The following is a 72089-nucleotide window of genomic DNA, read 5'->3' as shown; positions in this document are numbered from 1 at the left end:
TTCAGGAAGTCTTGTCAGATGAAACCATAGAGGAGATTCTGGCCATGGCCCTGATGACGAAATTGGGACCGTCAGGGTCATTGTGTCCATCCAAAAAGATACCCAGGGGTGTTATGCAGAAGAAGACTAAAAATGTGCCAACAAAAAACCTGAGAAGATTAGGAGTAAGAAGCTTTATAAATACCTTCTACGCACAATCTGTGGTCAAGACTGCCCTAACACATCTGAAGTCGAATAGTGGCCCTCGAGGGGCTACCTGCCAATTGGTTAGAAACCTGGACGTGACCGCAGGGACACCACCCCAGGATAAGCATCAAGCTGGGGCAGCTGCCAGAACTCCAGCTCAGGGTGGATCGCCGGCACCTATTTGTTTGTTTGTTTCTTTATTTGATAATGCGCACCCAAACCTTAGGTATATCACAGGCATATGCAAACAGATACATGCATACATACATGCAATACAGAGAATATCATTTGTGTGTCAAGGAACACGTACATATGTGTTCCTACATACAATACAGTGTAAGTCAATGCAGAATGTTATGTCTGGTTATGAATCATTAGTGCACAGCCATTTGAGTACCTTGTGTCTAAATTTGGGGTATGGTTGTTCAAGTCTGAGGTCAGGTGGAAGCATATTCCATGTATCCGACAGTCCCTTCCACCAGTTTTCCACCGACATCTCTTGACAATTGTCTCCGAAAAGGCCTCCCAATCTCCTTTAGGCCTCCTCAAAGTCCTTCTCAAGGGGCAGCACCAGTGACTGTAACTGCCCCACAGTCTACTCAAAGGGGCCCTGATATCTTCTCTTAATACAATCAATATCCTCTTGATCCAGGTGGTTCCCGTACAGTGCAGCTGGGTAAACATCAGAAATGACAGGAAGACCAGCTAACGATTGTGGAAAGAGTGATTCCAGAAACCCGCTCTGTAATCCTGAAATGATCTAATTTCCTGTCACTGCTAAAAGAAATTCCTTAATTGGGTGGAATTAAGTCGAATGATGTGGCCAGAATTCATCTTGATCGAGCCAGATTGGATCAAGTGGTGATCTACTTCAAATCTAAACTGGTCATGGATAGGGTCTCGAAGGAACGGGACAACGTGAGACGCCAGGGCTATGACTTGGTGCCTCTGGAGACTAACCAGAGGAAGGAGGCTGGCCCATTTGGGAGGCAGCAATCTTTATTCACAAGCTACTCACAGTACCATCCAGGGTCTCAAGCCACAGTGGAGGACCCAGTTTATTCTCTCAGAAGGAAAGCCATGGCATCAGCAGAAAGCAGGGACACATTTTGAACAATCCCTCACTGTCCACTGTACTCAGGAAATTTATGGCGACCAATCTGCAGGAAACATGGTGGAAGGCACTCCCAGTCTTTGACAGATATATGGCCATACATCGAGCAGCACAAAAGGGCGATAATGGCAGTCCTTTTCGGGGGTCTTTTGACCCTGGTCAAGCTTTCTGCCTCTCTTGAAGTAAATATATCACATGAGCTTCTGTTTGGAATACTAGTGACTCAGATTAGAATCCTCAGTGACCCATCATCAGACATTCTGCTCATTAACATTTACTGGCATTGGGGAATGGGTACATTGGAACAGGTCGTTGAAACTTTAATACAATGTGTGGCTGACTGGTTATACGTAACACCACTGGGTCATGTCATGGTGGTGGGAGATTTAATTCAGAATGTCTTAGCGCACTTACATTGTACATTGTATGTTGAATTAATGAAGACCTAAAGATCAAGAATGGGAGAGTATGGGCTGACTGGTTCACGGGTTTGGGTCTGTAACCCGTTAATGGGTACATTTATTGGGCTATCCCCCCGTGGCAACCTGGTCTAATGGGAGGAGTTCCACAATAATCAATTACATCTTTGTGGATCCCTGGCTGATAGGACACTGTTCCCACATTGAGGTTATGAGCCTGGCCTTTAGCAATCATTCTCTCTTGGTACCCTACCATGACTGTTTGAAGACAACTTGTGTGCCCTCAGCTCAGATCCAGGGATAAGGGCAGTGCTACCTAACACTCACGGTACCCGGCTACACTGGACACCACACTTGCTGGCTAAAGCCAGCCGAAGTCTGTTGGAGAGGACCACAACAATGTCAATGCTTGCTAAGCAGTCATTCAGTAGAACATTTTGAGTGTTTTGAGTGTTTTGTATTAAGCGTAATTGATCCACATGTTACTAGGCCCAGAACCAAAACGTCTTGCACCTCCGCATATCCACACATGTATGACAGCAATGTGGTGGACAAAAGAAGAGAAGTGAGACAGTTAATAAGACACACAAGAACTGATTCTAGAATCTTTGTCCAGATCAGGCACGTAAAGACGTAACAAATACAGCATGCCTATTAGAATTGTCTCTGCTCGACTAAAGCCTCTCGTCTCCAATGGGGGGCAGAAACTACGTTGTTGGTTTTGGACCAGAGGGACTCCAGATGCCTTTGTTCTTTATATAATTTAAAGAGCAACTCGCCCGTGGGTAGGCTGGTCAATGCGGTCGCCAAAGATGTCTGGGTTCAGCATTTCGAAACTCTTTATGCAAAACCATCTGAACCGGATAATTTCAACTGGGTTTGTCATTCCTCTGAGGGGCCCCGGTTCAACATGGCATTTTCCCAGTCGAAACCCATCGAAATCATTGGCCGTTGCAGTAATTCTAATGCTCCTGTCCCAAATGGGCTCTCTAATCGTCTTTTTGAATCTAATCCACCTCTCTGGGCGTTAATCTTATTCTATCTATTTACGGACATTTTAAATACATGCAATTTCCTCCACCTGGGACAGAGCCCACATTATACCGATTTATAAAAGGGGAGAAAGAGAGAACCCTGGCAACAACCGCCCACTCGCAATTCTAGATGCTGACTCTAAAATCTTCTCCTGTCTCCTTCTAGAACATCTGGAAGCTTGGGCGTGTAGCCAAAATGTAATATGTAATTGCAAGCAGGGTTCAGGAAGGGGATGGGTACACAATTGAATGGCATGCTAGTTAAATGTATTCAATGCAAGGTCTGGTCAAAGGGGAGTTGTCTGGCCTTTTTGGCATCAATTGATTTGTCTGCAGCATTTGGCGAAGTGGACAGGGTGCTGCTCTGGCGTAAGCTACTCAAATGGGGCATTCCAACAAGTCTTTACACAAAGAGTCCTCTATACAAGTATTTCTGAACCAGCAAGGCATGTTGTCACGCCCGATAAGAACTTATAGAAGCGTAAGGCAGGGGTGTGTCTTGGCCTCCTGCCTTTATAACCTGTACATGGCAGACATAGATCAACATCTGCAGTCAGCAGCCTTGGCATCCCCAAAAATGTCCAGCCTTAAGCCCTTATGGACTGGATATGCGGACGACTATCTGGTTTTTGGCAGCACACCTATCGGCCTCCAACGCATTTTGAAACTCCTTTTCTGCCTTTGTGAGTGAGAACTCATTACACGTGAACCCCGCTAAGACAAAGGTTCTGCAATTTTCATTCAATCATAAGCGTGTCCCTTTCAAGTGGCAGATTCAATCAGACCCGGTGGAGAGGATCGACTCATTTGTATATTTGGGCTTCATGATTAATTCTAAACCATCCCTCAAGCCTTTGCAAGTATGGTTCCACAGCAAAGCAGTTAAACTTGCAACCCAACTTCAAAGGGTGGACTCAAAATTTGGTAAATGTTCTCTAGTGCCCTGTTTACGTTAGTACGTGGCAAGATCGTCCCAAAGTTTCTTAATAGGATGAAGATGTATAATCCAGCACTTATAGATTATCTATCAAGCTTTGAAGCCCCTCAGCAACCTTCCTGAGAATTCACCTTAATTTGATAAAAACAAAAGATACACTGTTAAGAAATGGCCTACTCACGGAGGCTGCAGCTGTTTGCCAATTTTGTAAGAACGAGTATGTGAGAGAAACTGTAAAGCATGTACTGTTAGACTGTGCTGACTTGAAACAGCTATATGACAAAGTGCTGCACAAATTTAGAATCAGGGCTGCCATGGACACTGAAGCAATGTGGAATCACTGCTTATCAGTAACCACCATTTCTACTGTAAATGCAGTAGTAGCTGTTCTGGATACTGTAATGATTGATCATGTATGCTGGTCCATTTTTTTAGTGGACACTTAGACCCTGATTTGGGAGTTTTTTTTTCCTTTTTCATTTGTCTTCTTTTTCTATGCTTTTTCTTTTGAAAAGACTATTTCTTGGAAATTAAATCTTATTGTGTATTGTTTACTTGTGCTATTTCTTTATTACTGTACTATGTAAAGTACTCAAGTATACAATTGACTTGATGAACTGTAAATTGTTAAAGGTTGAGTTAATGTTTAACAAATGAAACAAAATAAATAAATAAATAAAAAATAAAAATGAGGTGAATAATGAATGCACAGTATTAGGGCAAGTTGTGTATATTGGGGCTGACACGCTGGCCAGGTGTGTTGTCACATTTTAATGAGACGTGATACATGAAGAAGTAACACATTAAGTAATAATAGATGGAATGCGTCCAGGATTAAAATGAGGCATATTTGATTGAGAATATATTCATTATGGGATAGTGACATATTAATAATCCAGCATTACCGTATAAAGGTGGAATGTGTTCTTGGAGATAAACCTGGGGATATAGGGAGAGTATGTTCACTTTCTGCTGTGCCCTTGACATATTAACACGTAAGATGAGGTATGACAAAATCATAAGATTCACGTGATGAAATAAATATTAGCATCCGGCATGCAAGCAAATTGGTGATGATCCATTTGAAGATGCCCATTCGAGGAGTAGCCAACCCTGATTGTGCGCTAGTTTAAAACTGCATTACACCTGATTAATTCAATGGTGGTATGAGAGTGTGTGGAAATAGAATGGAACTTCTGACACTTATGTGCAGAGGTCAGTTTGTGAGGTAAGGTTATGGCACCTAAGGTGTGGAATAGTGGTTGGTATTAAGGAACTTTATATATTGTGGTTTTGCACATTTTACATACAGTTGAGAATTACCAATACATGAAGGCGTTAATTTGTACTTTCAGTACAAAAAAGGTTATATTGTGCACAACACACATTCGTTTTATTTCACCTGACACACTAGCGTGGAGTTCCTACGGTCTTCCATTGTTGGTGTGTCACTCTGTGCTGCTTCTTTGCATGCACACGTGTTGAATGAGTTTCTTTGTCTGGTGAGTGATCTTTCCTATCTTTTCTTTCCTTTTTTGTGTGCTATAAGGAGCATGGTGTGTGAGTGTCTTCTTGGTTGTTGTTCATGCTAATTGAGTTGTAACATGTTCACGTGTGCAGTGACTATTTTTTGAGAATGTTAGTAATGTCAAGTACAACGGGCCCAGGAGTAAAGTTTGTGCTTGGGAGATGCAGTCCTATTACTTGGAGGTGGCAGCTCCAGGTAAAGGAGATTCAGCATATGTTATGGTTTAGAATGTTGTAAAGACTGCTTGCTAGCGGGTCTGTGTGTGAGTGTGGCAGACTCATGGTCCACAGTGTGGCAGAATGGGCGGGAAGGTGCTTTGTTATGTTGATGATTAATTAGTTGGTAGGAAAGAGCTCTGAGTCATTTGAGGTGAGTTTTAGAGTAAGCCGTGAATGGATGAATTTGTGTTGATGCATGTTTCTGTTGTGACTGATTATGAGTGTTTGTCAGCAGTGTCGTTTTTGGCAATTTCAAAGGAAGGGAGATGTGTAGTGTGCACATCATTTATTTCATTGACTGGCCCCAACAATGGAATGTGTACATCTAATGGAACCTGGGATACAGGGCGGTTCTATGGGGAGGCAGATGAAGGGGACTTAACGTTAACATGAGAGAGCCAACCTGGATAGATGCAGGCATGCTGCTCTCTTATTTCGTACCTATTCCTAACCTGTAACTAAATAAAATAAGTTTCCTTTTATACTTCACGCCTCCTGCCTCATCCTTATCTACAGCGTTGGCTTACCAGATATATGAGGACACTTCACATGTGTGGTTGGTTGCAAGATGAAGACTGACATCACCAAAAAGAATAAGGGGGACATCAGGAAGAAAAATAGATGACAGTAGACAGTCAAGACAATCAAACACAGAGTTCAGAGAAGCAGACGAATGATAGATAATGACAAAAGACAAAGGGCCTCATTACGACCCGGGCGGTAAGGTATTACCGGTACCGGTAAGGGCACCGTTACCAGTAATACCTTACCGCCCAATTCCGAGGACCCTTTGCGGGTCCTCCCTTAATGGCTGGTTTTACCAGCCGTTAAGGACGGGACCCGCAGAGGGACTTTGGAGGTAATAACGGTACCGCAATTTGCAGTACCGTAATTACCGCCTTCCCCGTTCCCATTGAGCCCTAGGGGGGCTCAAATGGGAATGGGGAAGGGCCATGGTGAATGGGGAATTACCACCCCCGCAAACCTTTGGAAGGGGACGGTAATTCCACCATTCACCATGGCGGAATCGGTAGTTTACCGGTGGCCACCATGGCGCAAATAGCGCAATGGGTACCTCCAGGGTCGTAATAAGGCCCAAAGAAATGCTTGCAAAAAAAATGAGTAAAAAAATGAGTAGTGATGTTCAAAAGAAGAGAATACAGGTAAGTTGACTGCAGAGGGCATAAGTAGCCAAGAAAAGTGATAAAGGATGACATCTCTTCCGTCCCTACCTGATGCTGCTTTTCCTAGAGTGCCCACTCTATACATGTCTCTGGCCACCGTTCACCATTGAATGACCAGACACTTACCGGAAAACAGAGTCTGAACCGCCAATGAAGATTGTGCAGGCTTACAGCACAGGCCAGTCTTGATTCTATTAAAGACAAGGAGGCGAGCATTATGCCTTTCCTCTTTATTACTGCTCCAGCAGCAATTCAAAATGTAAACATTTTTTAAAAATGTCTTTTTGTATCTTAAAAACTTGGTAACACATTTTTGTTTCCTCCAAGTCCCTCTGGAGGTGAAATACAAACAGGGGTAGCATAGTTTTAAAATGGAAAGAAAATGACTCCATAAACTACTAGCCACTATAATCCTCTTTGTTTGGGTAGTCCTGACCTGTCCACTTACCCAATCAGGTTCTGTCCCTCCTTATAAGAGAGACCCCTTACAAGTCTAACTCCTCTTTCTTTGGCAGCTGAAACCAATGTAAGTGAAAATCCCAACAGCCAACTTGAACCAACTGAAGAACTTGTATAATCATCGCGCCGGCACCATGGCTTTGCGACGACGAGAAGATCTTCTCAAAATGAACCCTTCCTTAATCCTCATGTCTACTTAGGTCACTTTCTATTCCTCTCCTGAAATAAAAGGAGGCATTGGGCCTCATTACAAGTATGGAGGTAGCCATGCCACTTTTAGCGGCATGGCGACCCCCATACGGGCCATTCCGACCTTGGAGGGCCTTGTATTTCCCCATTCAAGGAACCCGGACCCGGTACATCCCCATTCCCATTTGAGCCCCCATAGGGGCCGTTAATGACGGGCCCGTTGTTAGAATCCTGGTCTGCTCGCGGGACCCCCTAAGGACGCCTGGTTTCACCAGGCGTCCTTAACGGGACCCACGAGCAGACCTCGTAATGAGGCGGTCAGGAGTTAACGGCGCTAGCAGCTCTACCGGCACCGTTAACACCCTACCGCCTGGGTCGTAATGAGGCCCACTGTCATAAGGGTGGGTCTTCTATTAACATACTTATCAAACAGTAAATCGTATGTTCATATTCCATCTGGGTGGGATATATTGCTCGCCTCCTTGTCTTTAATAGAATCTAGACTGGCCTGCGCTGTAAACCTGGACAATCTTCATTCTATGTCGAGACAGGAGGCGAGCATTAGGCTTGTTCAAAGCTATCAATTACTCTATTAGCTATCTGCGAAACAGGCTTAAAATAGAAAGTCTTAAATGTGGACTCAGACAGTGAGCTGATTTCATAATATCCTGCAAAGGTACGAATGCTGCAAATGCCCTAGAGGCCATCGCGCCCCTCGCTGAGTGCGTGCCAAACTGCAACAAATCGATACCTGCCCAGTGCATTACTTCTCTAACCCATCTCACAATGGTGGCTGTCTCGACTGCATGGAAAGGCCTCCTGCGCACAATTAATAGTTGGGTGACCCCTCTCGGTCTCACTTCTGCTGTGAAACTTGCATAGTCTTTAATACATTGCGCTACACACAGTTTAGGATTATTCGGGAAATATGGATAAGAAATAATCGCTGATGTGGATTTAGTTCTGTTCGCTACTTTGAAGGCTACTCCTTCTGGATAGAAGACCTGCCTATCTATTTCTAGTGCTTTCACATCTGACACTCTCCTACATGCTATCAGGCATAAAAGCATGGCTAGTTTTCCTGACAATTGAGACAGTGACAGGTCTTTGCTGTCGGCCCATGCTAAAATAGTTGAAATACAACTCGCACGTCCCAGTGTACCGAAAATTTTGGCTCAGGGGCTTTACGCACCTTCACCCCTTTCAGTAGAAGTAACACTGCTGGGTGTTCCCCTACCGGCTTTCCTGCTGACTTGTCAAGGCCGGTAGATATTGCAGATCTGTATAGGCCTATTGCCCTGTCGGTGCAGCCCACGCTAAACATCTAGGCTAAAGAAAATGGTATGTATACTAAAGGGGCCGAAACGGGATTAACACCGAAGTCTGCGCTCCAAGCGGCGCCATAGCTCCTGATGGTGGAAGGCACCCAGGAGTCCCAAATACAGTCGGCAACAAGCTGCAAAATGCCTGGCAGTTGCCATTGTTGCCTGAAGCCCTGCAGGCCATCAGGCATAGGGTACCCTCCGTTACTAGAAAGTGGAACTGACCATTCAAATTATGAAGAATGTTCACCCTGTGAGGGAGCACTCTTGGGAAATCCATAGAAAGTTTCATCACTACTGGAAACCACGTCCGAGACTTCCACATCGGAACTATGAGCACTAGTTCTGCTTGTTCTCTCCTCACCTTTGCTAACACTCTCATCAACATGACAAATGGCAGGAACGCGTAGTGGAGTGCCCCTGTCCACTCTTGCAGGAATGCATCCGTCCCTCCTGATTCCGGGTCTATCCTCCAACAGAAGAACCTGGAGGTCTGGCTGTTGAGCTGGGAAGCAATAGGTCGGTATCCATGACTCCCCAAACTTGTTGAATCTGAGCAAAGATGCTCGGGAGTAGCTTCCAGTCACTGGAGTCTACCAATTATCGCAAATTCCAGTCCGCCACTAAGTTTGGAGCACCTGGTAAATACTCCTCTGACACTGATATCTACTGCTGCAGACAATGAGGCTAAAAATATATTGCTAATTCGCCAGCATACTGGAATATGTGCCTCCTAGTTTGTTTATACACGGGACGGCTGAGATGTTGTCCATCTTGAGAAGGATGCAACAGTTGGCGCGGTCTCTGGTGAATGCTCAGACTGCGAAAGAGTGAGCCAGGAGTTCTAAACAGTTTATGTACAGCTGTACCTCCTCTTCGGACCACTTTCTTGTTTCTATGCTTCCACACCAAGCTCCCCTGCCTGCTCTGCTGGCGTTGGACTCTATCACTAAATCAGGGGTGTCCCCAAATATCGCCCTGCCGTTCCAGGCTTCCATATTGTGCAGCCACCACTGCAACTCTGTAACAGCCTCCTGATCCAGCGTAATGAACTGGTGATAGTCTAGTCCTCCCCTGAGATGTCTGATCTTCAGTCTGTGAAGAGCTCTGTAGTGTAATGTCCCCGGAGAAATTGCTTGTATCGAAGGCCCACTATCCGGGTTAGATTGCGAAGCGAAATAACCTTCTTCACTATCACAGCTCCGAGCTCCTTCTTTATTGATCTCACTGGTCGGGTTCGAGGTCTGACTTTTCTGCGTTTACGACGAAGCCAAGAGAGGATACTAGGTTGCCTACCCATAGGGCTGGACTATTTAGCTGATCTGCGTTCTGACCTAAGATGAGAATATCGTCTAGATAAATTATCATCCTTATCCCTCTCTCGCAAATGGCTGCTGCAGCTGGGCGCATCATTTTGGTGAAGGCCCACGGCGTGGACGCTAGGCCAAAAGGAAGACATGTGAACTTCCAGACTTCCTTGCCCCACATGAAACATAGATACTTTTGATGCTCTGTTGCTCTTGGGATAATCAATTATGCGTCTTTGAGATCCAGTCGAAGAGCCAATCCTCTGTCCTGAGTAGGTCTCGAAGAAGGTGGATGCCCCCCATTTTGAAGTGCATGTATACTATCCGTTCCTTCAGGCGCTTCAGATTTATCACTGGATGAACTTTCTTCCCTCTGTGGACCAAGAACATGTTGCTGATGAAACCTGGACTGTTTTGATATTCTCGCTCTATTGCCCCATTGGCTGCTAGACTGTGCAATTCGCTGAAGAGTATCGCCTGTTCGCTTTGTCGCATGAATATCAGGGCTGGTACCTGCGCTTGAGAGGGGGTAGCTATAAATTCTAGCTGCATGCCTGCTACTGCCTGTAACACCCATGCATCGCTGGATAATTCACTCCAAGCTTGCAAACACTTGCAAGTTCTGCCCCCTACCCTTGAGGGTAACTGTACTGTATTAACTCCCTGGCCCGTTCTGCTGCCTGTAGGCACCGCTCCCTCTCCTGTTTCTGGGGAAACGGGCTCTCGCTGGGAAGAAGTTATTTTGCTGGCGGTTCTCCCAGTACTGCGCTCTCTGCCCTTGGGGTCTTCTGAGTGTATTAAAACCACTGGATGCCTGACGCCTCTGTCGTCCGGCCCCGGCGAAAACCTGGCTGGGGAATATTCTCCTTATTGAACTTTGAGACAAATAGGATGAGGATTCAACATTGGAACCCTCCCAACCCCTGCACACTTTCAGGTGTTTGGACAAAGTCCACTACTGTATTTTGGTGCTAATAAAAATAAAATGTAAACCAGGAAACCCAGTTGTGTGATTTTCGAGTAAAATTTATATCTTGAATATCAAATGCATATTATTTCAAAAGAAGAAACATTACAGATTCAAGAAGCAAACAGTGCAAAAATAGGTCACAACAAATTTGAGGAGATAGTGGAATCCAATTCATGTGGCGACGCTTTTCGAGGATACTTTCCTCTTCTTCATATGCCAAAATTGAATTCTTAATGCAAAAAAGAGAAAAAGAGGAGAACATTTGTACAGGTTTTTTACGTTAGAATAGTTCATATTATTCATACTACACATTTCGATGTCATCAGTTAACAAAATCAGTGTCATTGTTTGAATATAAACATACTGAAGTAAAGGCAATCAACCCTGTATCCCCAGGGCACATTCATTCATGTTTCAATTCTGGGTGATGGGGGAAGGTTTCAAACCGACGATTCGATAACAGTGTGGGAAGGCTAGTAACTCAAAGTGTTTAAAACGAAGAAAGTTTGGTATAAGAAGCCATACGAGGAACAATATAGAAGAATAAATCTGAGTAAAGTAAATTACCAGAGAGCAGTGTGTTCAAGAACACCGGGTACAAATAGGATCGTGGATAATGAATCAGGCAATGTGTAGACCCACCGCACGTCCGAGAATCTGCGTTGTCAGCCCGTTGTGCATGACAGTCTGCGCATTGTAACTTCAATGCAAAAACTTTAAGGTATTTCACTGGCCAGCTATTATCCTATATCCGGATAGTATTGATTAAGTACATGCCGTTCATTTATATCTTCGATGTCTGTTATTATATTTTCTAGAGTTTTGTGCCTATCTATGTAGATCGCTGATCAGAATTGCATAGTTTCACGCGTGAATGATCCCGAGACCATCTGACTCTCACGTTCTTTGAATATTGGGTTCTTCCCATTTGCTACCTTTTTCCTGCGCACTTCACAGGTATAATATTCTAAAAAGTGCTAATTGTTGAATGCTCATTTAATTCCGTTTTCTTTATACTTACATGTTTTTTTTACATTTCTGCCTGTGTCTCCTTTGACTGTAGTGATTTAACTTACCCGCGGAGGGTCTACACATTGCCTGATTCATTATCCACGATCCTATTTGTACCCGGTGTTCTTGAACACACTGCTCTCTGGTAATTTACTTTACTCAGATTTATTCTTCTATATTGTTCCTTGTATGGCTTCTTATACCAAACTTTCTTCTTTTTAAACACTTTGAGTTACTAGCCTTCCCACACTGTTATCGAATCGTCGGTTTGAAACCTTCCCCCATCACCCAGAATTGAAACATGAATGAATGTGCCCTGGGGATACAGGGTTGATTGCATTTACTTCAGTATGTTTATATTCAAACAATGACACTGATTTTGTTAACAGATGACATCGAAATGTGTAGTATGAATAATATGAACTATTCTAAGGTAAAAAACCTGTACAAATGTTCTCCTCTTTTTCTCTTTTTTGTATTAAGAATTCAATTTTGGCCATATGAAGAAGAGGAAAGTATCCTCCAAACGCGTTGCCACATGAATTGGATTCCACTATCTCCTCAAATTTGTTGTGACCTATTTTTGCACTGTTTGCTTCTTGAATCTGTAATGTTTCTTCTTTTGAAATAATATGCATTTGATATTCAAGATATAAATTTTACTCGAAAATCACACAACTGGGTTTCCTGGTTTACATTTTCTTTGTATTAGCACCAAAATACAGTAGTGGACTTTGTCCAAACACCTGAAAGTGTGCAGGGGACGGTAGGGTTCCAATGTTGAATCCTCATCCTATTTGTCTCTTATCTGTTGGGGTCTTGTGCCATGGCCCCAGTTCCTCCCCCGCACCTAAAATCAACTTCTAACATTTTTTGAATGAGTTTATAATTACCATTGATTTTGAGGTGTGCATCAATAATCAACCTTTTTGCCTTATTGAACTTTGCGCTTTCTCGAGGGCGGTATATGTGCCGACAAATTGGTTCATTTCTTTGGCAAAAGCATCGCCAAACAACAAGCCGCTTCGTAAGATGAGAGGTCACTCAGCTTGCTGTCAATCTTTAACAGCACACCTCTCCTCCTCTCCGAATAGAGAGCGCAATTTGCGTTCCCTAACAAACAGACTCCCTCGACATGCCCGGATCACCCCTTTTCCACACATCCTTGGATGATTTTGTGACAAAAGTCACAATTTTCGTGTCGAGGTCCCCTGTGTCGTACATTTTGCCTGGGAGCTCCGGTATGGGACACTCTGCTCTCATTTTTGACCTTATCTCTCTGCCGAGAGGCTTCGTTATGTGTTGTGTCATGTATTCTGCCACTCTGGCCGAAAGCATCCAGTCTGTGGATATAGGATGCCATATTGCTTCCGGATCAAACATATTTCCTAGACCCTCCTCATCTGGAGGGTGTTCTTGTACCTCGGGTTGCTGATGGGTTTCCTCCTCCTCCCCGCTTTCGTCGTCCAGAGTATATCCGGTATTCTCTTCATCCCCTCTATTGAACACCCTGGGGCAAGGGGTTGAGCGCCTGGCACTGTCACCCTATTCAAAAAGGCTTCTTTCAGCCTGCTCACTGGGTCTACTGGCTCTTGGGGTCTCAGGCCTACCCCTTCTGGATGGCTCATGGGCCTCACAGAGTTCTTAATCTTCCGAGCCTTCTTTCTACCCTGCTGTTCAACCCCTGCATCGGGGTGTCGATCTGAGGTTCCCTCGCCGTGGCAGAGCTCCCTCCTCTTCCTGGACCTTTCTTGTCAGCCTTCTGCTTGTTCAGCATGGCTTCTAATTGGTCTAGTGTCTGTGCCAGGGGTATAACTCCCTCAGTGACTACCTGTGATAGTGAGTCTCCTAGTACTCTCTTACAACTGAGTGAGAGGTCCTGATCCTCTCCTGTGGGCTCCTCTGCCCACTCCTCTGAGCTCCAATCAGGGGATGTGTTCCTTGACTCTCTGGGCTGTGTATAATGTGCCATAATAGTAGATGCTGGAACCTCAGATGTTATATGCCCCTCAGAGTCTGGGTAGTGGATTTGTTGATCTTTACACTATCTCTATTTTATATATATATAATTTCGTTCCGGTTTTCTCTTCTTTTTTAAATAAAATTAACACAATAAGGGCTTCTTCTGCACAACGCTGCTGCGCGTTAGATCTCTGAGAGAAATGGATTGAAAGGCCGCAGTGGCTGCTGGGGCAAGCCTCTTTGCTGTGCTGCGTCCGCAGAGTCCTAACGAAGGGGCTTCTCGCTGAAGGAGGCGGGGCCGGCCGCCTAACGCGCGCGCGTTAGTCTGTGGCTCCAGCCCCGCTCCTGTGAACTATATTGACACAGACCGCGGGGAAAATTAAAGAATCACGTGAGCTGTGAGTGCTGCACTAGCAGCGGGATGCTGCTGTTGCGAGCGTGATCGCCGTCCGCCTAACGTCTGAGGTAAAGTACTTTACTTTGCTAACGGGCTGTCACCCGCGACGACTGTAAATATATATGCGCTTCAAACTCCTCACAATCTATGAGTAAATACGCTTGCTTACATGCGTTTATATCATTGTATCTCGCCACATAGGTATTACAGTAATCAACATGCGTAACGTTATAAAAAGGTTTTAGACTCGTAAGGGGTCTCTCTTATAAGGAGGGACAGAACCTGATTGGGTAAAGTGGACAGGTTAGGACTACCCAAACACAGTGGATTATGGAGACTCGTAGTTTATGGAGACATTTTCTTTCAGTTTTCAAACGATGCTACCCCTGTTTGTTTTTTACCTCCAGAGGTCCTGGGAGGAAACAAAAATATGTTACCAAGTTTTAAAGATTAAAAAGAAAATGTTTACATTTTGAATTGCTGTTGGAGCAGTAATAAAGAAGTAAAGCATAATGCTTGCCTCCTGTCTCGACATAGGATCATACCTTAGCTAGTATGTAGGATTCAGAGATTGGGACTACCTAGATATATGTAATGCAAGTGTATGTGGAGAGCTCTTCCATGTACTGTAGCTTTGTCCGACTCCTGCTTGGCTAATGTGTCTGTTTCTAGCAGTGACGATCATCCACTCAGGCCGCTGCACTGGACATTCCCCGGAAACCATGGAGCTTGCACCGCCATCTAATCACAAGAGATGGTCTACAGGTACAGTGCTCTAGTTTCTCTGCGAGACGGATAAATATAAGCAGAAGAGCCTGGAAGTCTGATGCAAGTGTGCAATGGAGGCAGTACAGTAAGTGCATTGTTGCTATGAAACTTCCTGGGAGTTTGTAATGATGTGTCTGACTGTTGCATTTGCTTTTTATAGCGATGACTATTACTATTCATGGGTAGGCCCTTCAGTCTTACAGTTTTTCATTGCATTCTGGGACTTTTATTATTTTGTATTTAAGGAAGGGTGGGTGCAGGTACTGTAGGTGCTTTGTGGTCCCTTGACATACTCTGTTGCAAGTGTTTTTGAGGGTAAACTCCATCTCCCTACAAGAACATCATGTTTACTTTAGCTCTGCCTGACTTTACCTAACTGTCAAAATGCCTACGCTGGACTGACTCCCTGCCTGTTGTCCATTGTGGCTGTGCACCCAGATGTTTACACCAAACGCTTAGCCCCCCCCACCACCCCACCGACTGACAACATGCATATTCTGAAGGTACACTAGTGTCGTTTTTCTTAGTGGGAGGTAGGTGCTTGGCCACAAAACCTGTAGCACTAGAATGCTTCTAATGCGGGCGTGGGGGCTGGGGGCGTGGGGGCCTCCGTATTCTGTAGCTGTCCAGAGAGTGGGGAAGTGAAGAGGTGGATGCAGGAACTGTAGTTTTATGGGCTTATGTGGCAAATCTGCTTATTTAGGAAGGGCGTCTTAGTAAAGTATTTTGCTTTTTGAGCTTTTTTACTTTCTGGCAGCTCATTAAATAATTCCTTGTTTTAATACAACTCAAATACTTTTCCTCAAATGTCCTCTTCCTAAATTCCTTCATGCAGTAGGTATTCCAAAATGTTGACATGTTTGTGGAGTACTTTAGGGTAGTGAGGACAACTCTCTGTGGGAGCCCCCGACATGCAGTTTGGCCAGAAAATATTATTAATTTGTTTGCTTCTATAATGGGCCTGTTTATTGCCTTGCACTCACTCTGTAGCATTGATGACAGAAACATTGCCTGGATACAAGGGAAATAGCCACTTCAAACTAAGAAAATAGAGAAAGGGTCAGGCTTTAATTGGGCATGCTTCCTTATTGAGAGTTTGTTGTGAGGTTGCTTCAAAGAGGCTGGTATCCGGACAGGGAGAGGAACCTAATCAATTGCTTCCATAACCCTTTCAGGTTAAGAGCCCCTTTACAATAAGGCATCGCGAGCAAGCCCTGACTCTATGTTTTTCATGGCATTCCAGAGAGGGGGCCCTGAACTCTATTTTTCCCCCATGTTTTTTTTTTCTAAATGTGTTTGATATGATACATTTAAAGTTACCAGCAGATTTGAGATTTCTCATTGAAAGGAGTGTCAAATTAAATTATGGTGATATTTCAGGCCCTTTTAGTCATAGGTCTTGACCACAGTATATAAGGTTTAAAATTGAACCGTTTGCTCTACCGGCAGCTATTGAAGTTATTTTATGCTTTCTTATGTGGTTGAAGACTTTGATTATCCAAATCGCATGTATAACAAAGAAAAGAACTTTCATTTGTTATATACATATGAATCACGTAGTACCCAGACAGTAGAAAAGGTGGGTTTTGTCTTCAAACATCAACTGTTTCTGGGTATAGACCAATTTGTAATAACCTTTGATTATCTAAACCCATTGCAAAGTCTAACAGATATCAATTGTTGGCTAGTGTATTTTAATATATCTGATATTGCTATTTTGATTCTTCCCCTTCCTTTTGCTGTGCCATGGTCCACCTAACAGGACTGACATGCACCCATGCTGTAACAAAGCATTCTTCCCCCACTGCTTTACTGCCTCCCTTTGTTTGTGGCATCAATTTGCCACTTTTCCATCCTCTTATCTTCTCCTTGCTTTTTTTCTTGAATCCAGTAGAGTAAGCTCTCAATACCCTGGCACAATACAGTACGCTAATCCACGGACACGCCTAGGCATGCTGAAACTATTATGGTGCTAATTTGGCACAGTATATAAGATGTCTAACATGGCATGTTATATTACATTTCATCACGTCCATTCCATTCTATTCCTCGAAAGTGTCCCCAGAGCCACCTTTTTTAGCCAGTCCATGAATAAGATATTTAAGAGAACTAGACCTTCCCATGGTCTCTCTCAGGGTCCTAGGAGTTTAGCGCAGTTCATGCATTGCACTTATGTCTCTTTTGTTTGAACCAGCTTTCAGAATCATGTCCTTTTTAGTTTATTCATTTTTTTAAAGACATTCTTTCCTAGGCTTTGCAACACGTTACAGCATCTCAATGCTATAGGAAGCAAATATAAAGCAGCATGTTAGCACGATATAAAACACACAGCAATCCAATAAATACATATTATGGAAGCCGCATTTCTTTCAACTGATTAGACATCCAACAAGGGCCCACATATTCTCCCCTGTATTTAGGAGATAGCCCTTCTTAGCAAAGGAAAATAGCAATTCACCTGAGGGTGAAATCAACGCAAGGTGTAAAAAGGGAAGTCCTCCTGATATTTGACTTTCATTTCAATGCCTTGCCCTGCTCTTCAGATCTTCATCTCATTCTGCCCACTAACCCCATGGGAGCAGACCTCAAATATAGAAGCAGTGGGTCTGGAATAATGTGTGTGTGTATGTGTGTGTGTGTGTGTGTGTGTGTGTGTGAGCGCACCGACCCTAATATCATACTCGGGGTATGCTACCTTTCAAGTGATGTTAGGATGGGTAGAGCAAAACAACTAAACAGTCCAGCCCAAACTGCTCGGTCACATCCCTTCTGCATGAGAACACAAACAACACCCAAAATGTTTCGGCCCATTTGGGCATCATCATTGAGGCATAGCTTGGGTCTCTAGGTCCAGCAGGCATGGGTCCCACATCTAGGCCTACCGGTTCTACTCAGGATGACTAAAGCAAAACAACAGCGGTGATGGCTTTAAAGTTTATTATTAATCTTAAGCTCTGGCATCGTTCTTTGCACTGCATTGCTTGTGGTGAGAGGAGGTGATTTGCATGTGGCCTTTCCCCTTCTGTAATGGTTTGACAGGCTGAAGAACGATCGTCTGGATGGCTGCCCAGAGCTGTGGCAGTGGTTATGATTGATTCAAAACCTTCCATTCATCACCTTTTGGTTTTGCTTAAGTCACCCCCGAATAGGATGGATATGCCCAGGTGTGGGACCTGAACCTCCTGGGCCTATAGACCCAAGCTACTCCTCACTGATGACACTCAATGAGGCCTAATCATAATAACAATATTGCATTTATATAGCGCTACAAACACTCAGGCATCTGAGCACTGCTTTTTATTACCCACGGTGTGTGGTGCTCATTTATCGATCTCAGAAGGATGAAAGGCTGAGTTTGGCCCTGCCGGCATTCAGACCTGTATCAGCAGGCTATGCACGGATGTCAAAGGTAGCGCTCTACTCGCTGTGCTATCGCTGTGCTATCGCTGTGCTATCTGACCTAAACACATAAACATGTTTGGGGATGCTTGTGATCTTGTGAAGAACGGATGGGACCTAGAGTTTCCAGCTGGACTTCCCCTTTTCGGGTTGGACCAAGCCTGATTTGCGCATGGTCTTTCTCTAATGGGTTGGCAGGCTGAAAAACGCTGGTCTAGAGGGCTGCCCAGAGATGTGCCAGTGGTTATGATCGATTCAAAACTTTCCCGGCATCACATTTTGGTTTTGCTGATGTTAGTCTGGGTTACATTATTATGGGCCTCATCAAGAGTTTGGCGATAACCCTTAAATCCGGCGGTAGCGCTGTTACCGCTGGATTTAAGGGTCCGCCAAATCAGGGCTTTGGCGGTTTCATCCCTTCTCACTTGGCTGGTCACGTGATTCTGACACCGTGAAATTGTCTTATTCTTCATGCAATTTGAGTATTTGATTTAATTTTGCCAGTCATCTGCCTTGTGTGGCTTATCTTGACCTTTCTGAACAGGATACTCTGTTCTTCTTTTCATAAATTGTTTCCACTGTTGGTCTATTTCAGCCGATATGACCTTGGCTTCTGGGCATGATTTGCCCTCATCTGAGTTTCTCTCTGTCTTTAATTCTCGAGTTGTTCACTGCGGAGCTCTCCTGTTGGGACCTTTAGTAACCTTTGTGCATAGTGGAAGTATACTTATATAAAGTGCTCCTTTTGAGGTAGATATGTATAGGTGGCGCTTGCCGCAATCTATCTTACTACTAAGCATAAGCAAGCCTCACAAATTCTTGCTTCTTGCGGTTCCTTGCATATGTACACGTTTAAACTAACTGAATATCTTCATTGCGCATGTCGCATGACTTCTGACATCGATTATTTCACTTCAGGTTCAAGATGTCACTTGTCCATGGGGTTTCGTCTCTTTTCATCCTTGACAGGTCATCATATCTTCTATATGTGCGTTAGTCCAGGTTTGTGTGACGTCACCATGCGTCTTCCTTCAGTATCTTTTGAGCTTCTTCAGGGATTGCGTTCTGACAATCGTCATTCTGTCTAATTTGTCTATATGGTTTTCTCAATGGGTACCTTACTGTCCAAGTTTTTTTAGGTGTCGGTACCTCAACAGGTTCAGTTCTTCTGATAGGTACTAGACAGAGCCCCACTGAGGCTCTCTGCTGGATTATTTGCTCATCATACGTTATGCATTTCGGCGTGAACGTTCCTGGTACTTCAAAATGGACGGTTGGAGTGCGAGTCGTGCTTGGGACCTCCTCTACACACCAGCACCATTCACGAATGGTACCAGTGCATCCGACCTCCCCATTTCCATTGAGCCCTATGGGATTCAAATGGGAATGGAGAGCATTTTATCCCGGTGACCGCGAATCGGCAATTACCGGGTCCGGTGGGCCGTAATGACCCGGTAATTGCGCATTCGCGTGCGCCGGCCAAAAAATGATACCGGCAAGGCTACCACCAGTCTCATAATGAGGCCCGATGTATTTTTTGTTGCAGTACATGATGTTTTCTTGTTTGGTCAGTTTATGTTATGTCCTATTTCTTTACGATATTTCCCATTAATGTCCAATGTCAAGCACTTTAGAGCAGCCATCATGTGAGGATAGAAACCTACATAACACCCAAATAAATAAATAATACATGAGGGGAGTAAATTTCAAGAAAAGTGTTACAAAGCCGACAGGACACCTTTTAATGTAAAGTGGTAAGATGCTTCTATGCCCCTTTTGGGAGAAAGAGACACTTGTTGCCCTTTATTAACAGAACACAGTAACTGAAGCCTAGGTTAAGAGAGAAGGCTGGATAATGCCTATTTCATCCCACCCAACTATAACCATCCTCATGAAGTTCCTATCAGGCCTCAGGAACTCCAAGGAAGCTTGGTCATGGGCTTTTCTCCCAGAGAATCAAAGGTTCCAAACCCACCATCTTTTAAAGTGCCTGTAGTTCCTCCAAGCTACATGTATTTTCTATAGAACATGGCTTTTTCCCATCAAGAGAATAAGTAGAAGGGTGTGTGCTATGCTTTATCTTTGTGAATAGCTTCAACACATCCATGCTCATACTTACACCCTGACAGTTGTGGAAGGCTCATAAGCCTGACCACCCTTGAGACAAAGACATACAACACCAAATAACACATAATGGCAAAAAAGCCCTCTTTACCTGCACAGGCATTGCCGATGCCGGTAATGACGGCAAATCCTCTTTAGAGTCCTACGGGACTCCATGAATGGGGATTTACACCGTCACTTTGGCACCCATAGTCCGGCGGCAATGCTGCCGGAATGGTTGCTGGAAACGTTATCTACATCTACGGGTATCCTGGCGTCTCTACCGCCATGATACCGGCAAACTCAAAATGAGGCCCAATGTTCAAATAGGTTTAAAGACCTCAGTGGAATGGATAGAATTGACTGAATTCAGCAACAAAGTGGAACATTGGAAGCAGATGGTCCCAACAGGGATAGCCTAATACCTCCCAGGATTGGAAGCTGGAATATAGCGTGTCTTTTCTCAAAAATGGATGATGAAGACGTCCTAATGTTCATAACCACTTTGGATGTTGTCCTCCTCCAAGAAACATGGCTGAAATGCACCAAAGTTAGATGGCTTTACGTGTGTATGTTCAAGCCTAAAATGAGGGGAAGAAACGGGGGTCTTATTATCTGGATCTCAGTGAATCTGGACATTGGGGGTCATTATAAGTTTGCTGGTCAGGAAAAAAAGTGCTAGTATTTCAGTATACCAACACTTTTCTGGACCGGCAAACTACAAGATTGCCGGTGGGAGTTACTTGATTTACCTCTAGCCTAGAGCTGGAGGTAAACCAGGGCCCCACTGTCAAAAATAGCCAGTAATACCGGCACCGGTATTACTGGTGCTGTTAATACTGGCTATCCCCTCCATGGGGTCCTATGGCACTCCCTGGAATGGGGATTTACCAGTATTCCCGCCACATGTAATATCCTGGTAATTCCAGGATATCAGGTGGCGGGAAGGGAAACACTGTTTGCTGGTATCACGATGGAATTACTAACGGGATACCGGTAAACTTAGAATGACCCCCATTCCCCACATTGAGATACTGCTAGACTCAGGGCCCGATTCTCATGTAGCCATAGTAAGCATGGTAAAGAGCACGCTTCACTATGCCTTTTCCTGATGCCTTGGTACCATGCTTATTCTGAAGTTGTCCTGCACGTCAGTTCAAAGTACGACATAGAAGGGGCGTAAAATGTGTGCACTCAATCAGTTTTCACAGTTTACAGGTGGTTTTGAAGTTCTCTGTAGCAGTTCCATTAAATAGCATGAAACTTGCAATTTAATGAAAGTGCTGCTGAGAACACCCTCATGGCACCGGTACTCTCCCCGGAAGAGCATATGCAGAGAGCTGAGGTTGGATGGATGCAGTCGAATGGTGTAAAGGCCCTTTGATGGTCGCAGAACAGTTTAAAAACAGATAGAATCATTAAGGAGTGCAAAAGGTAGAACCTTTGCAGAATGATTTAAAAAAGGAAAGGGGGAAAGTGGACAGAGATTGCAGTCAGAGTAATAATTGCAGGTTGTGAAGATTGGAAAGGTTGAAGGTGAAAAGTAGTGATACAACAGTAAAAGGACAGAGATAGATTGGAGGAGAAAGAAAAATAAAGGAGTCAAATTGAAAGCAATAAAGTTGGCAGAAGGATTGAAAGGAAAATACAGGTCCAGTGTGATGGAGGCCCATGACTAGGAGGTCGAAGGTGGAGGCAGAAATGAAAAGCCAAGTTCAGCGACTTGCCTTGGGCATCCTTGTGTATGAGGTTATAGCTCAGGAGGAAGTCTTATTTGGTGTAAAGGATCATCAGACCACTCTCTCCACTAAAAAAGACATATGGGACTACATTTCCAAGACAGTGAATGCTCTATCAAACACCCTGCGTACAGTGAAACACAGGAAGAAACATTAGTATGATGTGAGACACAAGAGTTAGAGAGAAATTCCTCCAGAGTAAGGAACACAGCAAGGGCACAAGTGGTGGATCACCATATGATCCCAATTACTGATCAAAAGAGTTGAAAGTCCTGGCTATAATGGACTCTGCGTGCCTTGAGGGTCTTGGAGGTGTGGTTAAGCAGCATGACGTTGTTTTGCTATCTTTTAAACCCTCTCTGTCCCCAAAGTGGTCCTTTCACAGTGTCCTAGGTGATGACAAGTGTTTTCCATGTGCAGGGTTGTAAGTGGTGCGCAGAGACTGACTTGGCCATCTCTTTCTTTCCAGGTGCATCAATGTCAGGAGATGCGTGTGTGGGAGCTGGCTCTGGACAGTGAGAAAACCATCCCCCAACATAAAGGTAGTGTGAACTCCACAGACGTAAATCATGAGGATACAGAGATAGTGTTGTACGCGTATGTGGAAGATGTGAACACCTCCTTTATCATGAAGATGTACAGGGAGCAACCACCCACAGGCAAGTCAAGAAAAGAACAGTTTCTCTGCATCCAACAACCGCTGGTGCTGAAGGTACTACCAGACCTGTGCAGGCAAGTGATGATGGCGGTCCTCTTATTGCTAGTAGCGAAAAACAAAGAAGTTTCAATGTTCCTTTAATGTCCCTGGTCTGCCACGCCTTCACACAACACAGCAGGATGGTAGGGGAAACGAAGACACAACACCAAATGAAGGACACTGGGCTTCCCCACACCCATCAACCAGCCACTCTCGCTGCTAACCACAACGGTCACTCACAGAACCCCAGGGCCACATCATTCCACACGAGCTATGACATCACCACACTCCACACCAGGCTCATTACAAAACTTCTGCCTCTCTCGAAATGACACAACAACAACAAGGACGTAGTGGGAACAGTGACCAGCACAATTAACACTTGTGTCAAGCACACAGACATGCACAATTAACACTCCGTCACGCACACAGACACGCACCAAACCTTCTATACAAAGCAGCCAACAATGTACAAGAAAACCTGGCACAGTAAGAACAAAAAGGGAAAACCCAGACCAACCGGACCAATAAAATGCCAGGAACCCTTGGAATCCCTCACACTCTACACACAAACTACACACTCACCAACAGAGGCACTGCCCACCGACGTGGAAAAAGGACAGCCCCTCTAATGAACTCACCTTTTGACAGAAAACCACTGAGAACTAAAAACCAAAAAACTGCACCATCACCTGTTCCGAGCTGCCCCTCAGGACCTCCGGCCTGACACACCAAAACGTACCAGTGTTCAGAGAACAACCACTAATCTAACAGGCCAAACCAACAATGCACCAACACTGTCCACCATGGGCTGCCCCCTGAGCCATATACCTGCCACATCCGAGCACAAACAGCTCAACTGCGAGCAAATTACACTGTACAAATCACACCATTGAAGGATCAATAAACAACATCCTAACATCACATCATTAACTGTCACAATCCCTTATATTCACTGGCATCTTGCACCCACTGATCAAAATAATAATCCCAAACACATCACCCACCTTACGTTCCTTTGAAAGTAGGTAACTGGGAAAACAAAATACTAGGGCACAAAACCCTGAAACACTTGAGTACAACACCTCGACAGGGCACCACGATGTGGATTGTCCTAACACAATCAGACACCCATTCCCAAAAGACAACATCTTAAAATGTACGCCACCAGAACGCTGGGGCACCCTGCCTTGGAACAAATTGATGAACGAAAACCATACTCAACACCTCAACACCTACTCCTACAACCGTGGGGTATAATTCTCCTAACACTGGAACAAAGTGATACACTATACCTTGCTCAGCACATCTCAGAACAAGCTGACATGATACCCTGCTCAGCACACCTAAACACCAACCCCTTCACCCACAGGGTACAATTTACCTAACATTGGAACAAGATGAACACAATGCCTTGCTCACACAACTCAGAACAAGGTGACAACGATACCTTGCTGCAAACACCACAACACCTACCCCTCCAAACACTCCACTGGTTTGATACTTTTAAGGTGTACCTGAGGGCGGCAGGGGGTGTTAAGTACTCTGATGATGAAAAGGAGGCAGCACTGTTAAATTGCTTGGTGACAGAAGGTCTATGCGTATTTAGGCACGTGCCATGAAAGGAAGTGCATGTTTGTGGTGCCGGCGACGGAGAAAGTGTGGCAAGCGATATGAGACAGCACTCAGGAATATCGGAAGGCGTTTTGGAAAAAGGCCAATTGTGGTATTAGAAAGGTACCATTTCTTCTCAAGGGCTCAACGAGTGGGTGAAGGGATAGACGATTACATCACCACCTTGCGTACAGGTAAACTAGCACTCCCACCAAGGCCTATAAACATTACAGTCCCAAAGTACATACAACCCATATGATACTAGCCTGTGAAACCTAAAAGGATAACAGAGGGCACAACAAAACACACCACAAGATACGAACAATGGCCTTGGCACAATCTACCTCTACACCACCCCGGGAAAGTCAACCTACACCCCTGAACATGGGTCACAACATAAACACAACAATTATAAATAACACAGGCCCAGACACACCTACCGCTCACTGGACCCTAACCAGGATCACGTTCGGATGGGTCCTGGAAATTCGCCAGCACATGGTCCAGGAATCCAAAAATACTGGGGACACCTTGCCCCTCTGGGGTTTGCCCTCGCCGGCAGGGCACACAAAGCTACACCCAGGGTACCCTGCCCTAATTGCCAGGTTCTCCAAATGCACGTCTCCACACCCTGTAGCACTGCAACGATTGTACTCTCCAACATTGCACGTCTCAAAGTCACTCCTCATCCAGGAAACCGCCTTTCCAGCTATTCTGGAACACTTCTTGGGAAGCGTGTAACGCTCACCTGATTCCCACGGAGGCGCGGGTCTTGGCAGGAAGCTGTCTGTGACTCGAAAAATGATGTGCAGGACTCGATTGGCTTCTAGGGTCGAACCTCTTCGCACTGTGTGTCGGACTCGAAGAGTGAGGTTTCTGCAGGTGAAAGAATATGGGGGTTAATGGTCTGGGTAGTTGAATATCCCTCTCTCCCTCTCTCTTCCCAGCTTTTTCGTAGAGCCCCCAGGTCAACGTGTTCACCTTATATAGGTGAATGCTGGGCTCTCCATCTGCGTCTGGTGCAGGGTGCCGTTGCCAGTTCCTTCAATGGGGAAACATAGGCCTCTTGAATTCAGAGGATGGTTACCGTCGTTGTCTGCATGAGCGGTGAGTTTCTGGACACCTTTTGTCTTTATAGTCTTTAAATGCGTGGCACGTTTATATGCAGACTCTATATAATGCTTTTCCCTTATGTATTGCAGGGCTCTTGAGATGGAAGATGAAGTAAAGCGCCTGGAAGTTTGTAAGTATGGCAAGCGCTCTAATTGTCTCTTTCCTTGCAGCTTAGTTCATGTTAAAGAGACGCCGGAGTATTTGCAGGCGTTTTATTGCGACGAGCGGGATGGACGTAAGTAAATACCTGCTTAATGTCTTTTCTTTTGCCTTTCAGATGTTGGTTTGCAGCGCCGGAGTCCGCGGAATGCCAGTAAGTTGTTAACGATGCTTTGTCTTTACAGGCGGCGATGTAGAACGAAGAAATCCGGAATCCACAGCGTGCCGGTAAGTAAGGCAATGCTTTTGCCTTTGCAGGTGGAGATGCGGCGTGACGAAGCGGCCGCAGCCGATGGATCAGGTGAGTAAGTACTGCGTGTAAAGTTCGCCTTGCTAACCTGTTGTTTCTGTTCTTTGCAGGTGCTGATGATGTCTGGATACTGAAATGGTAAGTAGGATTCTTGCAGGTCCAGGATCAGAAGAAGAAAAGCCGGAGCAGACTTGGTGAGCGTTCTGCTGCAGATGCAGAATAACGCGAAGCACGCTTCATCTATCGGGTGTGGTTTAAATAGCCTTGGAGTGATGAGGCGTCTTCTTCCACGGCCCCGCCTAGGTAAGAAAAGAGTTCCAGTTTCCAGAAGAGTTCCAGTGCTGTATCCAGGGAGTGGAGCTGCCCCACCCAGGTAAGAAAGTAGTTCCTGTTCTTAGATAGCTTCTAAGTGGCTGGTAAGTAAGCAGCATGGTCTGCTGCAGGTAAGTCCACCCAAGCATCCTCACACCTATTATGAGCCCGGCGCTTCCAGTGCCGGGACCAATGGTTTTGATGAGCCTGGTGCCACCGGCGCCAGGACAAGGTCCAAAAGGTCCCAGTGGGGACTGGCTGGTGCCTAGGATTAGGGTTAGGGGCCTGCTTCCAAGGACGTTGGGCTGGTCCTGGCTCCTTGGAAGCAGTGATCATGACAGTACCCCCCCTCAAGGCCCCTCCTAAGCGTGTCTTCTCCGGGGGTTTCGGCTTGTCGGGGTGATTCAGATGGAATTTTTTGACCAGACGAGGTGCGTGGACGTATTCTGAAGGTTCCCAAGACCTTTCCTGGGGGCCGTAACCTTTCCAATCAACCAGATAATATAACTTAGATTTGGAGATTTTGGAGTCTAGGATGTTCTTTACTTCGAATTCAAGTTCTCCATCTACTAAAACCGGGTCTGGGAGTTCAGTCAATCGGGTTTCTGGTTGCACAGGTTTTAATAAGGAGACATGGAATACTGGGTGTATTTTCATATGCGTAGGTAACTCCAATTTGACAGCCACCAGATTAATTATGGCAGATATGAGATAGGGTCCAAGGTATCTCGGGATGAAGGTGCGGGGTCCCTTTAGAGGCAGGTGCTTAGTGGATAGCCAGACTTGATCTCCTACAGCGTAATGAGGAGCCTCTTTACGGTGTCGATCTGCTCCTCTTTTGAATTGAGCTTTAGCTCTTTGCAGATGGGCCGAGGCTTCCTTAAAAGCACGGGTGATCTCCGAGTGCAAGTGATCCACAGCAGGTGCTTCGAATTCTTGGGGAGGATCCAGGTTAGAGGTTCTAGGATGGTGTCCGTATAGTAAGAAGAAGGGAGTCTTCCCTGTTCCAGAATGAATCGAATTATTGTAAGCGTATTCAGCGATCCAAAGAATATCCTTCCAGGGGTTTTCAGTTTGTTGGAGCATGCAACGTAGATATTGCTCTAGAGTTTGATTTGTCCTTTCGGTTTGTCCGTCAGTTTGGGGATGGTGACTAGTTGAAAGTCTTACATCAATTTGGGCTAGACGACAGCAACTGCGCCAGAAGTGAGAGATGAATTGACTTCCCCTATCGGAGACTAAAACCGAGGGAAAACCATGTAGCCGAACGATGTTTTCTAAGAATTCTCGGGCCAATACTGAGGCTGATGGTAGACCCTTTAGGGGAATGAAGTGAGCCATCTTGGAGAATAGATCCACGACTACTAAAATGGTAGTATACCCCGAGCATGGAGGTAAGTCCGTGATGAAATCCATGGACAGGGTATGCCATGGACAGGGAGGGATGTCTAGTGGCTGTAGTAGGCCGGCTGGTTTTTCCTTCTGACTTTTATTCTGGGCACACACACCGCAGGAGATTACAAAGTCTCTAATATCCTTTTTCCATGACGGCCACCAGAAATGTCTTTTAATCTTTTCCATGGTTTTGGTAATGCCAGGGTGACCCTCCATTAGAGAGTCGTGATAACAGGAGATTACTTGTTTTTGTATTTTCTCACAGGGTAAATGCAATGGTCCTCGGAAATATGGTAGGTCTTGATCCACTGAAAATTCTTTCCCCTTTAATTGCCAATCTTGTAAATCGCCCGGAGTTAGGAGTGATTTAACCATGGTCTTGATGTCTTCAAAAGATTGAGCGATGACCAAACCCAAAATTCTTTGTTCTGGAATTATGGGTATTGGTTCTGGATTGGTCAAATGTTCATCTACCCCCATCCGGGAGAGGGCATCTGCTTTTCCGTTCTTACTGCCTGGTCGATAAGTAATTATAAAGTCAAATTCGGCTAGAAACAGAGCCCAGCGAAGCTGTCTGGAAGATTGAGCTTTGGCTGTCTTTAGATATTGTAAATTGCGGTGGTCAGTCATTACGGTGACTGTGTGTCTGGCTCCTAGAAGATAATGCCGCCAGGCTTTAAAGGCCGATCTGATGGCCAAAAGTTCCTTGTCTGTAATTGAATAGTTGATCTCGGGAGGCGAAAACTTGCGGGACCAAAAGGCAACAGGATGTAGTTGGTGTGTGACCGGATCTCTTTGTGATAACACTGCCCCCATAGCAAGACTAGAAGCATCCGTTTCCACGATGTAAGGAAGTTCTGGGCGAGGATGTTTTAAAACAGGTGCAGAAATGAATTTAGCTTTTAAGTCCTGAAAAGCTTGTTCTGCTTCAGAAGACCACTCAAAACGTTTGTTCTTTTTCAACAGAGCGGTGATGGGCTGGACTATCCGAGAAAATTCAGGAATGAATCTGCGGTAAAAGTTAGCGAATCCTAACATGCTTTGAACTCCTTTTACAGAGGTTGGTGATGGCCACTTGATAATTGCATCAACTTTCTTTGAATCCATATGGACTCCGTTAGGCGACAATATGAATCCCAGGAACTCGACTTCCGTTACGTTGAAAACGCATTTCTCAAGCTTAGCAAAAAGATTATGTTGACGCAATCTCTCGAGAACCTTTTTAACGTGTCTCTGATGTTCTTCTTCAGATGATGAATAGACGAGGATGTCGTCAATGTAGACAACAACACACACGTCTATGAGTTCTCTAAGGACATCGTTCATAAAATATTGGAAAGCAGCAGGAGCATTACACAGTCCAAAGGGCATCACTTGATATTCGAATAGCCCGTACTTGGTGCGGAAGGCCGTTTTCCATTCATCGCCCTCTTTTATCCGTACCAAGTGGTAGGCTCCTCTGAGATCCAGCTTTGTGTATATACATGCATCTTTGACTTGGTCCAGGAGTTCAGGGATCAAAGGTAACGGGTATCTGTTTTTAACGGTGATCTGATTCAGGGCGCGGTAATCTATGCAAGTCCTAAGGTCTCCTTCCTTTTTCGGAACGAAGAACAAAGCCGATGAAGCTGGAGATTTTGAAGGACGGATAAACCCGTTAGCTAGGTATTGGTCCAGGTACTGTCTGAGGTGAAGGTTCTCTGGCTCGGTGAGGGCATAAATCCTGTTGCAAGGAGGAGTTGTTCCAGGTATCAGATCTATTTGACAGTCGTAAGACCTATGAGGAGGCAGGGTGTTAGCTTGATCCTTCCGGAAGACGTCTTGGAATTCCTGGTATTCGGGAGGTAATTTGGGAACCTCCTCAGAAGAGATTGCCGCCAGTGAAACATCAGACCGAGGATAACAAGTGGTAAAACACTCTGGAAACTGAACCGTCTTTGCTCGCCAATCGATCTGAGGATTGTGCTTCTCTAACCAAGGGATTCCCAGAATGATCTGGAACTGAGAGGCCTTGATTACATCGAACACGATTCTCTCCCGGTGTCCATCTTGACTCACTAGCGTCACTTCTTGGGTGGCATGCGTTACTGGTCCGGAGGCTATCTCCGTGCCATCCACAGAAGTGATGACGTCTTTTACTGCCTTAGGGACAAGGGGTAGATTCATCCTTGATACCATTTCACGGTCCACATAGTTACCGATTGCTCCGCTGTCAATGTAAGCTTCAATTGCATGCAAACGATCCGGACGTTCAGGACTAATGAGGACCATGGGTATCATGAAATGCGAGGTCACGGGACAGATCTTAACGCTCGGCAAGAGGACCTCTACTCTTGTCGGGCGAGGGCGTTTCCCTGCTCTGACTTTGTGGTACAGGTATCCGCGGCTCCTACAGTCTTCTTAGCTGGTTTCACTGGACAGTCCCGAAGAAAGTGTCCTGAGTTTCCGCAATAGAGGCATAATTGCAGCTGCCTTCTTCTTTCCCGCTCTTTCTGGGTTAAAGGTCCTTTCATGCCCCCTATTTGCATGGGTTCCACGGTGTCAGCTCCCTTATTCGAGGTCTGTGGTTTAGAAAACACTCGGGTATCAAATCTGGAACGATATGCCTTCCTGTTCTGTATTCTATGGTCCAATTGGACAACTAAGTCAATATAATCAGAACATTCTTGCGGAGGATTCACAACTTGCGCTAACACATCGTTGAGCTCTCCACGCAGGACTCTGTAGAAAAGCGTTATTCTCTTGTCCTCGGGCCATTGTGTTTCCACTATGAGTCTATTGAAGGAGGCTATATAAGTCAAGAGGTCTTGATTACCCTGTCGTAATGAGAGAAGTTCATTGTCCAAGGCCTGCCCTTGTGCATGTCTTGCGAACAGTTTCTCCATGCTGGACTGGAAGGCCTGAAAATCATGTAAAACCGGATCATCTTGGGTGACTAACTGGATCGACCAATCTGCAGCGCTGCCACTGAGATAAGAAAGCACGAAAGCCCCCTTGGTCTGGTCTGTTGGGAATGCAGCTGGTCGACATAAGAAGTGTAGGTGGCACTGGTTGATGAACACTGCGAATTTCTTTGGATCACCAGAAAAGCGTTCGGGCGGAGCCAAGGGCACATTACCGGGCAGATTGATTTGCACTGGATTTGAAGCTGATGCAGAAGGATAACTCCCTCCTGGAACGGGCAAAGGTATCTGTCCTGCCTGCGTTTGTAACAACTGCCTAGCAGGGTCCTCTGTTCGCTCCTTGGAAATTATCAGTTCTCTTCTTAGAGAGTTCGTTTCCTGACGAGCTCCATGTACTTCTGCTCTTAATTCCCCGAGCAACTGGGCTAGTCGATCAGTGTCTGAGGTTTCCATTGCGCCTGGGTAGGAGTTTTGTGGTGGGCTTCGCGTTCTGTAACGCTCACCTGATTCCCACGGAGGCGCGGGTCTTGGCAGGAAGCTGTCTGTGACTCGAAAAGTGATGTGCAGGACTCGATTGGCTTCTGGGGTCGAACCTCTTCGCACTGTGTGTCGGACTCGAAGAGTGAGGTTTCTGCAGGTGAAAGAATATGGGGGTTAATGGTCTGGGTAGTTGAATGTCCCTCTCTCCCTCTCTCTTCCCAGCTTTTTCGTAGAGCCCCCAGGTCAACGTGCTCACCTTATATAGGTGAATGCTGGGCTCTCCATCTGCGTCTGGTGCAGGGTGCCGTTGCCAGTTCCTTCACTGGTGAAACATAGGCCTCTTGAATTCAGAGGATGGTTACCGTCGTCTGCACGAGCGGTGAGTTTCTGGACACCATTTGTCTTTATAGTCTTTAAATGCGTGGCACGTTTATATGCAGACTCTATATAATGCTTTTCCCTTATGTATTGCAGGGCTCTTGAGATGGAAGATGAAGTAAAGCGCCTGGAAGTTTGTAAGTATGGCAAGCGCTCTAATTGTCTCTTTCCTTGCAGCTTAGTTCGTGTTAAAGAGACGCCGGAGTATTTGCAGGCGTTTTATTGCGACGGGCAGGATGGACATAAGTAAATACCTGCTTAATGTCTTTTCTTTTGCCTTTCAGATGTTGGTTTGCAGCGCCGGAGTCCGCGGAATGCCAGTAAGTTGTTAACGATGCTTTGTCTTTACAGGCGGCGATGCAGAACGAAGAAATCCGGAATCCACAGCGTGCCGGTAAGTATGACAATGCTTTTGCCTTTGCAGGTGGAGATGCGGCGTGACGAAGCGGCCGCAGCCGATGGATCAGGTGAGTAAGTACTGCGTGTAAAGTTCGCCTTGCTAACCTGTTGTTTCTGTTCTTTGCAGGTGCTGATGATGTCTGGATACTGAAATGGTAAGTAGGATTCTTGCAGGTCCAGGATCAGAAGAAGAAAAGCCGGAGCAGACTCGGTGAGCGTTCTGCTGCAGATGCAGAATAACGCGAAGCACGCTTCATCTATCGGGTGTGGTTTAAATAGCCTTGGAGTGATGAGGCGTCTTCTTCCACGGCCCCGCCTAGGTAAGGAAAGAGTTCCAGTTTCCAGAAGAGTTCCAGTGCTTTATCCAGGGAGTGGAGCTGCCCCACCCAGGTAAGAAAGTAGTTCCTGTTCTTAGATAGCTTCTAAGTGGCTGGTAAGTAAGCAGCATGGTCTGCTGCAGGTAAGTCCACCCAAGCATCCTCACACCTATTATGAGCCCGGCGCGGGACCAATGGTTTTGATGAGCCTGGTGCCACCGGCGCCAGGACAAGGTCCAAAAGGTCAGAGTGGGGACCGGCTGGTGCCTAGGATTAGGGTTAGGGGCCTGCTTCCAAGGACGTTGGGCTGGTCCTGGCTCCTTGGAAGCAGTGATCATGACAAGCGTCACCTCCAGGATGCTGTGAGTGGGGCATGACCCACAGGCGTACCAACAGCTGTTCACGTGACTAGGCCAGGATGCCTCATTCGCTTGTAACATCACCACAAGCTCTGGCAACACAGGGACGGAAACTTCTCCTCGCTCCATTATCACGGAAAGGTCCGCAACAATCTGCCCACTTTTGCCTCTGCAGGACACTCACCCTGGCTCACGCTCGCTTCCCTCTGGGCTGCCCAGCCCCCAGGGGAAGAACGAGGCAGCCATAAACAGCGACTCACACTCCTTACTCTACTTGGTTCAGGGACTCGGCTGATCGGAGAGAGGGATGTCCCCTCTCAATTCCCCTGACTGGGAAACATTGCACTCCTCCATCTCCGCCTAGTGCGTGGGCCAGGACGCCCTTAAAGGCACGCTGCACTCCGGCACCACAGAAGGAGTTGGAAAACTGGAGCAGTGGGAAGCCTCTTGACTCCTACCTTTACATGCTGCGCTAGCCACAAACACAGCCCACCAATGACTGGCCTCAGCATCGACCGTGGGCCTCACCGGGCTGTGGTGCCCTCCTGGGGGTCGGTACATTTGGCCAGGGACAGTGTCCTCAACTTGCTGCACCCCCCAGCAGTGCTGGTTGAGAAATGCCAAAATCCACCTACCATCCTCGTCACCAGTGTAAGAAAGAACGTCTCCTGCAAGGTAAGTTTCAATGTTCCTTTAATGTCCTTGGTCTGCCACGCCTTCAGGATACACAACACAACAGGATGGTAGGGGAAACGAAGACACAACACCAAATGAGGGACACTGGGCTTCCCCACACCCATCAACCAACCACTCTCACTGCTAACCACAACGGTCACTCACAGAACCACAGGGCCACCACATTCCACACGAGCTATGACATCACCACACTCCACACCAAGCTCATTACAACAGGGTCATCTGAAAGCCAAGTGGCTGTTGTGAAGAAGGGGAACTCATTGGCACATGCTGACATGATGAGTGTAGCGGGGGCATGAGTGACATAGAGCGAGATGTGGGCAGACTTTGCTTGTCAGATGATCACCATAGCAGTTGTCAAGAGCACAGTATTACAATTAAAAATTTGTCAGGAAATGTAAGTTTTTGTCAGAGATTAAAGAGGTGGCTATAGAAATTGGCTCTGCTGCTGTAATGTCCAATCCCTTGTGCCTGAAAGCACTTACCAATGTTCTGCGAGTTCAGGAAACTGTACACATTGCTTGCAGCCAGCATGGCTGTGACTGCTGAAGTGGTTACCCATGAAGAAAGTTCTACAGTACTTTCCAGCATTACTGCAAGTACCTCTGTAGACGATGCCCCAGTGAAGTAACAGCAACGAGGAGACCTCAGCGAGGCTGTAGGAAACTACAGGACAAAAAGGGCAATTACTAAGCCCACAGTGTGCAAGAGAAGAATGCTAGTTATGTTTTCTTAACAGCGTGTTGATTAAATGTGGCGTGGATCCTGGGCCAGATACTCTTTACCTTTTGTTTCGGGGAGGTTGGGGAGTGCCAACAATGTTTTGGGTAAATATTATGAGAACAGCCCATATGTTTGATTTTGGGCGTAAAAGTCTCTCCAGTACACACACATACTTTGCTAAGTTCTACCAAGTTCACGTTTCTTATTGTCAAATTATTGCATACAACCTATGTGACATTTTAAGTATTAACAGCTGAGTATAGAAATATGTCTTCTGTGTGAAAAAAGTCATGTACACAAATGACAATTAGACTCCTTTTATTACTGAAGCAATTCATTCTAAATGGGGTCATCCACTTCCTCCTCAAATAATCCGTCCTTGGGTTCAGGTAGTTTCGAACGAATGGCTAAATTGTGTAGCATACAGCACAACACTATAATATTGCATACTTTGTCTGGAGCATACATAAGGCAGCGAAAGCGTCTTTTCAGAAGTTCGAAAGTGCGTTCTATTGTGTTTCTTGTCTTGACACTACCACATTATATTTCAGCTCTGCTACAATGCATGGATTTTAGAATGGTGTAAGAAACCACGGTTTAAGTGGGTATGCCCCATCCCCAAGCAGCCAACTTCTGTCTTGTACCATGCTACCCATCAACATTGCTAGGTTGCTACTGCTAAGGATGTATGCATCGTGTGCAGAACCAGGGAAATCGGCATAGCAATGTGTAATTTGCAAATCTGCACTGCACAGCATCTGGATGCTAAGGGACTACTGTTTTTTAACTATTTCTAAACATTTGCTCGGGGTGGTATGAGGCGGACAAAGGGTGCAGTCAGTGGCCCCTACATTTGGGAAACTGGCCAATCCAAAGAACCGAGGCTTCACAGAAGCCAAATGCCCGGTACTATGTGGCAAAATTATGAATTTGGTAATGTGTTTCAGTATAGTAGGAAGCATCACTTTCAGTATCTTTGAAAATGCTGGCTGCGATAGGCCTGCTGCCATGGCTATGGTTCCCTGGTACCATTCAAAGGCGGAATGGCTGTCAACTTCCTAGTACCAGGTTCCAAGTACTCTTTGATCAGCTCTTCCAAGTGTAGAATGGTATCAGCATCTAGCCGGTAGAGGTGAATAATGTGCTCTGGCAACATGTTGAACACATTCTCCCCACTACAGTAAATGTGTTCTTTGATTGTACGTCTTTTTCCATGTGTGGCCTTTAGCTCTTGATCTGGTGCATTGTTTACAGGCGGGTGAGGATGACGTTGTCCTTCGTTGTTGCCTTGCTTACGCTGACTCAAGAAATATGCTGCAACTACAGATGGCATCACTGCCGCGCAGGTATGCCTTATTTATAGCTGAAGTAAGTGTACACAATGACCAGTATCTCAACACTTCCTGAGGGGGTGTTTCTTCCATCTACAAACCAGAGAGTGAGAGGTAAGTGAAATGAGTAGCCATCCAGATCGCTATGACTGAAGGGTCAACAGAACCACATGGCAGCGGCTTTACAGTTAATCACCCATACATAAAGACATTAATGAATTTGATGTGCCATGCAAGGCAGCAACATAACTGCTTGAGAAGAAGCACAGAAGAAAATATGGAGAGGGAATCAGGAGCCACTGTTCTTTTGTGCTGCCCCCAGTGTAGCACGGAACAACTCAGGGCAAAACGAATGGCACGCTCTACTTCCAAGGCAGATGCAAGCCATGCTGTTCACAGAGCACCAAGGATAACATTTTGGGGTGGAGGGGCTAACCCTTCAAATGTTGGGAGAGGTACTAGCTTAAGAGACTGTGGGGATAAAACGTACTTTATGGGGGCTTCTAACGTCTTCATGGATTGTAATACGACTATTGTAGTGAAGCTTCATGTTACTAGCAGTTAACTTTCTCCTTTACGTCTGGAAACACACAGTTAAGGACAGCTGTGGGAATCAGCTGTCTCCTGTTCCCCCTACCCTTACAAGCACTACTGTGGCATTCAAGTACCAAACCCACATCCCAATTTCAAATGCCTTAATATATATATGCATTTGAATGCAGGTGATAACAATTAAATGCTTTATGTTAGCAATTGCAGGGCCTTTGTTAACGGTGAAGTCCGGACACGTTTAACATGTATTCTGTTCTGTCCAGCCATGGCTCTGTAGGTCAGCCAGGTCAAGTCAACATAACCCTAAATTTCGGAGAGTGGCGGGGGGGCGCTAGAGCCAGATCTGTTCAATGGCGATGCACCACTGGCTGTTCATGCCATAGGTGTTGTCCGAGCTGAGTGCAGGGTGAGATGGGTTTCATTTTCACCTCCAAAAATGCTCTTTTCAATTACCTTTCTTAATATGTCATTTATTGCATAACCCGATAACAGGTACAGTAGTACTAAAGCATTTCTACTTCAGGTTAGAAACATGTATGACGGTAGCGGCAATTCAGGGGAACCATGAAAATAAGGCAGTGTGCTGCGTAGCACACACATAGCATCACACCCAGAACCCAGCCGCAGTGGCTTTGGACCCGATGAGCCAGGAAGAGACCTGCAGAGGAGGGTGGCTACAAGCATCTCCACTGATTCATAGATGTTTCAGTGCCGAAATGAATTTACATAAAATGCATACCTGGGGAGGGCGTGTAAGGTCACACTTTCTAATCTCTCAGCCAAATAGTGTGTTTGTTGTCACCCACATTTACAGAGGGTTCGGGGGACAGATAAGAGTTCAAAGTTGGTGGAAATTCCTTGACAAGTACTCCACCACATCACTATTGTTATCATAATATGTCGATGTAGACTAGTACACGAAAAGCCAAGGTTAAAGTGCAACTTTCTCACTACAGAGGGTGCAGAAGGTCATGCTGTAAATGTTTGCTTCCACTTTGGGGTTTTATGTCCAACACGTCATATACACCTACCTGATTTGTAATGTTTTATGCAGGGTTCTCATGATTTGTATGGCACGTTTTTGGGTAAATATCTGACCGCCAAGGGGTAAGGTGCACATGAAGCTGCAGCTATTTGTACTGTGTTGTTCACTGGGTTAGTGCCATTTGGCATCACCAGCTCTTTATTTTGGATGTGAGATGAGGGAGTACGGTGCCCTTACCTGTTGTCCCTCCTCCACAATAGCGTAACTGCAGTGAGTGGACCGCCACCAAAGGAGGTGCAGTATATATATGACAATTTTACACTGTTGCTAATATGGAGGAGTGACGCCAGCCTAAACATGCAAACTAATGGTTTCCTAAATTGATGGTTGCCAGACAACGGTGGCTTACCATTTCCACCACCCGATATCCTCGTAATTGCAGGATATTACGGAGGAATGGTAAGTTCCCAGTAGTTCACTACCCCTACCGGCAGATTCAGAGTGAGCCGGTCTGTTAAAGGGGCCAGTAACCATTGTAACCGGCACTTATTTCCAGACCGGGTCAATCATAATGAGGGCCTCTGTTTAAGTTTACATTGGCCTTTCGTGTATACTTTTGTCAGGGTTCTGGGACACATAGTGCACAGACACTTTGCATAGAGATGCTATGGACATTTATAAGTGAAATTCTGGTTGGGTTTCGCGGTCACCTACGTCAACATGGGCTCCAAAAATATAATTCTATTTCCCCCATACTTCGCATTCTTCACTTGCTTTTCAAATTATGCTCCTGGGATCAGGCATAAACCATTGCCCCCCCCCCCATCACACGACCCCATGCTGCTTACAGGGAATAGTTTTAAATTGAATTAAATTGGTTTCTTATATTGTGCAATACTTACAAAACTGGCTACCAAACCCGTGCTGATAGGCTAGACTTGTTTACAAAACCAGAGCGTTGCCCCTGAGCTATGTGTTTCTATTTCGACTATATCCTACTCCCAAACACAACAAATTATCCTGTACTAAAACCCCTGGACCTCAACACACATCATGATGAAAATGCCTGCTCCCAAAGCTTATGTAAAAGGTCACTGGTTCGACCCTTCCCCAAAATATCTCATGCTTTGTTCAATAGCTTCATGCATGTGCGTTTGCCAACAGATCCCCGCTCTGTGCAGTGCTCTACTGGCTCTTGCCGCTAAGGCTCTGCTTAGAAAATAACTTCCACAAAATAAATCCATATTGGGAAATCCAAACATTTCAGCTTTTCTATAGGCAGTCAAGGTCCTCCTCTTGAGATATTTTTAACATCTTAATTTGAATACATTTCAGTTTTATTAATACTTCTATTGTTTATATTCTTAATACAAATGAAAGAAAGGAGACAAGATAAGTAGGTTAATTCAGTGCTGTGTTGGGATGCTTTATTGCTTGGAAATGAAGTGGCCGAAGGCCCACTGGTTAATGCATTTTACTACACCAAAAGCTGGCACCTACATTTAAACTATTACTCTTTAGAGAGTTTCTTCTGCTGGCAGCAAAGGCTGCTTTAAATCAGTTAAATGTGACATGAATCTAGATAAGGATCAGCTAAATGATCACAAATTACCCATTACTGTTCCGAGAACCTTTTTCACAGATAGAAATAACTGTAATTCCATGGCAGGGCAATATTAAAAATAATGAAGCTAGCAGAGTCAGGTTAGTAGTGCCCAATTACAGCAAATTAATATAATGTGAAAAGTGATTGATTTAGGATCGATTGGATAAATAACTAACGCATTGTATCACTCCACAAACGCCATCAAATGGGGCCACCTTTCTATGAAGTATTGTACACCATTCGTTTTGCCTCATAGGGCGCTGCTAAAAGGGCATCCAGAGTAAAAACTAAAATGGGCAATGGCCACTGGAACAGTACCAGGTAATGGAGCCTATTCCTGACAATCGCATTAAGTTAGGGTGTGAAAGCGCAGTCTCTGGCAAACAGTACAGCAAGTCTCTCTATAAGGCCTTGAAATACATGAATGCAGAACAGAACAGTGTTACCATTCACATGTAGTACATTCTCAAAATATATATAATGTAGGTATGTGATATTAATATGAGCACCGATTGAAAGACACACTCCGAGTGCGGTGACATGGCTGTGATTCTGTGATTCAGGAAGACCTGTGTTTGAAAAGTATGAGTTTAAAAGTTGATCAAATTAATTAAGGATTAGGTGCCTGTCCTGCATTAGTCTTAACATTCAATGACAGAGAATGGAGGCGCCAAACGCTGCATTGACATTTGATCCATTTTGTGTTAAGGCTTCTTTTGTGTACACTGTGCAATCAATAAAAAATGGTGAGGAACTTTGTCTAGTAATTTTCTGATACACAAAAAGAATGTTTTCAGAAAATAAACTAAGCAGCCGTAAAGGAGAAACGGAGGTGAGCAGGTTTAACAGTTGAATTGAAACCTCACCAAACATCAAAACTTGCATGAAAGTCAAAGGAAATCTACAGAATATATATACACCAAGGACCTAACAAGGAGTTATGTATAGAATTACTTTATAAGACAGACATGTAGGCAACACAACTGCAAGGCCCAGCAAACATACAAAGTAAAGTAACAAGCCATAAGCATCGATTACCTTTCTCAGCTTCCCCCCTTAAATAGAGGAATTGATGGAGTGGAGTTCACAGGGCCCACATTGGAAAGGGCGTGAAAGGATAGAGAGTTGGGGATGTGGGAGTGCTGGGGAACAGGGAGGAGGACAAGGAGAAGAAGAGTGAAATTAATGTTTGAACAAATCTCCCCTATGCACAACCAAAACCCTCAGATCAACAAGCTACCACATTTGCCAGTAACTTTCAGGATAATCTTAAAAAATATCAAACTACCATTGTATACAAGAAATGATTGAATAGGTCAACCGCTCCAAACCCTGGCCGCCCACATAACTTTCTAGGAGGGAACTCTATTACAACTGGGGATCTGGTCAAAGTCACTAAGAAGCTCACTGCTTCTGTGGAATAATGTAAACACTTGCCCATACATGTTGCTCAAGGAGCACATATTGAATCTTGTTTAGTTTAGTTTATGTATTTGTATAGCGCAGCCAAGCCCAAGGGCATCAGGGCACTTTTCATACAAGTTACAGAAATACAACCAGTAATACAGAAGGGAATACAAATAGGAACGTTTACAAGTATAGATAAGTCAGTAGTAGGGTGCAACAGACATTGATGTCTAACTATTAATTACATTACAGTACATATATACAATGTTCAGAGGATACTCCAGGAAGTGATGGCCAGAGTTGGCCTATCGTATTATGTGAACTTGTAGGAGCACTGTATATGTTCTGTAACACATTATAAACATCAGGTAGCATGACTACATCCTAACACTCATAATAAGATTAGTGTTCATCTGAAGGAACCTGAGAATTATTGACTAATCTTTAATATAACATTCATTGTGAAAGTACTGGTAAGATAAGCACCAAACAACTGGTGCAGCTCAGTGAGGAGCCATTCCTACTTCATGAAAACCAGACTGGTTTTTACCCAAACAGGAGTAGGGCGGCAAGGCTACTATTTAACAAACTAACAGCTCTTGGACCCCTCGGCCTGTCGGCTGCTTGTGATACAGGCATCCACAAAATGTTAATCCAAATATTTAAAATACAGAAATACAGATGGGAAGAGATGGTAAAGCTTATACAGGATCACCAGCTATCTAGACAAAATCACTCTGAGTGTCAAAGTGTGGGATTTCAACTCTATCAATTTCCGTTTGTAGTAATGTATGCACCCAGTCTCTATTATGCCCATGTGGCTATTTAATGTATATAACAGCCTCCCCACCCCCTGAATAGAGATCATTGACCCTTCCTCAAAATTCAGTTTGCAGGTACTACTGAACCTGGAACCTGATAACAACAACCTTCTTTTTATGGAACTCCCACAGAAAATCCAGGATAGGTCCACAGATCTTAATCTCCACCTTAAAATTCCCAAAACACAGATTACCTTTGTTGGGATGCCACCCCACAATGTTATCTTACAAATGCCCCCACCCCTCTCCCCCCACTCCCTTATGGCTCCTGTACTTACCTTGTTGGACAAGGCAAAACAAAATATGAATAATATTTTTATACCAAACTCTCACTGCAACCTGAAATAGAATAATTGGCTCAATGTCAACTCGATCACACTAACTAAATTGTACCCTACTTGGGAATACCGGAATAATTTGAGGTCACCAGAGGGCTTGTCCTCTCATGTCTGGTCTATTGAAATCGCCCCTATCACGGGCTAAACAGAAATCATCTAGGGCGGGTGAACTAATCCCAATTAAGACCCTGGGACCTTATCCCACCAGCACTCAAAGCCCAGAATTTGCTCTCCAGTATGAAAAGAACCACGCACAAAGTCTAATGCATTAGACAACGGACCAAAATGCTTACACTTTTGCAGAAACAAATATGTGCCATGAAGGTTGCTGGGTCTCATCACAGATGCCAGCTTCAAAAGACTCAAGCAAAGGGAGAGGGTCACTATCAGAGTTATGCCCTAAACGCTAAAGCAATCTCCCATCGCCCCTAAAAACAGAACATAACCTAAAGAGATTCAGAAGAAATGTGAAACACTGTCTTTCTTTTAAACATAGTATCAGATGCAGGAATCTCCACATACTTTGTCCCAACCAGCCATTCTTGTCCCCTTCCCTGAATCCTACCCAGCACTTCACAGAACCTACCCAAATGTCTTGAATTCTGGTCCAATGGCCAAACGTAGCACCCACCTGTTAACCTCGAATCTGCCTGCGTTGGCCCATCGAAAGGTTGCCTGACCTGTATCCAGGTCCGTCAAGCCTTAACCCACTGTCAAATCGAGCCTACCAATACAGATGCATTTACAAAGACTACTTCGGCTTGTAACCCAATCCTGTGCTGTCCCTCTTGCTTTTATTTTTATTTTTTATTTATTTTCTTATTTTGGAACGCACAAATTTGCGTGTCATCCTTGCGCAGGGGCCATGCTAATCTTCTCTGTATCGTTCCAATTTCAGTATATGTGCTGCCAAAGCGAGCACACTGTCCCTCATTCTGCACATTATGTTCATACCTCTTTATCGTTCTTTATGGTTTGCAATGTTCTCCACAACACTTTGAAGCAGCACTGCTGCTGTTTTGCACCTTACAGAACGCAAAATAACATATTACAAATTTAAATAGCAATAAGGGGTTGTATAAAATGAGTTTTACAATTCGAAATATAGACACATGAATATATAAACAGCAATGTGTGCAGCCCAGCAGACACACAACCCACAGTACAATGCATACGTCGTGCATTACCTTACCTTCACACCTTAAGCACAGGCAAGAAATCGAGGACTGCCCTGCCTGAAACAAGCAAATAACCCCTTCTTTATGTCTTTGCAGAAAAATAACAAATAATATTAAGCAGAGCCCAGTCTAAAATAATGCAAATCGGTGAGAGCAAGCTTGAAGCAGCTCTGGCATTGCGCCCTCTTTATACCGACACATCAGTGATGCCGGCATGTGCTGCACTGGTGAATGTCTGAATATTTACTAACGCGGGGCTTTTATAGCATCTGGGGAAAGGTTTACAATTCCCGAGTGCCTTCACAGCCTCTATCTCACTGTGTATGCTTATATTTAGACATGCTAATAAGCACCACAGGAGGCTTTCCAGCGATGGTAGACATTTGGTGTTGAAAGTCAATCAACCTGCTGCAGTATTCTCACAGGGGTGTGCTGGCTATGCATTCACCTCACAATTATAACAGTGCTGGGTTTTTGAGATTGCAACCCTAACCAAATCCCTAGAACTAGGTGGCAGAATAGTCTTTGCTCTTAAAAAGCGCTTCATGACAGATTCCTCACACTTGTAGGCACTGTAGTGACAGGTGATACTATTACCAAATTTAGTGATACTTAATTTATCAACCTCTCATGAGTGATGGGGTGAGGTGGCCCAACTGCAGTTTTTGTGGTGTGCAAGCTACCCCTATGTCTGAGACAAATGTTTTACTCTTGGGCTATCCACCCGTGCATATAATGGGCAGAGAATGAAATCAACCACTTTATAAAGTCAGATTTCTTTCACATAATAGGTCTATTTGTATTTTAATATCTAACCTATCAAATATCCCAAAAATATCTCAAGCCTCAACCAATTAACCACTATCAGTATAGGTGCCAACCCAATGTAGCATTGAGACAGCCACCTTCTAGTTGGATGACGCTGTCCTCAAAATCATGGATAAGAGGGACTTATGTCTCCTCGTCCTCCTTGTCCTCTCATCTGCATTTGACATCGTAGCCCATTGCGTCCTCCCCTCCCCCTCACTGACAGGATGGCATTCACTGGCACTGTCCTACATTTTTAGGAGAAGCTGGGTGAAAGGACCCACTTATGAGGTGTCCTCTTACAGACCAATCAGTCTGATTAATATAGACTCATAGATGGTCTCCTATATACCTTTGCAAGAACTATAAAAATTGCTGGTAGTAATGAACATCAATGACCCATCTGGAGGACCGTCAGGGGGCCAGAGCGCGTTGAACCAGATTGATCTGACATGCCCCAGTAATTGTGTTTCCTTTCAAGAGGATGAAATTGTGGCAGATATTACAGCTGATTTGTAGGGAGGGGGCCAACAACAATATGGGAGGACTGCATTAAAGAATAGAGTTGAGAAAGCAGCTAAGGATAACATGTTGCCCCCAAATTGCCACAAATCTTTAAGAAGAAATCTGGGACCCTCCATAAAGGGCAGTTAAATAAGTTACTCTAAAATCAGTTTCAAGCACAAAGGCAAGACTTGCATCGTGATCAGTAGCTACAGTAAAAGTGGACTACTCCCATGTAAACGATTTCAGCTTAATTGAATTTGCAGATTCAATGGAACTAGACAATGCACCAGTCCTTCCTCAACAGAGCGTGATACAGTATTCCTGTGATGCGTTAGTCTTTGGCTCCCAGACGGACTTGGTAAACTTGTAAGACATGCCCAGTGAGGGCCAGCATTCATTTGTGTTGATAAACAACTACTCAAATGCAGACTGCTTGGGGTTACATCATACACAGTTGGAAGCTGATTACTGAATACCTTTTATGTCCCCAACGGTCTCAGGTTTAAACATGGTGTTGAGTTCATTTGTCGCATTATACAATAATGTTTATGAGGAAGTGAAGGGGCACTCAAACTATTTAGATGCCATTGCGCAAAAATTGGATATGCTGCGGGAAACATTTTGTCCTGTGCCAATAGCCAGGTCATTGGCACATAGAGCATCCAGCCAAAAAATGTAGGCCCAATCACCAGAGGATCATCTGATGAAGGAGAGATCATACCTCTCAAAGTCAGGCTGCCTCAGGGAGGAATAGGGGAAATGTTGCACCTCGACCCACAAACCCGGTTGGAAGAAGTGTTGGATAAAGGCTTAGGGGCTTCACAACAAAAGGACCATAGTTTACCTGGCATCAGGAAAAAGAAGCCGAAGAAACAAAAATATCTAAAAATGAATAAGGCATCTTCAAGGAAATACTTACATAATCTGCCTATTACAGAGCTGATTTTGTGGGCAGAGAACTAAAATGTTCTGAATCCATTAAGTGGAGGGTCAGTGGACGGTGACCTAGATTTGAGAGTGCCAGCCCCTACAAAGGACCCTTCCCAGATAATGGGATTGCATCAGAAAAGTTCTGGGAGGGATGTGGGACTACAGTTTGATATACCTGTCTACTTAAGTACACAAAGCAACACAATTGCAGTCTATAATCAAAGAGCAATTGAAGGGTGATCAAGTCGTGTCCCCAGAGGCAGCAATAACATTAGGAGACGATGTGTCAGACACTAGGGACGGAAGCATCGGTTATGAAGCTGGAGCAAGAGGGGTATTGGGAAAACAACCCGGTGAGCATATGGCATAACAGGGCAACCTTAGGGCAGCCCCACTGGGAAACATGGAATTGTACAACTAACCCTCAAATGGAGGGTAGGAGGGAAGAAACTCAGCTGAATGTCAAGTCAGTAAGGCAAATGGAGATCTTGACTGTTTATTTAAGAAATTGTATTGGCCGGGATCAAGAAGTGGGGTAGGGAGGAACACACAGAGGGAGGACAGACCATTGAATGAAGATATGGAATGGGGAAGAGAGAATGATGTATTAATTTGACACCGAACTGGCCCACAGCAAATAACTTTGGGCCAACAAGAAAACCCCTGCGGGCCACAATTTCCAATAAGTGGCGTAAAAGGAACAGGTTGCGAACACAGCAACTGTAGGAACTATTCTGTAATCCCAAAGCAAGTGAACTTTCCGGAAGGCAGACAATACGAGGCCGCCGTCATGAATCCCAATTTGGATGAAACAAAATTGCTCATGTCATGTACTTTGAATAGTGGGGTGGATATATGCTTAAATAGATACAATGTGTTGACTATCTTTGCTGAAATTCCAACATTTAGACCAATTTTCTCTCAAGATATAGAGAGGATTTACTTCCCAACACAGTCTAAGGCAAATGAGCGTTTAATCTACTTTCATTCCCGTTTGGTTACGGGGGTGGTGTTAACAAAAGTTGTTAAACTGAACGCATGGTTGGGGAAGAGGAAGGAGTGTAAGAAGGTGAAAAATGTTACTTGGGTTTCAAAGGAGTGGCAGAATGTGGGGAAAAGGTACAGCTCTGAAGAACTGATTGCTCAGGTGCGGAGTGCTCGTTAGCAAGTCGATGGCAGAGCCATAACATACGCACAAGGCTATAGGGGAAATAAATGACCAAAGTAATGGTGAAGGAGTATCAGAAAGGGGACTGAAATTGGTCTGCTGGAATTCCTGGGGATATCTACATTTACAGGGTAACAAAGATGCTTGGGTCATTCTGACAGCGAGTGGTTGTATGTTCTTACAGGAAACCTGGTTACTCACCTGCCCAGTGTTAAATGACTATGATGTTTGCATTCAGGAAGTCAAGATAGGGGACGTAGGAAGGCCCTCAGGGGGATTGTTGGTAGCAATTCGCACAGGTTATGGACTGTTGGTGAGGTCCATTCCGAATTTACAATTTGGGATTTTGGCCCTAGGCCTGGATAACAGGGATATGGCAGTGACGTGTTTACTGCTAAATATCTATTGGTATCGGGGGTGGCGGATTTGGATACTTTTTTGGGACAAATTCATGACTGTGTGGCAGCTTGGAGGGAGGTGAACGAGAGCGGCTTTGTTTTTATTGGTGGGAGATTTGAATGCAGATCGTCCAGAGCAATGTTCACTCTAATTATTTTTCCCTAAGCGCGGAAATGGTTAGCTTTGGCGTGCACATTCATTTCCATGTGCGCATCTGAGAAGCGAGGTAAACCACCTTGTGAGCATGAGTAGTTAGTGAGCTAAAATCTCCAAAGAGTTCGAAAGGGAATTTCCCCTTCCCAACCACTGCAATTCTTTATAAATCTGTGTAAAAGGTGCATTTTACAGCAATTTTACCAAACATATAGGCTAAAAAAACTAATATTGTATATATGATTATAGGAAGACCTCATCATCCAGTTCTTCAAGATATGCCATAGTATCTACAAAAAGTACTCCTGTTCAGAGAAAAAAACATGGATGCACAAAAAAAGCTCAGGATAAACAATAGTTTTAGTTCCGGTTATTCATTTGTCAACACTTTTCAGAGACCTTGCAGAAAGTGTCTAATGCCGCCGAAAAAGAACACTCAAGCTAATCACTAATGTGGCTGTCAAAAAGATGTAGACAGGATACAATTTCTGCAAATGAAATAATTGCATTTAAAAGGAATGTGTCAGAAAACAATAGGAGTTCATGTGCCACTTTTATGAAGTAGTTGAAGGGCCACAAGAACATGCCTCTCATAATGGGCCTCATTAGGACCCTGGAGCTAAGTGTTTAACGACGCCGTAAAAGGCTGCGGTGCCGTTAAACACTTAGCGCCTTACTACGAGGTTCCTTTGCGGGACCCGACCTGAACGGCTGGTCTAGACCAGCCGTTAAAGTAGGGACCCGCAAAGGGACCTTGATGCTAAGTACGGTACCGTAATTTGCGGTACCGTACTTAGCGCCTTCCCCACTCCCATTGAACCCTATGGGGCAAAAATGGGAATGGGGAAGGCCCAATGTTCAATGGGGAATTACCGCCCCGCCAACCTTGGCATGGGGTGGTAATTCCCCATTGAACATTGGCAGTTTCGTTACGATACCGGCACCAACCATGTTGCTAATAGCGCCATGGTTTAGCGCTCGTATCGTAATGAGGGCCAATTTGCATCATAATAATTGCACCACAGAATATGATGATCAGAATTCCTGGGCCTCTGCTTACTATCCACATTACGCTGTTCTGTGATTTCTGAAAACATTTGCTCAAAACCAGCCTTACAGCTAAAAGGCATATACACCATCATTTTTACTCCCTAAAAATTGGAAAATGTGCCCAACAAAAACAGGAAACCATGACCATAAAAGAGCTTACGCTCTGCTTCTAAGCACGCAGTTCCATTGATATTTTCTCTATTCGGTGACGAGTAGAGGCATTGGTAGGAATTTGTAAAATATTACTGTCCGATCTCGAGGGGAATTTTAAGGGGAAAGAACATATTTGAATAAGCATGAAATATCCCTACTGTCAAAACGAATTACTTTCTTACTCCCTTAAAAACCATTTGATTCCAAGTAGAGAACAAAATCGTATCAGAGCCAGGTTTGCAACCCTGACATCTGAAGTGAAATGACAGGGCACATAATACAGTTTATAGTTGTGCACACCCTTCCTCACCAGAGCCTAGACAAAATTCAAGAAGAGCCTTCCTGAGGTTTATTCAGGAGCCCTGTTGAAGACAATCACATATATTTGGCTTTTAAGTCAATAGAAGCAATGCTCAGAGGTACAACAGATTGAGGGCCTTCTTCTTTACCTAGGGACAACTCTTCTGAAATTCACTGCTATTAGTTGAATGAGATGCATAGGGTTGCTAGAGGCATTAAATGCAAAAAGATGATTATATTGAAAAGCCCTCAAAAGTTGAGCATATTAAGAAACAGAAGGTGCAGTTTCCTAGACTGTTACTAGAGTGTCACATCCTTTAGCAGAAAAACAACACATTTCCTTCACTGTACTGTTCTGCCAAAACCTATGATTTGGTTTCCGAAAGTTGCTGATTTGAAATTCACCCTGAAGGGTTGCTCCCCTGTGTCTTTTCACCATTACCCCTCCATGGCTCGTGTGCTAGCCTGCAATACTAGTTGACATGGCTTTGTAAAAAGGGAGGGATTGTTGCAGTAAAACATTAACTGGGATATTTGCATACTCACAATACTTTGCAAGCAAAACCTATGTAAAGCCTCACCATGATATTATAGGCAGTTTAAGAAAAGACATGAATCTATATGTGCACAGTTACTATTAAGTGCATACAAGATTGTCAGCAACATACCCAATCTTTAAATGGTTGGGTAGGATTATGCAAGTGCTCAGTGAAAGCGTTTTTGTATAGCAGCAAGTTACCATACAGTTTGTTAAGGTCCCCCCATGGAACTCTGAAAACCTGGATAGACTGCAGGTTGTGTGAAAAGCATTCTAGTTATCCATTGATGTAATAGTGCATATGAATAATGGCAGGCATAGTCCATAACGTTTATCGCTTGCAGGCCAAGTAAATGATGTTGCAATGTTGCTCTCTACTTATAAGGTAATGTTAGCAATGCTAAAGTAGAGACGCTAAGCATGATATTTGCCTACTCCAAATCCTTGCAGCGCAAATTAATATTTGAGTTTTTAAATGCGTTAAGGGGGCTGCTTCTAAGTGCTTGTGCGACATATGTATAAAAAATAGGAAGCATGCAATGAGGTTACACATCCAAGTAGCCTGCTTACTTACAGTCATTTGGCCTCATTCCAAGGTTGGTGCTGTGTCTGCCCTCGTTCAATGGGGACCTACCGGTCTAGTCTGACCTTTGCGGGATCAGTAAATCCCCATTGAAAATATAATTCCCCATTCCCGTTTGAGCCCCCATAGGGCTCAATGGGGAGGGTGCTAATAATCGTACCGCAATTTGCGGTACCGTTATTAGCTCTGAAGTCCCTTTGCGGGTCCCGTCCATAACGCCTGGTCAGACCAGGCGTTAAGGACGGGGCTGCAAAGGGACCTCGGAATAGGGCGCAAAGGGATTACCGGCACCGGGGTCCTTACCGGTGCCGGTAATCCCTTTGCGCCCACCTCGGAATGAGGCCCAGTATCTTATATTTGAGAATACAGTTGGGTTACATGGGGCCTCATTCCGAGGTTGGTGCTAGTCATGGTGCTATTAGCGCCATGACTAGCACCAATACCGGTACCGTGTCCGCCCTCGTTGAATGGGGACTTACCGGTCTAGTCTGACCTTTGCGGGACCGGTAAATCCCCGTTGAAAATACCATTCCCATTGAGCCCCCATAGGGCTCAATGGGAATGGGAAGGTGCAAATAACGGTACCGCAATTTGCGGTACCGTTATTTGCTCCCTGGACCCTTTGCGGGTCCTGCTAAGGCCGCCTGGCACCAGGCGGCCTTAGCGGGACCCGCAAAGGGACCTCATAGTGGGGCGCAAGGGGATTACGGGCACCGATGTCCTTAACGGTGCCCGGTATCCCTTTGCGCCCTACTCGGAATGAGGCCCATAGTCTGTGTGAAGCTTTTGCTAAGAGAGTAACATAAATTCATGTGCTTGAATGACATTCATATTATAACAAACAGAAAACAAGTGGATATATGTCAAAGTCAGGTAGCCTTTTATAGAGCCATGGTAGACAGAGTCAAGGTTGTCTGTTAATATCTGAATGTGGCCTGGGGCAGAAGTTCGAGTCATAAGGTATACACGTGTTAGAGTCAAGTATAGGAGCCATGGGTGGGGAGGGAAGATAATTTGGTCAATGTGTGCAGGCATATTTTATCTCTACCTTCTGTTCATGGAGCCACTTTTTCATATTTGTTTTTAACCTCTTGTCGGTGTATTCTAGTTTATGGGTGTTTAAGTTCAAGCTTGAATAGTAGGGCAAAGTAAATAGGTTAGACCAGAATATCAAGGCTAGTTAGTATAATTTAACTTTTTTTGAGATAAAATAAATATTAGGTACCCACTGTTGCTTGTCCCTAATTACATCTTTTTGAATATCTGGGAATTGTCTGCCTGTGCTGCTACAATTATTTGAGCAGCACCCAGAAGGAAGCTGGGCAAGAGCACAGGCGCACAGCTTAGAGGGAACATTGGTCCAGAGGTCCTTCCAGGGGAAGAAATACTGGATATAACATGGGATCCCATAGCTCAAACCTCCAAAGCTTTGGCAGGTTTAAAATGGATAGCAATGATGACATAATTAGGTCTGAACATGATTGTACGACCTAAAGGATACTCAGGCAAAAGGGAACATACCTGCCAAAGCGGAGACAGCAAATCAGTGCTGGACTATGTTTTTGTGGACTATGTGCTATACAGGGCTTGTTCAGATTTAGTGGTAGTAGATAATAATTGGAGTGATCATAGTATGATCTGTGTGACCTTTGATATATGTTATGTAAGAGCAGGGCACAGTGAAATAAAGGACTTTGTCTTGGCTAATGGGGGGAAAAGATTGAAATGGACGAAAAGGAATGTGTCCAATTTAAATCAAAGTTTACAGATGATGGTTCAATCAACACGATACAAAAGGAGAATTATCTGTTTTGGAGTCCAAAATTACTCTGAAACTTTGGCAAGATGTAAATACAAGATATCGTGTGATGAGCTAATTAAAGATTGGGCAGGGAAAACCATGCATATAAATATAATTAGACTTTTTGGTCCTTAGTTAATTCAATGAATAAAGCTCAGGTATTTGGGCAAGTGAGCGTAGTATCAGAAGTTGCGTGGGTGAAACATTTTTGGGACTTGCATTCCAGGAAGTCTACACAACCACAGAGTGAACGTTTAGATGAGGTTGTAGTAGAATCATTCAACTATCCACTCGAATTGAGTCCAGGCACAATTAATCAGTCGATCAAAAGGTCAAAATCTTCTGGGGAACCGGGACCGAATGGGATCACAAATGATATTTTAAAGAATGACCCAGACACCTGGTCAATTATTCTATCATTTCTGTTTACAAGTATAATGGACAGCGGGTTGTTTCCCGAGACATGGAGGTCCGCCTACGTGGTCCTGATTTATAAGAGGTGGGATAAATGGTACCCGAGGAATTATAGGCCAATCTCTCTGTTGGGTGTAGAAAGTAAAATATTTGCCGGGTTACTGTTAAGACACATGGAGGATTGGGCTCATTCAATGCTGGGAGATTGGACCAATTCCAAACAGGTTTTCGTCTGGGCCACTCAACTAACATCAGCAGGACCATACTTAGGAAGTTACAGGAAAAGACAAGGGGGACGAACAATCTTAGCATGTATGTGGCCTCGATAGATCTATCTGCGGTGTTCAACTGTGTCCATTACAGCAGTGGGGTATGCCACAAGAGCTCCTTAGGTTGATTGTGGCATTACATGAAAGTACAGGGATATATGTTTGTTTGAACCAAGATGGGGATCTTTCCAGCAGAATAAATACAGGAGTGGGTTTGAGGCAGGGATGCGCCTTGGTTTCCTGCCTCTTCAACTTATATGTCTTAAACATAGGGGAGTGCCTTGGCCCAGCGGCTATGATACCCCCATCCCTCCATTGGGAGCAGTAAGGATTCCTTGGGTGTCATATGTGGACAACTTCCTGCTATTCGATAGCTTTAGGATAGGGGTGAGTAGGCTTTTGGGTGATTTCCCAAAATATGCGGAACAGAACGGTCTTACAAAGAATCCAACTAACACCAAAATCCTTGAGCTATCGAGGGGCAGGAAACAGGGTGCAAAGACATTAAGGTTTGAGGACTACATGGGAGGGGTGTTGCAGCTATAACATTTCTTGGCTTTTTATTTCCCCCAAAAGCCCTCCTGAGGGATATACATGTCTTGCTGACCTTCAAAGCACAGAATCTGATAAATCAGTTGGTTTAGGTTGACAAGAGATATGGAAGATTTTCAGTGAAGGCTGGAATTCAATTTTACGAAGTGAAGGTTTTTCAAGGGCTTCTATATGGTATGGAATTGTGGCCTGACAAGACCTATGACTGGGTGGATAGGGTAGAAGGCAAAATATGGAGACAAGTACTTGGGGTCCCTAGTGGACTTCCGATTGCAGCCATAAAATATGAGCTGGACCCTCTCTCCTTAAGGGCACAGGTTAATTGGCAGGGTCTGTCTTTGTACTATAAAATAATATCATCCAACTCCAAGAACCTGTATATGACAGCCAATTTGGTATTAAAAAAGGAGAGGGAATGTATTGCTCAATTCAAATACGTACTTGGGAGAATTAAGATCAAATTTTGAACATTTGTTAGAGGAATTGGGATTGGATGCAGAAATGTTGGCAACAAATCCTGAAAAAGTAAAAAAGGCCTTGTATGATCACGATTGGGTGAATATTGTAGAGCGGTTTCCTGGTTATTCTTTCCTAAGCCACCTCTCCCATGAGCACCAATTAAGGGGTACGATAGAGCCGTATTTAATACTCTTTCCAAATAGGACCTATCGTAACCTCATTATGCGGTTGAGGTGGCATTTGCTACCCACGAAAGAAGTACAGATTAGGTGAGAGCACATGGAATCATCTGACATGACATGCAGGCACTACATGGGCAAAGAGTCAGTAAAATCTGTAAGGCACTTGTTTCTGGAATGCCCAGCTCTGAATTTGGAAAGATAGGCTTATTTTGGAAATGATAGAGGGAATAGAACCTTGGACTTGAGTATTTGGCGGTGGCGTCATTTGTAAAATCATGCACATTCTTATAGATTGAAATATCAAAATCATAAGAAGGGAAGAATGTTTATTGGTACTATGTAAGTCTGTACTTTTGTTTCTTTTTTTTTAGGAGGAGGCAATAGTTTTACTATTAAGGTGTGTTTTAACTGGGGGTTTCTTGTTTTTTTTCTATTTTGTATTGCTTTTTGTTTTTTATTTTTACATTGTGATTTTAATTGTGAATTGTAAAGGTTTGTAAAAAAACGAATACAAAAAAAGAAACACGCTGAAGAGTATACAAAAAAACTCAAGGAAGAATCATACCTTGGAAATTGTAAATTGTTGTCGAGAAAGAAAGGAACCTGGCAGGGGAGTACACATGTTAAACGGTGGATCTGGAATCTGAAACTTAAGTATGAATACAAAAAAAGGAGATTGGGTTATTAGAAGTTAAACATTTTCACACTGCGAACAGGAATCTGCTGAAGGGAATCAATCCCTGGAACTATGAACATTGTCTGCTTGGAACATTTTGGTTGGAGTAATACTTTTGTGTTGGATTGGAACATTTGTGCATTTTAAAGAACAGAGGCACTTTGCAAGTTCGCTTTTGAAGTTGCTGTTACTGCTGGGAGCAACTGCACAACGCCTGTCAACGTGCTGTTTTTCCCGTGCCCGTACGTGGCTCAACTCACAAGTGAGAAAGCTCTGGACTCTATCAATTGATTTTTTCACCTGAACCTTGGTTCATAGATTCTTAAGCAAATGCTTAATAGCACATAAGTGAAGTTACAATCTTATATTCTTTTCTTCACAGTTGCGGATTATGTTGGGCGTTGAAGCCTGCCTCCATTACCCAGCAACCTATATACTGAACATGCACGCGCTTTGCGCGCACGCTTTGCAAGTTCGTTTTTGATGTTGCTGTTACTGCTGTTAGCGCTGTGACAGCGTGGAAGCTTGGGTGCACATTCACCTTCTTATAAGAACCTACATAAGTTAGTAAGTACAAGTGTGTGTCCTCTTTTGGTCCAAATATTGTGTGTATAACCTTTTTGGTTAAGTAATAAGCAAGGAACATTATTTTTGTGTACAAGACTTCCATGAGGAGAAGCACGGCATGAAAGGCATAGCGTATGTGCTGAAATCGAACATGCCAGCTAACATAGTGGTCACAAGAGCCTCAGTGCTATTGAAGGCGGTTCCTCACAAACCTTCTGTGATTGCACAACCTGCTGGCACGCCGGAACGACATAGCTCTGCGGATGATATTCAAGGCTTCTGTATGCCAAGATGTGAATCTGATATGTTGCCCACCTCACATGCTCAAAACAATACAGACCTGATTGATAATTTTGAGACTGTGAATTTAGATCTCCCCCTAGAAGGGGAAGCTTCACACGTGTGCATTTCCGATACAGTACTTATAAACTATGTGTGCTACGCAGTCATACCTGGAGACGGGTCTTCTTGTGGATCTAACCACACAACCTGCCAACTCTATAACTACCTTACACCCTAGACCTTCTAATCAGCATGTAGAAATTGTGAGCCCAATTGCTGATGGAGTTATAGTTCCGACAGCGATAGTACACATGAATATTGATAATGTAAATGATATTGATGCATGTGTATCTGAAAATGGCTCACCTCCATATGAGTCACCCATATTAAATGATAGAGCCAATCATAATGCTGGAAGTCTGTAAGGATCCCCCAGTCTCTTTGACCAACACACACAGAGATCCGACGGACTAGCGTTGTCCTTTGTATATCCTACGCCGCATGCTCCACATAAGAAATTCTATGTGGAACCGGAAGAGGTGGCAAAAATTACCAATACATTAAATCAACATAATCCTTTAAGAGAAATAACTTTGAATGCGATAAACACCTCAGTAATGTCTCTTTTTAATCTTTTTTAATCATTAGATGTAAAAATCAGCTTGCAAAATAGGCAGCTAGACCATATAATGAAAACTTAGAAAAACTTAATAGAGACGTTAAAGAGCAACAACTAATGAGGCACGCAGGTGCAAATGCTGCCTTGACTGGAACCTGAACATGTCAAATACAGCTTGAAACACACCTCAAACAACAACAGTTCGAGAAAGTCCCAGAGTCAGTGTTACCAACTTTTGACACAGTTATTTGCCCAGATATATCGACCTTGGCAGACAAATCTTGTGTAATAACTAGCTCAAATCACATTGTACCTGCAATTACAGCCCGTGAGCGTAATGACAATACAAATCAGATACCAATTCAGAAACACAACTGCGGAGCTGCTGTATACAATATGTTCCAAGTGCAGACTCACGTTAAAAAGAATGACCTCCCGAATGATACAAACAAAATACTAAGAGCCAGAAAGAATTGCTGTGTTCAGTGCAATTACTCACTAAACAATTCATCAGACGCATCCAAGATGTGGCTAAATAAAGCTTAGTAAAATGTGGAAATATTTGTGCCAAATATAACAATTTGAGACGACACAGATGGCCGATGTCTAGTGAGATAGTGCAGGCTGTTCCATCTTTCGACCATCCACTCTTAAAAGAATTAGTAGCCCTGCTTGGTGAGAATAGCGGAACTAAACAAGCCCAGAACTTGAATACCATTCCAATTGCTGCAGACGGCAAGAATGAGCATGTGACACCTGGCACAATACCGATGCTTCCCTTGCCTTCTAATACTGTAGATATGTCCAACTCAACCAATACCAAAATAAATCATGTACCTGTGGACATTTTGACAGATATAAGAGCTACTATTCAAAATTTGGTTGACGAATATTTGAAAATGAAGCAAGGCTGGGACATCGTAACCAACGACAGGCTAGACAAATCGGTGACCTCTGCCGTTCCACCTAAATTCCTTCTGAATCCTAACCTTGTGAGTACTTGTAATGTAATTGCTCCTGAGGAAAATCATGCATCAGTTGACATTCTAAAAGATATTAGAGCTATGATCCAAACATCAGTAGACGAATATCTAAAAATGAAACAAGGACATGACACACTAACAAAAATGCTGTTGGAAACCAAAGTAATGACATCTCTTTTTAAAATTTTAACAATCCACGATAGACAGTGATTTAACGGTGATGATAGAACTAAGTACAAACAACAAGGTGATGTGGATCAACTGAAGGAGAGTCGCCTGCAAACCTCAAAACACTCGTTAGATCCAAACAATTACCATAGATTCATACTAAAATGTCTACCTCAATCCCACACAGCGCATGATTTAAATAGAACAAGTGTGATGGTGATTTTTGGAGATGTCGAGAAATTAAGAGGCAGTGGGCCTCATTACCGCCGGACTCATATTACCATTCCACCTCCGTGATTCCCGGAATCACCGGGGCGTTACAACCCCGGTGACCTGGTAATTCCGGAGGCGGAATTTGGTAAATCCCCATTCCCATTGAGTCCCATTGGACTCAATGGGAATGGGGAAGTGGAAATACCGGCACCATCTACTGATGGTGCCGGTGTTTCCACGTCTGCCTGCAGGCGGGTGGTGTTAAACCCGCCATGTCAGACATGGCGGGAATGACACCTCCCGCCTGCAGGACTCGAGATCACCCGGTATGGAAACAACGGTGGCTGCGGGTTTACCGCCACCGTTATTTCCATACCGGGTGACGTATGGAGGCCCATTGCCCCAACAGATATTATTCAGGTGGAATTTCTAAATAATGAAAACTTAGAGATGGTACGGTTGTGGATCTCGTCGAACCTGGTCAGGAACACGATTGGGCAAGGATGGTTCTCTTTTCTATGGGGTTTCTTCTTGCTGTAGATCTGACGGTACTGTCCACGCCCAACGGTACTGGACACTATGATGACAGAAACAAAGGCCCTATGATGAGACAAATGCAAACATACCTAAATCAGAGCTCAAACAATCAACTAACACTGAGTAGGGGGGGGCACACACTGAGAACTTGGAGCCATTTGTGAATGACTCATAACAATCTGAACTCCATCAAGAGTCATTAAGCTTAGTAAGTTGTAACACGTGTGATCATGCCCATTTGTCTGTTGAAGGTGATAACAACATAGAGGAATTTTGCATTATTGCACTACAAGAATTGTGGTTACTGTAGTGCCCGGTTTGGAATGGACATGAGATCGTCTTTCAGGCAGCAAAAGCACATTAAAGGGCCGTCCTTCCTCTGGTCTGTTGATTGCGATAAAAAGAAGGAAAGGTTTAGCAATTTCACCGTGGGTTGTAGCTAATATCTTTATGCAACTCACTAATATTTTGTACCCTGGAAGCTATTTAGCAATAATCAACATTTATTGCAATCCGTTAGCCAATACAGACCAAGTGTTCATGCATGAACTTGAGACTCTTTTTAATATAATCATGCTGGACAAAGATATAACAAACACCATCCTTGTCAGTGACTTAAACTTACAATACTTGAATCTCGGCAAAGCCACCAAAAAAACCCCAATTTATGAGTTGTGGAACACGTTTATGTCTAGCCACAACATGATGATGTTAAATGGATCAATCACAGGTGATGTTCCACCAAGAGAAACCTGGCTTCGAGGAACAAGTATGTCAATTATTGACTACATATATACTGATGAAACAATGTTCCAAAAGGTGACTACGTTCAAAATTGTCGCGCAGAATTCCAGTGATCATCAGATGCTGGCCATGAAGTGGAATTGGTATCAGGTATTTATATCGCCACATATATGGTCGCCGTAAATAATATTGCCGGGAAAATGTCGTGGCGATATTATTTGGGTGACCATATATGTGGCGATAGGGGCAAAAAAAAAAAAAATGTGGGGGTTGCGGGGGTGTCCTCCGCATGTTCCATGCAATAATGTCACCACAAAAAAACGACCATTTTTCGGCGATATTTTTGTATGGCGATATTTTTGTGGCAACATTATTACATGGAACCGTGGAATTTTGGTGGATTTGCTCAGGACGCCAAACAGAACAGACTTAATGGCTGCCTGACAGTTAACAACTCAAGAATCCGATTTAAGTGGTCTGATAGGACACTTAGTGCCTTTAATGCAAAGCTGCTTGAGAGACAATCATATGTCCAGTGGGCCGAGAAACCCTATAATGTCACGCTTCAAATGTTTAGATTACATTCTACCACAAGGACCACCATGCACTTTACACCTAGACATAGTTATGACCAACAAATACAACAGAGAAAGACCCTGTTGAGACATGAAAAAAGGAGAGCTCAGTATCTACCAATAGAGTTTAGGAACAAAAAAGTGTGTGAACTGCAGCGTGTACACAGCGTGTGTGAGATCCCGAAGATATAGCCTGGATCAAACTGATGGTGAAATGATGCTCAAAGTGATCCTCTCCAAAAATATGGTGAATATTTGGGCTTTACTTAATGCAGCAAACCATCTAAAACAAGCCCCAGTTCAAATAAATGGAGTAACGGAAATCAGATGGATAGAGTACTATACAAAACTATATACTCCTTTGCATACATATCAAAGTACCTTTGAACCAACAGAGAGAAATAGCTACTCACTTCAGATATGCGATGAAGAGGTCCAGTACATTTGTAAATCATCTAATTCAAGAGCCCCTGGCCTTGATGGGCTCACCAACTTAAAGATTAAACAACATCCTCAGCAATGGGCTCGGATCTTATTCAACATCTTTTCCCATGTGATTGACACAGACTGCATCCAACCATCTTGGTAATCATCTGTAGTCGTCCCAATCTTCAAAAGAGGTGACCGGGCCTGCCTGGCCAATTATAGACCAACTGCTCTGTGGGGAAAATCTTTCGTAGGTTCATTTTACGAGATAATACCAAATGGGCAATAACTAACAAAAAGAAAGATCCATACCAAACCGGATTTATCCCGGCTATGGGGTGTCAATGTTTTATCATTAACAGCAGTAATACAACATTACACGCTTCTGAAACAACGTCTATACTTTGCCTTTGTCGACTTTAGAGTCGCTTTTGACTCTGTAGTACGACCATTATTGATAGGCAAATTGGTGCGTGAAGGCTGCCCTGAATATCTGATCATACTCATACATGTGTTGCACTCTGATACGAACTTGAGAGTTAAACCATCTATAAGGCCTTCTAACTGGTAACATCAAGACCTTTAGAGGACTTAGACAAGAGTGTATACTCGTATCCATGCTATTTAATTTTTTCATATCAGATATTGGTTAGTAGAGCCTTTGAAGATATTATAGCTGATCCCCCGAAACTGGCGGGGAAACCATTGATGGCCCCATTATACGCAGACGACCTTGTGTTAATATCTAAAACCCTGCGTGGCCTTCAAAACCTACTCAATGGTCTTGCAGAATATATATATATATATATAAGAACATGCTACATACTTAGGGGTCATCATTGATGGGTCAAACAACAACTTCTATTTACAACATCTCAACTATAAGGTAAAGATGATGACAGCTCAGGCTTCTATCATTCAGGCAAATTATGGCAAATTCTCAATTACACCTGCCCTGTCTTACTTTAAACAGAAAGTTACCTCAGTATTATTATATGGGTCAGAGACTAAACCATACATAACAGAGAATATATGGTTATATGGTTACGTCTCGACAGTAAATACTGGAAGCGTACTTTGGGTTGCCGCAATCAGTACCAATAGCCTGGGTTAGATTTGAAGTAGGTCCAATGTCTTTATATGCTTGTTACACATGGCAGATAATAGCGTTATTCAAAAAATACATTCTAACACTGAAAACAAATCAGTTGATTAGTATACTAGCAGAATATGTCTTTTCCATGGAGGACAAATGTTTGGTTAAGTGGCGTAGTGTTGTCATCGAGGTTCTTGCTGATGCCGATATTTCTCTGGATGAATTGCTTGGGAATCCAACCAGAGCCAAAACAAAAATATTTCTTTGTGATTGGAATCATACAAGAGAAAAATGTCTGATGTATTCTGATTTTCGTAAGAACTCCTTTTAGCATAAAAAATGCAGTAGTGTTGAACTATACTTATTGAAATCCCCTTCACATAGACATAGAGTGCAATTCCTTAGAGTGAGACTAAGGGGGTAATTCATAGAATTTAGCGCACAAGTGGCGCACACGGCTGGCGCACAATGTGCGCATGCGAATCCCTGCACCAGCCGCGTGCGCTAAAATCCATTTCCGCGCACAGTGTATTCATGGATTCCAGCTACCAAAACCAGCCGTGGCGCACAGTGGCGACCCTGCAGCAGCGCCAGTTACGCCCCCAAGAACGCCTCTCGCGCAGGGAAAAGCCATCAAAATCCCCAATCCAGCGCAAAGGGCTGCGCTAACCCTGTACCAGCACGGCAAGCGGGCTACGTGTATCACTGGGGTGCACGGGAAGTACCTCACGTCATTTCAGCTGGGTACGTGTATTTCAGGTGTGCGCTGGAAGTTCCACACGCGATTCCATCAGGGTACGTGTACATCGGGGTGCGCGGGAAGTTTCACACGCGATATCAGCAGGGTACGTGTATTCCAGGGGTGCGCTGGAAGTTCCACACACGAATGTCCTGGCTACGTGTATCTTGGGGTGCGCGGGAAGTTTCACACGCGATATCAGCAGGGTACGTGTATATCAGGGGTGCGCGGGAAGTTCCACACGCGAATGTCCTGGCTACGTGTATTTCGGGGTGCGCGGGAAGTTTCACACGCGATATCAGCAGGGTACGTGTATTCCAGGGGTGCGCTGGAAGTTCCACACGCGAATGTCCTGGCTACGTGTATCTTGGGGTGCGCGGGAAGTTTCACGCGCAATATCAGCAGGGTACGTGTATATCAGGGGTGCGCAGGAAGTTCCAAACGCGAATGTCCTGGCTACGTATATTTCGGGGTGCGCGGGAAGTTTCACACGGGACATCAGCAGGGTACGTGTATTCCAGGGGTGCGCGGGAAGTATCACACGCAAAAACAGCAGGGTACGTGTTTTCCAGGGGTGCACGGGAAGTATCACACGCAAAATCAGCAGGGTACGTGTATTTCAGGGGTGCGCGGGAAGTATCACACGCGATTCCATCAGGGTACGTGTATTACAGGGGTGCGCGGGGAGCACCACACGTGAATTGCATGTGTGGGTCCTCCCAGGTGTTCCCTCTACACCCTCCACGGCCCCTGCAGGTAGCCCACACCACAGGGGCCTACCCTGCACATGTCCTGCAGGCACCCCATCCACCATGGCCATGCCCCCCAGCCAACCCACATGTCACCTTGCACTACTGCCCACCAACACATGTCCCCCTGCACCCCCAGCCACCAGGGGCAGCTTCCACCAGGCCCCCACCCATGTCTCCCATCACCCCCACCCCCCGGCCACCAGGGGCAGCCTCCACCAGGCCCCCACTCATGTCCCCTATCACCCCCACCCCCCAGCAGTGCAGGGGCAGCCTCCACCAGGCCCCCACCCATGTCTACCACCACCCCCACCCCCCAGCAGTGCAGGGGCAGCCTCCACCAGGCCCCCACTCATGTCTCCCATCACCCCCACCCCCCCAGCCACCAGGGGCAGCCTCCACCAGGCCCCCACTCATGTCCCCTATCACCCCTACCCCCCAGCAGTGCAGGGGCAGCCTCCACCAGGCCCCCACCCATGTCTACCACCACCCCCACCCCCCAGCAGTGCAGGGGCAGCCTCCACCAGGCCCCCACTCATGTCTCCCATCACCCCCACCCCCAGCCACCAGGGGCAGCCTCCACCAGGCCCCCACTCATGTCCCCTATCACCCCCACCCCCCAGCAGTGCAGGGGCAGCCTCCACCAGGCCCCCACCCATGTCTACCACCACCCCCACCCCCCAGCAGTGCAGGGGCAGCCTCTACCAGGCCCCCACTCATGTCTCCCATCACCCCCACCCCTCAGCCACCAGGGGCAGCCTCCACCAGGCCCCCACTCATGTCCCCTATCACCCCCACCCCCCAGCAGTGCAGGGGCAGCCTCCACCAGGCCCCCACCCATGTCTACCACCACCCCCACCCCCCAGCAGTGCAGGGGCAGCCTCCAGCAGGCCCCCACACATGTCTCCCATCACCCCCACCCCCCAGCCACCAGGGGCAGCCTCCACCAGGCCCCCACTCATGTCCCCTATCACCCGCACCCCCCAGCAGTGCAGGGGCAGCCTCCACCAGGCCCCCACCCATGTCTACCACCACCCCCACCCCCCAGCAGTGCAGGGGCAGCCTCCACCAGGCCCCCACTCATGTCTCCCATCACCCCCACCCCCAGCCACCAGGGGCAGCCTCCACCAGGCCCCCACTCATGTCCCCTATCACCCCCACCCCCCAGCAGTGCAGGGGCAGAATCCACCAGGCCCCCACCCATGTCTACCACCACCCCACCCCCCAGCAGTGCAGGGGCAGCCTCCACCAGGCCCCCACTCATGTCTCCCATCACCCCCACCCCCCAGCCACCAGGGGCAGCCTCCACCAGGCCCCCACTCATGTCCCCTATCACCCCCACCCCCCAGCAGTGCAGGGGCAGCCTCCACCAGGCCCCCACCCATGTCTACCACCACCCCCACCCCGCAGCAGTGCAGGGGCAGCCTCCACCAGGCCCCACTCATGTCTCCCATCACCCCCACCCCCCAGCCACCAGGGGCAGCCTCCACCAGGCCCCACTCATGTCCCCTATCACCCCCGCCCCCCAGCAGTGCAGGGGCAGCCTCCACCAGGCCCCCACTCATGTCTCCCATCACCCCCACCCCCAGCCACCAGGGGCAGCCTCCACCAGGCCCCCACTCATGTCCCCTATCACCCCCACCCCCCAGCAGTGCAGGGGCAGAATCCACCAGGCCCCCACCCATGTCTACCACCACCCCACCCCCCAGCAGTGCAGGGGCAGCCTCCACCAGGCCCCCACTCATGTCTCCCATCACCCCCACCCCCCAGCCACCAGGGGCAGCCTCCACCAGGCCCCCACTCATGTCCCCTATCACCCCCACCCCCCAGCAGTGCAGGGGCAGCCTCCACCAGGCCCCCACCCATGTCTACCACCACCCCCACCCCGCAGCAGTGCAGGGGCAGCCTCCACCAGGCCCCACTCATGTCTCCCATCACCCCCACCCCCCAGCCACCAGGGGCAGCCTCCACCAGGCCCCACTCATGTCCCCTATCACCCCCGCCCCCCAGCAGTGCAGGGGCAGCCTCCACCAGGCCCCCACCCATGTGTACCACCACCCCCACCCCCCAGCAGTGCAGGGGCAGCCTCCACCAGGCCCCCACCCATGTCTCCCATCACCCCCACCCCCCAGCCACCAGGGACAGCCTCCACCAGGCCCCCACTCATGTCCCCTATCACCCCGACCCCCCAGCAGTGCAGGGGCAGCCTCCACCAGGCCCCCACCCATGTCTACAACCACCCCCACCCCCGAGCAGTGCAGGGGCAGCCTCCACCAGGCCCCCACTCATGTCTCCCATCACCCCCGCCCCCCAGCCACCAGGGGCAGCCTCCACCAGGCCCCCACTCATGTCCCCTATCACCCCCACCCCCCAGGAGTGCAGGGGCAGCCTCCACCAGGCCCCCACCCATGTCTACCACCACCCCCACCCCCCAGCAGTGCAGGGGCAGCCTCCACCAGGCCCCCACCCATGTCTACCACCACCCCCACCCCCCAGCAGTGCAGGGGCAGCCTCCACCAGGCCCCCACTCATGTCTGCTATCACCCCCACCCCCCAGCAGTGCAGGGGCAGCCTCTACCAGGCCCCACCCATGTTTACCACCACCACCCCCCAGCACTGTGGGGCACCTGCCAGCAGGCCCCCACTCATGTCCAACACATGTTCCCCTGCACCCCCACCCCCCAGCACTGTGGTGCACCCTCCACCAGGCCCCCACCCATGTCTCCCATCACCCCCACCCCCCAGCCAGCAGGGGCAGCCTCCACCAGGCCCCCACTCATGTCCCCTATCACCCCCACCCCCCAGCAGTGCAGGGGCAGCCTCCACTAGGCCCCCACCGATTTCTACCACCACCCCCACCCCCCAGCAATGCAGGGGCAGCCTCCACCAGGCCCCCACTCATGTCTCCCATCGCCCCCACCCCCAGCAGTGCAGGGGCAGCCTCCACCAGGCCCCCACCCATGTCTACCACCACCCCCACCCCCCAGCAGTGCAGGGGCAGCCTCCACCAGGCCCCCACTCATGTCCAACTCATGTTCCCCTGCACCCCCACCCCCCAGCACTGTGGTGCACCCTCCACCAGGCCCCCACCCATGTCTCCCATCACCCCCACCCCCCAGCCACCAGGGGCAGCCTCTACCAGGCCCCCACTCATGTCTCCCATCACCCCTACCCCCAGCAGTGCAGGGGCAGCCTCCACCAGGCCCCCACCCATGTCTACCACCACCCCCACCCCCCAGCACTGTGGGGCACCTGCCAGCAGGCCCCAACTCATGTCCAACTCATGTTCCCCTGCACCCCCACCCCCCAGCACTGTGGGGCACCTGCCAGCAGGCCCCCACTCATGTCCAACTCATGTTCCCCTGCACCCCCACCCCCCAGCACTGTGGTGCACCCTCCACCAGGCCCCAACTCATGTTCCGCTGCACCACCACCCCCCAGCACTGTGGGGCACCTGCCAGCAGGCCCCCACTCATGTCCAACTCATGTTCCCCTGCACCCCCACCCCCCAGCACTGTGGAGCACCTGCCAGCAGGCCCCCACTCATGTCCAACTCATGTTCCCCTGCACCCCCCCCCCCAGCACTGTGGTGCACCCTCCACCAGGCCCCAACTCATGTTCCCCAGCCAACATGTCATCACAATCTAGATCCCTGGTCCCTATGGTCAGCCTCCAAATGAAAAACACCCACCCGAGTATTGCATCCACCCACTTAGAAATGGCAATAACATGATAGAACACCAATTGCAAGTTTGGAAACAAACACATGTCCCTCACATACCAATGGGTGCCAGTGAATCTCAAAACCCATATCATGATATGCATGAAACCAATGAGATGATACTACACATTGAAGTTTGATCAAAAAATATGTATTAAAGGAAACATAAATTGAATCAAAAATAAACAAACAGAAATGGGAATGTAAAAAAATGAAAAGAAGCATGTCTGTGAAAAAATGCAAAACCAAAAATCATAATCCAAAGGAATGGTGTCCAAAGTCACAGTCCACAAAAGAAAATCCAATGGAAAATTATAATTGAAAGCCATTGCTCCATGGGTAAGTTGTAAAATAAAAAGAAAATCCAACAGTGAACTATGTACAGATGAACAAGCCAGGGTCCATTATCCCAACAAAAGAAATGAAACCTATCTAACAACACTAACTAATAAAAGAAAACGATATACAAAAATGTGGCCCATTGTCCAAAAGGTCCAAAAAAATGCAAAAACAAAGGAAACCTAACACTAACTACAGAACTATGTACAAGGGCAGCGGGCTAGTCCGACAGCTCACTTTTGGATGTCCCGGGCCAGGGCATCATCGAACTCCTGCTCAATGTCCCGGAGGCGGTCCTCCTCCATGGCCCCGAGGGTCCGCATGGCCGTCGACGTGTCTACCTCCAACCCCCTGCGGATTGCCTCGAGGCACTCGGCCCGCCTCAGGGCCCTCCGCATGGAGTTCTCTTCCCTGACCATCGTGAGCCGTGCCTCTTCCGCCCGCTGCCGCTCCGCATCTATGGCGTGGCCCAACCGCTGCCACACGGAAGACACTTTCTGTCCTGGGTCCTCCTGCCCTCCGGCCGATGCCTGCCCCTCCGATGTCGAAGGCCCCGAGCCTTCATGGCTCCCACCACGTTGCTGCTGCTGCTTTGCCTCTGCCCATGCACTGCCTCCTGCTGCCTGCACATCCTCCGCTGGCTGGGGTGCAGTCGTTGATGTGGCCACCCCTGCTGGACGTCCGACTCCCAACTGTGGCAGGGATGCCTCCTCCACCAGCCTGGCCGCACCGTCAGAGGCAGCTCCACAGGGCACCCAGGTGAATGATGGGTGGGAAGATGGCACGGAGGACGACTGGCGCATAGGGGGTTCACTTGAGGAGGGGGTCGCAGCAAGCCCCATCAAACGGAGGAATCCAGCCTGGGTGACCTGTCCCAGTAGGCCGACGCGTTCAACGAGCCATTCGAGATGACGTGCAGTCTCCTCATGAAAAGACTGCAGGTCACCTCGCATGGCCCATTGACGCAACGCCACACCAGTCAGGACAGGTTCAACCCGGACCCGGATAGCCACGTCCGCAGGCAGTGGAAGGCCAGTTGTCGTGAGCTCATCCCCTGCCTGAAAACAGGTCTGGACGTAGGCATCCCTGCTGGTGCAAGATGATGCAGGGACAGGATCAGGGACAGGATTGCACACAGGCACCTCCGCGGCGGCCTGTACTGCCTCCTGTCCCTGGTCCTGCACTGCACCACTAGCACCAGTGGAATCCCCACCTCCAGACCCCGTCTCTGTTGCTTGCACGGCCTCCTCCTCCACCAAACCCCGCACCAACCTGGATGACTCCGTGCCATCTTCCCCTGTTGGGCCCTGTGGGGTCCCAGCTGCCCCTTCTGCTGCTGAGGGGTCCAACTCCAACCTCCGCCTCTTGGACCTCCCCCCGGCAGCTGCGGTGTGGGACGCGGCACCGGACTCCTCACTCCCCGACGAGATCACAACATGGGAGCGGAGCCGGGCCTTGCGTCTCCGGCTGGCGCTGGGATCCCCGCCACTGTGCTCCAAAGCACCTTCTCCACCCTCTTCATCAGTTGCTGCTGCAGACAGGGAGAAATAAAACACAGGCATCAGGGCACTGTACAATGGACACATACACACATGACAGTTGTACATGAGTGGCATTGGCAAACCTCAGACATGCCATCACAATCCCCAACACACATGTCATTTCAACTCGCACACATGAGCCATACCACAGCCATATCGCAACTGCCAGTACCATCCATACACATACAACAGCATGAGCAGGCAAAGCTGAGCCAGACATCACATGCAACACAGGAAGTGCATTACACATGTACACACACCACCACACTTGCATGCATGTGTACACCTCTGCCAAGTGTCGCAGTGTTCAGATGGGCATCCATGTCCCATCTGCCAATCAGGCTTCCACATCCTGCTGTCACATGCATCCATGTTGCACCACTGTTGCACCCTTGTCAAATACACACAAATGCACATGTACACAGTGCTGATACATGCAGCTGAAAACAAAATTCATGTGTGACATCAAGAACATGTCTACTTGCATACACATTCATCCAAACATGTGTGCCCACACAACTGCATTTGGCATGCAAGCCTACACACACAAGCACCATCCATGTCTCACACATTACAGCCCTCGCATGTGTTAGCCTCACGGCCCTGTACACCCCCACCCATACTCGACCCCATACAAACAGATGTGCAACCTGCACACTACTGAAACATCACCACACGCACAGCTCACAATCAGGATGCATGTACACTTACCGCTCGACTCCAGACGGGTCTGCCTCTCAAGGACCTGGACGTGGAGCGCTTGGATATGCGTTCCAGGACCCTCATCTGATCTTCCGACAAGTGGCCCCGGCGCCCCTTAGCATCCGCTGCCTTCAAGAGGCGCCGGGCCTTCTTCAGGGTCCTGGACCTGAAGTCCTCCCAGCGCTTCTTGACATGTTGTAAGTCGTGGACTGCCACCCCCTGTGCATTGATGGCAGTCACGATGTCAGTCCAGATCCGAGTCCGTCCTTCCTTGTCGGCGCGGGAACTTCCGAAGAGGGCATCATACTGCCCCAGGACTTTCTCCACCAGGACACCAACTTCCCTGGCACTGAAGCTGGTGCCCCTCTGCCTCTCTGACCGGGGGTTGTCAGTGGTGCCAGATGTTGCAGTGCCCGACATGACAACCCCAGAGGCAGGAGTGGGTGGGCAACTGGGTCCTGGGGCTGGGCTGTGGAGCGATAGAATCCCAGTCGGGAGTCTTCGGTTCCAGCAGGGGTGGTCACAGCAACAGCACCCCTGGCTGATGTGCAGGCAGCAAATGGCAGGGCACGTGGGCAGCAGGCAGTCAGGCAGCAGCAGATGGCAGGTGGGAGCGTGCTCGGGGCTCTGGGGGCAGTAATTCGGCCTTCTGGGCAGGAGCGTGGTCTTCCGTGTGCTTACGCGTGGCCAGCTTGATACGGAGTGATTTAGCACGTGAAAATTCTGCACGTCAGCGTGTAATTCGAGGAAAGGCCCTTAGCGCGTAAGCACGTCTGCACGCATACGCAATTTCATTGGACAGAAGGCCCCTCAAGCGCAAGCGCCCCTGTGACGTGACGCGCACTGGCGTGCATGGGCATTTCAGCGCGTGTGAAAAACTGCACGTCCACGTGTAATCCGAGGAAAGGGCCCATGCGCATAAGTGATGTGATGCGCGCGGGCGTTTCCCTCAGCACGGGTTAAAGGTGAGTGGGCCCAGCAGTTCGCTGTACGTGCCTTTCGTGGAGACCGACGTGTGTTGCTGCTTCCTGTTGTTTCGCGCGCCATCACAACTTCATAGCTATCAAGGACGTATCTCTTCTTTTGGCAGGGGTATTGGCTATGCGTGTTTTTCTGCATCGCGCTAGTCAGACGGTGAGTCGCACACGCTCTTTTTCCCACTGCGGGTGCCCCTGTGTATCGCACCCATTTTCGATGTCATAGTAGCCTGCGTGTCCCACGCGTACACGTTATTCGTGTTACTGGGTGCCACCGCGTACTGCGGGAGGTTGAATCCACGCACGTAGGCTGCAGGGTTGCGTGCACGGTTTTACTGCAGTTTTGGGGTGCCTGAGCGTTGCGTGACCCGTCACTACATCACCGGGGTCACATACATCCTTGCAGGTGCAGGGGGGCTGTTAACATCTTGCTTCCCACACCCTTCACCCCAATTGCCCAGGTCAATTGTGGTGTACACCTCCCATTGGCACCACTCCATCTGTGCCGGCACTACTACATCTGTGCCATGGTTGGGAGGCCACCAAAGGTGAGGGGCGCCTCAGCTGGGCGTCCTCGTCGTGGCGGGCGTACCAGGGAGTAAGGGGACTCCATGGTGTCCAGGGCAGACACAGAGGGGGAAGAGGCAGGGGTGCGCCACTTGAGCACAATGTTGTGCCATGTGTCGGTGCAGTCATGCCACCACCCCCTGTGGTTCCGGGGGATGCAGCTTCTGCATCTGGCACTGGCGCCCGTGTGACCCGGCAGTCCGTTCCATCGACTGCCACGGGCCCAAGGGTAGTGGTAGCTGCAGGTGCAGCTGTGGACACCGCCACCCAGGCTCAGGGTCTGCCATCGCAGGCTGCGTTGGCACTTGAGGAGCCCTTGGTAGATCTCCAACAGGCCAGGAGGGAAACCATAGGGGCAGGCCGGGCTGCTCAGACCAAGACACGTGTCCCTGGGGCATCTTGTCATCTGCTGCCCCGAACAGCCGGGTGTTGGCAAGTGCAGGGGCAGATGCACCCAACAACACCCCGGTTGTGAGTCTGCCAACCAGGACCATTGCGGTCAATGACCCTGCCACAGCTGATGTTGCTGCCCAGGGTCCATTAGTGGGCACCCAGCTGCCACTGACAGAAGTCAGTCCTTTGGTCGTCCCTCCACCTTCCACTCCCTTGGCTCAATCCACCGAACCCACTGGCCATACTGGTCAGGGCGGCATTAGCCAGCCAGGGTCTGCGCCACAGTCCAAGAAGCGGAAGTTTGCACCTGCAGCACAGGCTGCGACCCCACACACAGCCACGACCTCCTGCACGTCGAGGAAGAAGCCTTTCTGCAAGCAGGACCTGGACTTCCTCGTGGACTACGTGCGGGGCCACAGCCGTGACATGCTAGTGGGTGCCAATAGTCAGACTACGGCTGCCCAACGTGACACCCACTGGAAGCATGTTCCGGAACATGTCAGTTCATTCAGCCATGAGGTACGCACGGCGCAAGAGTGCAAAAAGCGTTGGAATGACATCAAACGCAGCACTAAGGCTAAGCGTGCCTCTAATTACAACTTGACTCTGGTGACTGGCGGTGGGCCTGCACCAGAGGGGGAAGAGCTCACTCCGCATGAGGGACTCGTTGCGGAGTTCATACCACCTGAATTGGTCGAAGGAGTGGGAGAGATGCTGGACTTTGATGCCCAGTCCAGTGAGTGTTGATGCGTGTTTGTTGAGGACGTGTGTGTTTCACTTGTGGGATGTGTTGTGCATGATTGCCACTACATGTGACGTGTACATGGTTCTGATGTGTAAGTAATGCAATGCTTCCATCATGCATGTCTCCTCTGCCTGCATGCGGGGACTCCCTTGCCCCTCCTCCGCCACTCTGCACCCCAGTTCCACCTTTGCACTGGTGTTCTTCAATCTTGCCAATGTGTACTTTCTTGTTCATGCGTCCTGTGTAGATGCTAACTTCCAGCGTAGAATCTGCCGTGTGGTACAGCCTTAGTACTTGATGCAGGGTATCTCACTTGTACTGTGCATAGGCCAGATGTCCCGCAGGGACATGAGTGCCCATTCATGCTCCATGTGCATTGCACGCATGCCCCTATGTGTCCTTGACTGAATGATCACTGTGATACAAGTCCTTGGTTACATACATTGCCTGCCATCTCATCAGCCTTCCCATGTCAACTGTGGCTCAGTCCTGCGTTGCACACATGTTTAGGGTCTGACAATCTGTGTGGTTCACAGGCCTCAGCCTGTTCAATGGCCAATGACTCTGTCCAACTGTTGTTGTGTCTTCTTCACACATGGGCGGAATCCAGAGTTTTCATCATGTGTCCTGCTTACTGTCCCAGCATCATTTGCAGTGTTGTCACTTGAATCACATTAAACTGTTGATGCCAGTCAACACTGCCTATCAATACACAGGTGTATGGTCAGCCTTTTGATACCATGCTAGGCATCCCTGCTTTGGTACTGGGGTGGAGGGGTGCTTGGCTTCTAGATATGGTACACATTGAATGCACAATGCACGTGATGTCTGAATTTGACATTGCACTGCCTTCACATTTCCTGGCACACACCATGGAGTCCTTGTACATGTAGGTAGTGAGTGGCGTACACATTTTCTGCACTGCATAGCCCCACTTCCATGGAAACTGCCACCTTTCAACAGGTCTGATCACAGAAGCAATTCAAAGTTGACCCAGCATGCATGCCAGGTTATATGGTGTGTGTCACATGTCTGCCTGATGCGTTTGCTGTCGGTGTGTGTGTGTGTTGTGTGCTTCTGACATGTGTAGTGACCTTTTTTCTCTCTATTTTTCAGGTGATGACGCAATGGAGGCGGAGGATGGTGTTGTCATGCCAGACACAGGGTTGTTACCACTACATCAACCCGGCACTAGTGGGGGTCGTGGGGTGGTAGGCCACGAAAACCCCCAAGTGCTACAGTCCATCTTGTCTCTGGCTACCTATGAGTCCAGCCTTGATGATGACTCTGACGTCCATGTTGAGTTGGATGAGCATCAAGTCCATGTGTCAGGGGTGAGTGATTCTGATGTGGACACTCCTCTGTCTGCAACACCTGCACTGAGGGATCAGACAGTCTTGGTTCCTCCGCCCGTGGTGGATCGGGACGCAGGGTCACCCTCCACACCAGTCACTGATGTGCCTGGGACATCACGTCGACGGGGGCATGTAGTCGTGCAGCCGCGGGTGGTGCCAACACAGCGAGGACCCCCGGTCCTTGGGTCCCGCAGGGGTCAAGCCCGGCAACGCGGTCGCCGCGCGCAACCGCAGTATACTGAGTGGGAGCAAGACATGACTGCCAATTCAGAACGGCAGGGGGCAGCAATGGAGAACATCGCTGAGAGCATGGAGCGTGTGGCCCGATCTGTGCTCCCCCTGCTAGGCAGGTGCTTCTCCAGCAGCAGGCGGCACGGTCCATGGCCCGCTCGCTCAGGCTGGGCATGGCGGCCTCAGACAGGGCACGCCAGGCTGAAATGTCGTCTCTGCATCAAGCAATTGCTGCTCACGCAGAGGCGCACATGGATGCCCTGAGGGAGGAGTATGCTTCCCTCAAATCCACTCTGGGTGTCCTTATGATGTCCCAGAGGCAGCGGGCAGAGGAGAGGTTTGCACAGCTTGAGCGTACCATCTTAGCTGAGCTACAGGCTTGGCAGGAGGTGCAGCGGTTGTCCAGCTAGGCCTTGCAGGAGGAACTCCGTGTTACACGTGCTACCTTGCAAGAGGAAGCACGTGTATCACGTGAGGTTGTGCATGCAGACCTACGTCACATCGCCACACAGAACCAGGCTCACCCGTCCGGCAGACTTGCTGCCGACGAGGGGCAAGCTGCGGCTAGGCGTGGCCAGGCTACTGTGCCACGTCCTCCTTTACAGGATGAGCCAGACTCG

At 46.8% G+C, this 72089-nt stretch overlaps 1 non-coding gene across 1 annotated transcript; it reads right to left on the bottom strand.

Moving 5' to 3' along the window:
* Positions 1 to 41896: 41896 nt before the first annotated feature.
* LOC138522152 (U6 spliceosomal RNA) lies at positions 41897 to 42003 on the bottom strand. The gene has a single exon (XR_011283256.1). It is a non-coding gene; the product is annotated as a U6 spliceosomal RNA (small nuclear RNA).
* Between the last annotated feature and the right edge of the window lie 30086 nt (positions 42004 to 72089).

This window comes from Ambystoma mexicanum, chromosome 13 (genome assembly GCF_040938575.1).
Source record: "Ambystoma mexicanum isolate Mex_15411 chromosome 13, UKY_AmexF1_1, whole genome shotgun sequence".
NCBI classification, from domain to species: Eukaryota; Metazoa; Chordata; class Amphibia; order Caudata; family Ambystomatidae; genus Ambystoma; species Ambystoma mexicanum.
Note: the sequence above shows the minus strand (reverse complement) of the source record. Positions and strands in the feature narration are given on the sequence as shown.